At 42.6% G+C, this 62,500-nt stretch overlaps 2 protein-coding genes across 2 annotated transcripts; one reads left to right on the top strand and one right to left on the bottom strand.

The window, feature by feature from the left end:
* Nucleotides 1-3,327: 3,327 nt before the first annotated feature.
* Nucleotides 3,328-21,953, top strand: LOC139664995 (von Willebrand factor A domain-containing protein 7-like). Its single transcript, XM_071543927.1, has 18 exons — nucleotides 3,328-3,479; nucleotides 4,082-4,675; nucleotides 9,876-10,083; nucleotides 11,747-11,832; nucleotides 11,942-12,035; nucleotides 12,865-12,993; nucleotides 13,168-13,354; nucleotides 14,582-14,751; nucleotides 15,072-15,184; nucleotides 15,738-15,854; nucleotides 16,323-16,523; nucleotides 16,641-16,776; nucleotides 17,376-17,528; nucleotides 17,638-17,730; nucleotides 17,952-18,064; nucleotides 18,863-19,030; nucleotides 19,623-19,946; nucleotides 20,588-21,953. The coding sequence occupies exons 2-18, from the start codon at nucleotides 4,478-4,480 to the stop codon at nucleotides 21,023-21,025; spliced, it is 2,928 nt and encodes a 975-aa protein (XP_071400028.1). The 5' UTR covers nucleotides 3,328-3,479; nucleotides 4,082-4,477; the 3' UTR covers nucleotides 21,026-21,953.
* A 1,626-nt stretch (nucleotides 21,954-23,579) lies between these two features.
* Nucleotides 23,580-51,736, bottom strand: LOC139664994 (cytoplasmic phosphatidylinositol transfer protein 1-like). The gene is made up of 9 exons (XM_071543926.1): nucleotides 51,689-51,736; nucleotides 49,728-49,876; nucleotides 43,595-43,683; nucleotides 41,972-41,979; nucleotides 39,425-39,496; nucleotides 34,097-34,192; nucleotides 32,550-32,705; nucleotides 30,533-30,596; nucleotides 23,580-27,512 (listed from the first exon to the last, which is right to left on the bottom strand). Exons 1-9 carry the CDS (start codon nucleotides 51,734-51,736, stop codon nucleotides 27,154-27,156), a joined length of 1,041 nt encoding a protein of 346 aa, XP_071400027.1. The 3' UTR covers nucleotides 23,580-27,153.
* Between the last annotated feature and the right edge of the window lie 10,764 nt (nucleotides 51,737-62,500).

Below are 62,500 nucleotides of genomic sequence, written 5' to 3'. Positions count from 1 at the left end.
TAAGCTAAGCTGCTAAATTTCTCTGTGATTCATCCAGAAAAGCTGAATCTAACACAAAAAAACAACTAGCTATTACAACTTATGAGGCCGAATATAGAGCTGTGGAATCAGACAAAACAGAGTGTGGAGGAGAGGGCGACCAGGGGAGCTGTAACAGCGTCAGCCGAGAGAGACGCTCTGCACCGGGGGCTGAACACCTGTGAACGCCCGGTGCTGATCGTCAGGGGGACAGACAGAAAACTCCGCGCTGCAACAAACTTCACGGTGCTTTGGTGAACCTGACTTTGTTTTCTGACAGAATATTATATCGGACTTTGCCGACTCTGAATACAGAACAACAGCGAACAGCGACTGTGTTAACTTTACCTGTAACGTTAACTTGCGGCTACATCCAGCGGCACCGTTCAGCACTCGGTGAGTTGATCCACATAACGTAACTGACTCCAGCGCGCCGGTTTGTTTTATGATCCTTTGAAAACGGGTGCGATTTATCCAGACTCGATGAGGAAAAACGTTTTGTAAATGAAAATAAGCCTCAGTAAAGAGATATAACGCTGCTTTCTCTCTGCTAACTTTGTCTTTGGTGCTACACTGACCGTGAACGCACCGTCAGAGTCAGTGACGCGCGCAATGCATTCTGGTTGTTGTAGGATTCGGCCTTAACAGCGATATGGAGAATCTACAGCCGTTTTCTCAGTTTTCTCTGGTCATAGGGCTCCAATTTCAAAAATAATTGCACATTTCTACTACATGGGTGACCTAGTTTTAATAAATCATCATATTCACAGCAGTGAAATAGGCCTTTAACTTTTTTTGGGTAGTGTTCGGGTATGTCCACGGGTTCTAGAGAGGACCCACGCTAACACAAAGCATTTTTTGCATTAGCATGATGTTTGCCGTCAGTAAAACGCATAATTGAGGTAAGGTTGGGATGATTTGGTATGCTGTTTCACGTCTGATCCATATATTTTGGGAAAGTTGGTTACAAGGCATTTTAACAAACACTATTAATAATCACACTTTTCAGTACACAGAGAAGCACTGAGAAGAATTGTAATGGCAACTGAAACATGGGGTTTTGTATTGCCAAACAGGAAATCTTGAATAAAACCACAGGAAAAACGGACTCAACTGATAAACTGATAAACTGACTGTGGCTTTCTTGACACACGTAGGTTCTTGGGAAGTGTCTCCACACCAATTTCATTAGATCAGAAATAAAAAAAATAAAAAAAACACATGATGAAATCTTACACACCAAAGGTTCCACAGAGAAATAAGCTAAAGGACAATGCCCAAACAAACTAAATGCATATAATCAAGAACACAAATGCAACTAAACCAGCTCCTGAAGCATTGATGTATCATCAGCTATCATTTAACATTTGTTCAAACTGAGAATCTATTCTTTGGGCAAAGTTCAAATCTGAATATAAATGCGCTGTTGCTTGGTGACAAATGGGAGGATTAAGCCGCATTCTTGTCATATCAGATGAGCGAAAGAATAGGATGACATCTCTACAACTTGGAAGCGTTCACGTGTTTAGCTGGTTAGAACGCCTACATTCAGAATATATTTTCATTGGATGCTCTCCAGTTTTCTACCCTCACTGGCATGTGCAACTCAAACTTGAATCAACAAAATTACTCATCATTACAAATCCAATCACAGAAAATGACATCCGGAAACTCTGTCAAATATTTTTTTATTTTTTTATTCTGACGCTAGTTACTAAAACATCTCTGACCTATTTTGATTGTGGCAGTAAACCCTACCTAACCAACAGTTATTTTGTTACAAAGCAAAACTAATGTACAACGTATTTCAAATTAACATTGCTGGTAAAAAATGACCAATATGAAGTAAACATATGGGTAGGAGCAGATTTCCAGGACTACATTCAGGCATATCGCATTTGCACCAAAATTGCACACAAATATGTGACATTAACACGACCTCTGAAACGCCAATTGTGTGGACACGTATTATCTGAAAATAACGTTTCTCCACCACAAATTTCATTACATTCCCCCAGCACAAATTGAAATATGTTCCCTCTGGCACAAATTGAATTACGATGTAAAAGTTGACTAACGGTTAAGTTTAGGCAACTAAAACAACCTGGTTAAGGTTAGGGAAAGGGTTTGGTCATGGTTAAATAAGGAAAACCTGGGTTAGGGTTAAGGGTTAGGTTTGTAAAAAGCTGTCCCATGGCTCCCCACTGCCTCATCCATAGACTGGACAGTTGTGTAGGGAGCCACCAGCAAGGCACGGCCGACGCATGTCACTGGAGCGCCCCTGTCGACGTGAAGCTCGAGGGTAATGAAGAAATAAAATGAAAATGTGACTCACTTCGCAAATGCTGGGATATCATATTGACTCCATGAGGGATATCTTCATATTGTGTCCTACTTGTAAACGGCCATCCTTACTGGAAGTGATATTACCCATCTCCACTCCCTCCAAAAGCTGCCATTGTATTGTCACTTTTGGACTGTTATAAATGAATGTCTCTGTTGGTTTCTATGCAAACTCTGGTCTCATGTATCTTTGTGACTTCCTAGAGGCTTTCTTCATTGATCAATCTCCATGTCAGCCTCAGAATGAGGGAGGCCACGGGAACACAAAGGACAGTTGCTGACAACTATGGTGAGTAGGCCTATATGTGACAACCAGGGAGTGTGTGTGGGGGGGGGGGGGGTGCGCACATTTGTTCAAGTGTGTGTGTGTGTGTGGTTATTCATTAGATGGATTAACCTGACTGTGACTGATGTATCAACACGAGTTCCAGGAATAAGAATCAGCTAGCGTACATGTACTTAAATTAAATCAAAACCATTCATCTGTAAAATCTGAGCTGCTGGGTCTGTGGAATTATTTTAATCGCCTAGTGATCAGCTTTCACTTCCTGGACCTACTTTTAGATGTTAGGCAATATTGTCTTAACCTTTTGTTTTTTGCTGGATCTGCACTTGTTGCCTGGCAACATTTGCTTATTGAACATCCCATCATGGAGGAAGCATTGGCAGCTGGTACTGGGGGGACTTGCTGATTTCAGTGGCTTAACTTGTTTGATGGCTCTGGACTTGCTCAACGAAAAAAATGTCAAATATGTGAACATGTGTATATATTACGTATACCGTGTAAGGCACATTCACACCCACGTTCTCACTCAAATGCACACACACATACAGTGTATGAGTGTACTTCTGCAGAATATCTCTTCATCAGGCCAATGAAATGAAGTGTGACACCCAAGCAAGTTGTAACCAGGTATAAGAGAAAGGAATGAGGGCACACACTCATTCTCTCTCAAACACACACACACACACACACATTCTCACACCTACTCAGAAAGATTTCAGATAACACAGAAAACGCATACATAGTATAATCTACAATATAATACACATATTTAGATATAAAAAAAAATAGCTTGGATTTTCTAGAAAACTACTTGCTAGAAGACTACTCAAAGGTAAGAGTGTTGTTAGTAAAATGAATTTGCATCTTTTGTATATTCCTATTTATAATAACAGCAATCTTACAGATATTGTACCACTTTATAACTTTGCTTTGAAAAGTGCTTTAAATTTATTAGTTGATTTATGGTGTTATTAGTATTATCATCAGTGTTAATATTAGCATTATTGCATTTTTTTTTCTCAAATATCTATTTCAGACTAGGTCAAACATGGATTTGAAAAATGTTTTTGAATATCTGAACCACATGACACGCTGTTTTAATTTATTTGGGGTTCATATTGAAAGTGTGGGAGGACAGATTCTCATATTTGACAGATCTGTTTTCCCCACAGTGTGTATTACACACAGCTTTCCAAAGAAGTGAACAGCCATTTAATTAGCCTCCAAAGGCCATTCATTTCAAATATTTGAAACATTACTTTTGCTCACTTTTACCTTGTACTTTTACCTCATGAAATGTTGTGGCACTAACAGAAGCAATGTGTTTTATGTGACAATATCAGTGAAATGTTACACTTCGCACACCCAATTTTGTTTCCCTCTTTCTAATGCGCTCTCTCCCTCTCCCTCTCTCTCTCTCTCTCCCTCCCTCAGGTGTTGCCATTAGCCTCTTGTTGCCTTGTTACACCTGGTTTGCCGTCAGTAACCTCTCTGTGCTTGGCTACAGTGTTTTCTGTTTGCTCCAGCCAGCACACCATTGTGGAAGTCAAGATTACACAAAGTGGGAGAGAGAGACAGTAAGATTACGAAAGAGAGTAGCACAAAGTAGTTCCCCTAAGTGGGAACTTCCTAGTCAGTTGATTTGTGGTGTGGGAAAGCTAGAGGGAGAACATAAAGTTAGAACCGGTGAAGGAAAGGGTTGAAAAACAGAAACGAAAAGAGAGAGTTAGGACAGTAGAGGAGGGTTTGGAGAGAATAGCCGTCCCTTCACTTTAAGAGACAGATTCCTCCCAACTCCCATCTTTCTCGTCGTCCCCCTCTTCCTCCATCATGGCTCCCACGCGGACGGTCGTCCTGGTGGCACTGGTCCTCTCTCTGCCGGGCTCCGCCGACAGCTTCCAGCCCCTCTTCTCGTTCAAAGGGAATTCCAGCACTCACCGTGACATCACACAGAGGGCGGTCCTCAGAGAGACGGCCGAGGCCTGCAAAGCCATCGCTGCAGCCGAGGGCCGGGACTTCACCCTGAAGGTGAGTGGGCTTATCCGGCGCTCGTGTCATATTGGAAGAACAGGGTGACATCTCGTTGCTATAACTTGGAAGGGTTCACGTTGGAACTCATCGGAACACCCACATCCAAAATTATACACAAACTGAAGCAGATATTGTTTTTTAAATAGGCTTGATTTTTTTTCAGCCAGGACATGTACCATGTATTGATATTAATACATTTAGAAGACTAGATCTGCTTTTTTGTGGCTTATCTGTCTATGAGAGACTGGGCCGCTGCATGCAGTCAAAGCTAACCGAGAGACCCAGCAACCACTTGTGCTTTTCCTCTTTTAATAGATATAAATATCTATAATGTCAGCAACAACAAATTCAGACACTCGTCCAACTTTTGGGCAATGCTTCATTTCAGTCAGGAACACTCGTCATGAAGTTAAAAATCTTTATTGTACAAATGGTTATACAGTTGTATTTGGCAGCACAGGCTCCACTGTGTAGGGTGCTCACTGTAATCCAAGCAGCATGGTAAAAATTCAGCTGGGTGCAAATCAAACCAATGGTTTTGTGTGACTCACACACAAACCCCCCCAAACCAGCAGACCCAGACGCCACCAAAGCGCAAGCCACAAAATAATGTGGAAGTGTGATCCTGCTGAAATTTCAACCTGGATCCCATTGAGTCAGCAAGGAGACTACACCTTATGTAATGGCTTTCCAAGTAATGTGCATCATGCATTAAAAATGACAAATCTGAATTCATACTTATCATGTTTGCCTCTAGTCATAAAGCTATTGAATGTAGTACAAAAATCAAACAATATCCTACCTCACTCTGTTTGGTGCCAGCCATTCCAGGTCAAAGGTATAGAGATAAGACCCTATATGGCTGCACAAGACCATGACACTTTCTCCTGCCCTAATGTTGTCAAGCCCTTTTTACAAGAATTAAGAGTCGTTGTCAGTGTCAGGAAATATAAGACAGAAATGAAAGTTTAAAGGTCCCTTTCGTGGAAAACAGGATTCCCCTTGCCTCTGTGATTATAAAGGAGTTGGATGGTCTATCTAAACATGGTGAAAGTATCAAAACGCACGGTCGCCAACTAAATCCACACAATCCATATTAGAAAAGCGAGCCTCTAAACGAGCCGCTTGGACTTCCGTAACTTTGTGGCGTCACAAAGGTTCGCTCATTATCATTTCTGTAAGAAATAATAGACTAACAAAGTGTTTTTTTCAAAGTGGTTGAGCGGTTTCACTCTTGAAACCGTTAGCTAATCAGAACAGAAGGGTCGTTAATATTAATGAGCCTTAAAGTGACAGAAACAACCTGTTCTTGGCAAGGCTCAGAGAGATGCTGGAAAATGAAGTACAATAGAGGTAACTGTATATGGCGATGGTGCCTGCGAGCTCTTGCTTTCATCTTACACTAGGATTAATGACTGCATCTTTAAATCTTTATGAGCAAAAGTGGACCATCTTTTTTTAAATTAAATCATATGTGAGAGTACATGGCAAGTTCAGATAGATATAGTCTTTATTGTCCCACAGGAAATTTGTTTTCATAGCCAGTACATGCACAGAAACAGAAACCACACCATACAGATATACATACAGGTACATAAACACATACCATTCATCCCCCGTCTGTATCCCAGCACATATACGTGTATCACATTCACAGGTAAGTCTGGCTCTGTACAAGGTCAACGAGGCAGTTTGTTTAGTATAGCTATGGCGGAAGGGACAAGGTAAATGTTCATGGAGGACACATCTGGAAGTAGCAGAACTTGACATACCGTGATGTGCAGGTGGAGCTGCAGACACTGCTGGATCACGTTTCTCACCACTAACTTCCACTTCTGGGTGTGGCTGGTCAGCCCTGGGTGAAGTATCTGAAGACACAGATAAAATCTGTTACTGAGACATCAGTAGGCTAGACTGAAATATTTTGCTTGGTGTTATGCTATGCTTTGTTGTGCTGTTTTGAGTAGGTGAAAACAGGTTGGTGATCTATCCCTGCTTATTAACATTAAATGTGAGAGTACATGGCAAATTCAAGTTAGTTCATGGAGGACACTTCTGGAACTGCCAGAACTTGACCTACCATGCTATGCAGGAGGAGCTGATTGCTCTTCATCACTACTGCTATGCCTAATCCTAGTCATAATGGGTTAGAATAGCTAACTGTATAGGATAGCTCCACTGAACACACACATCTGCAAAAAGCTTTTAGACTTTAAGAAAACACAACGTTTCATATTTCATGGCAGTGTCCAGATAACGGTAGCAAACAAAATGCAAATTGCTGGTTGGTTTGCAGTCAGGCTAGCAAGCTCGTACTACTGTGTAGTTCGCCTGCATTTAGCTGGCTGCTAAGTTCTAGATAAAGTTTTCACACATTCAGACAGAAAGTCAACATAAAAAACTAAACATAAAATAACATACCTCTTATTCTGCTTTTGCCTCCAATCGATTAATGTCAGCTTTTGGCCATGATTCATCGTCATCAGAGTCCTGACTCCTGACGGTCAGCATGTGCATACAGCCACAACTTGCGTGTCCCAGTCAGGTTCCAGTACTTCCGTTTTCGAGACTTGCTTTTTTCTTGCTCATGGTCAAAAGTACGCTGACTAGGGATCAGCTCTCACGGCCCCAGTGCTGGCATCACTATACTGTAGTAGTTGGAAATGGCAAACTGGCCCTATATCAGCTGTCATCATTAATTGACCAGCGTTTGTCCCACCTTATTGAGTTGATGAACTTGACCAACAACCTATCAGATCTGGGGTGGCCACTGGGGTGGCCAATGAGATTCCACCCCCTAAAATCGCCATTGCATGTTTTAGCTGGATTGTTTTCATCATGGCAGTGTCGCAGAGACATTGGCTCATAAGTGTCAGCAAATCCAGAAAAGAGCCTGCGACTTTTCCTCTCTGTATATTTAGGTAGCCTAATTGAGTGCGCACTCTGCTACTCTGCCAAGTAGCAGAGTGCATTTTTAAGTTAGCATACTCGTTTAAAACTAATTGGAATTATAATGTGGATGCGATCTAATGAGCACATGTTATAGGCCTACTGTGTAGATGACTGTCACTTTGATCTTGGAGCTGATTCCGGAGTCTCGGTGGAGCCATCCTGTGCGCAAAATGATAAGATATGGTTTTTGTAGGTCTTAAATTCCATGCGCAATCAACAGATGATAACAGCCACCGCCTGTTGATAAATCCCTCCCTTTATTTTGCGCCTCAGCCATGGAACACCCACAAATGCATATGCAATTATACCAAAGCGCAAAAAACGGCATACCCAGATCAACCCACGGTTTCAGGCACAAATGCCCTGTGCGCTGGCTTAGTAGATCAGAAAACAAGGTTTTAACACCCGCAATGCATTTTGCACTGCCACAAACCTTCAGTAGATCCGGGCCTTAATATTAGTCTTACCTCGGTCTGAATAATGTGTTTTTGGTCTTTGGTTAGACATAGGGTATCTTTTCCAAAGATTGTTTTATATTTGTTTGCATCCATCTTCACTGTTCAGTATCATTCCTTCTACACCAACAGCATTGTGTCCAACAGTGTCCCGTTATACATACCCTCCAAACTAATTTTCACCATGTGTGCTGATTTGGAAATTATTTCCCTCACTGATACAAGTACTGAGAAGTAGAGATTTCGAGCAAGGTGGTGTAGATATAAGAAGCAATGTGGCTGGAGATCCATGCACATTCAGAAATGTACAGCTACTACTTACCCCTATCCAGTGCATAAATGTCAGTCATGCCTAGGCTAGGGAAATTAGTGGCTTCGTTGATCACAGATGCCAACCATTTCCAATGATCATGATAAGCATGGCTCCTTAATGTATTGCATGTGTGAAAGGGGTAAGAAGAGAAAATGCAACGAGCAAACGTGCTTTAAATCGACTGTATTTTTACACTGAACAGAAGTCTAAACGCAACATACAACAATTTCAAATATTTTCGGAGTTAGTTCATATAAGGATTTCAATCGATTGAAATCAATTACTTTGATATTAATCCATTGATTTCAGATAATTGGGAACACAGATATGCAGTAAAGAGGTGATTGTATGTCAACGAGTAATACATTTGCTTTGCTTGTCAGCTGAAGCTTATAATAATTCTGTGAAAGGCAAGGCACAATATATCTAAAACTGTGATCTGTAAATTTTGAAGTCAGTGTATCCTAGTGTAATTAGGTAAAAAAACAAAACATTATGACATTATTTGTCATTTATTTTACAGTAGAAAAAAATAATGATTCACCTCCATATAAAAAGGGAAAATAGGTTTTCAGCTCTGTTAATAAACTCTGACCAAAACATACCTCACTCCACGGGAGATGGACAAACTGGACAAAAGTAGGAAAACAAGAAGGAAGCAAGCTTAGCCTGTGTGCATATCAATAGCATATCTTGTGTTACACATAAGTAGGTTTTAGTGGAGAGAGACAGAGAAGAGAGAGAGGGGAGAAGACATGCGTCAACAGTCCCAGGCCGGATTCTAACCCACAAAGTTGCAGTTACATAGACCGCTTTACTCACCAGGATGCCCAAGTACTGAGTATTAACAGACCCAACTTTGCTTCAGGAAAGTGAAAGAAAGGCACAGATTCAGTTGTGAAGTCAATACACCACCTAGTGGAGAAATGTTTTATTGCACAAGGAACAGTAGTGTACAAGAGGACAGCACTGTAGACCACTGCCGTAGCCCGCAGAGGCTGTTGCTGTAGATTAACTACAGCTCCCCAAAAATGTTGATTTGGGTCGACAGGGAAAGCAACATGGAGCAGATCGAAGAGTGACTAGCTGAGGAGATTTGCAAATATGTTAATTTGTACAATACCTCATCCCCAAATTATAAAGATTAGCAGATTTCTGAATTCGTGGTGACACATATCCCAGAACATGGATTTTAGAGACTGTAAACACTACTACTTCTTCTGTTATTACTTCTGTGCTAACAAAGCACGACACTGCCATCTAGTGTTTCGGTGGTCTATGCGCAGAATCACCAACGCAGAACTATAAATGCTTGCACTGCCAACACCTACGGCGTTGCTACGGCAACACTTTGACACAGAACCATAAATCAGCCCTTAGTCCAATCAGCTGAAGCCAGCTAGTTTCCTCACTGAACTTGCATTGCTCATTATATAATAAATAATTTTCTTTTTTTTTTTAATTTCTCTGTCTCTAGATTAATAATAGCCTGTCGGTCGGCCAGGTGGTAAGCGCTTGTTCCTCTACCGGCACCTCCGACTCGGTCCTCTCCACTGTCATGTTCCACACTTCCATCGCCAATATGTACTTCAGCAACGCGATGGTGGATGTGGTGTTCGCACTGAGTCAGGAGCGCCACTTTGACGACGAGACCTTCCAGGGGGGACGGGATGTCATCATAGCAGGTACAGATGAAGCGTTTTGCTCCAAATTTGAAAACTACAAATGTCAGCAGATCCTCAAAACTGAACTTTGCATAATACAGTCAAAAGGTAATAACGTTAACATAACACCGTGGAAGTTTGTAGGGCAGTAGAAGACGAGTTATCAAGTTACGGTTTACAAATCCCGTTACTAACACAGGCGAGTTTGGAGCAGTGAGAAAATATTTCTTCTGTCAATAACTGTATATCCTTATTGCACCTCACCCACCCATTTCAATTCCTCTCCCTTTCCATAAGGTCCATTTATCTTAACCATTGTAGACATTTTCCACTTACAAGTCATTAAAATGCTGTATAGAATTCTGTGTTGATACTGTTTGAGTAGATAATGTGAAAAATTGAAAATGACATTTGATTCAATCTTTCACACCCCATTGCTGTCACTTGTACTTCTCACAGAACCCACAATTGGAAACAATATTAAGCCTATAGTATCTGATTTGTTGGGTGAGTGGCCTTTTATTGGGACCAGCCCAAGGCACACCTGTGCAATAATCTGGCTGTTTAATCAGCATCTTGATATGCCACACCTGTCAGGTGGATGGATTATCTTGGCAAAGAAGAAGTGCTCACTAACACGGATTTAAACAATTTCTCGAACTTGTTTGTTTTGTTTCATTCTACAGCGTAACCTGATCACACCATAAAACAACACCCATATGCACATTCACAAACAAATGTTCATCATTGTTCTGCCTGTCCCAGAGAAACGCTAAATTCTAAATTGAATCTATCACAGATTGCCATTTGGTCTGATTATGTTACTTGCTACTTTTAAATTACTTATTTATTTTAGACTCCAGTTTGAATACCATTATCGTCATCTACATATATTTCTCTGATTTGAAGTAATGTATTTGTAATATCACAATATTAAAATGTTTTCCCCCTTTCAAATATGTTATTGTGTAATCCAGCAAGTAACTACCTTAAGCGTCTATCATCAGTTTACTTTAGTGAATTACCCATTCCAAGTTTTGGTAATCTTTACTTTAATCCCTGTACATTTATGCTCTAAACTTGCTCCAGGCCCAAGTACTCCAACCTGTAGGAACTGTACAAGAGGGAATTGCACCAATCAGCATCTTGATATGCCACACATGTCAGGTGGATGGATTATCTTGGCAAAGAAGAAGTGCTCACTAACACGGATTTAAACAAATTTGTGAACAAAATTTGAGAGAAATAAGCCTTTTGTGTGCATAGAAAGAGTCTTAGATCTTTTATTTCAACTCATGAAAAATGGGAGCAAAAACAAAAGTGTTGCGTTTATATTTTTGTTCGGTATACTTCAAACAAATGGATAAAATTCTATCATTGGTGATCTCTTTATTATATCTCTTGTGCAAAAAACAAAACAAAAACAAACCTAAAATTAATTGTAACAATTTGTACAAAAAATGGTTTCTTTCAGACAAGAAAAGCACCATGTAACGAAATGCAATGCAATTTACGGCACGAGGTACAACACACACACACACTGTGGCGTCTCCCTGTGCTACTGCCACTAACCGACAGCAGAGGGAGCCAGAGAGCAGGGTGAAGCCAGCGTCAGCTGGGGATGGTAGTTGATCGTGATACATCCACTGTCAGCTCACGGTCACTCTTCTATTCTACTGTTTAGGAGTGTCTGCTGTGAAGGCCAGTGTGAAGCTGGAGAGCTTTGTCTCAGGGAGGTGGAGCCTGGGACGAGTCTGTCACACCCTGCAGGTGAGATGGATGGACAGACAGACTGATGTTGGTATTGTCATTATTATTATCATTATTGGGGGGGGGGGGGGATCAAGATATTCATTACGATGTTTCCCTACATATTTAGGACTTCTACAGTCACAGTAACTGGGTGGAGCTGGGCAGCAGGACTCCCTATAGCGCCCTGATCAGACCTGACCAACCTCTGGAGAACCTGGCAGGTAGGACACTGCTGTGTGTGTGTGTGTGTGTGAGTGTGTATGTGTCAAAGCTGCAATAAAACGATTGCTTGGTTAGCATGGCTGTACGCTAGAGTGAGAAATCACACAAGGCGCATTGTTACCATAACACATCTGTCACCTGTTACTCAAGAAATACATACTCACGCACACACACACACACACACACACACACACACACACACACACACACACACACACACACACACACAGAGGCATGGACACATTGTTATTCACTGTTTTCTGTATCTTCCATTCACTACACATGCACATGCTCACACACACACACATATGAGTAATCCACATACTCGTTCATTCATGCATTTTGTGCAAACACACACTGGCACAATAATTCCCTCATACAATTTCTTGATCTTGTTTGTTTTGTTTCATTCTACAGCGTAACCTGATCACACCATAAAACAACACCCATATGCACATTCACAAACAAATGTTCATCATTGTTCTGCCTGTCCCAGAGAAACGCTAAATTCTAAATTGAATCTATCACAGATTGCCATTTGGTCTGATTATGTTACTTGCTACTTTTAAATTACTTATTTATTGTAGACTCCAGTTTGAATACCATTATCGTCATCTACATATATTTCTCTGATTTGAAGTAATGTATTTGTAATATCACAATATTAAAATGTTTTCCCCCTTTCAAATATGTTGTTGTGTAATCCAGCAAGTAACTACCTTAAGCGTCTATCATCAGTTTACTTTAGTGAATTACCCATTCCAAGTTTTGGTAATCTTTACTTTAATCCCTGTACATTTAATCTCTTATGCTCTAAACTTGCTCCAGGCCCAAGTACTCCAACCTGTAGGAACTGTACAAGAGGGAATTGCACCAACAACCTTCTGCCTGAGGTGCTGCAGCAGGGGCTTCTCACCTCGGGGTACTTCGACGTCCTCTCCTCAGCCAAACCTGCAGGTAACCTGGAGGGATCATTACTGGGTTCTCCATACAAGAGACGGAGACAGCTGATCAACTGGAAGCCAGAGAGCTGAGATCACATCCAAATAAACTGATCATTAATGAGGTCTATATGTCATCGTCATGAATGATGAATGAGAATGTGTACTTGCTTTTTCTCTCTACCCCAAGGTAAATGCAGTCATGGTGGCACATTTGACCGGACCAGCCGGCAGGACCCAGTGGGAGGCATCAATAAGGATGACACTGCGGCCAGCCACGGCTCGCTGCACCACACAGCAGCCGACCTCGCTATTAATGCTACTGTGGAGCTGCTGGAGGACATCAGATTAGCGGTTGGAGACAAGAACTTCCTACGGTATGGGTCACTCCCACTTGAGCCATTTTGTATCCCTATTTGAAGTAAGCCGAGTGACCTTCCTGCGGTATTGGTCACTTTCACTTGAGTCATTTTGTGTCCCCGTTCAAATTAAGCAGAGTGAAATTCTTGCGGTATTGGTCACTCTCACTTGAGCCATTTTATATCCCTATTTGAAGTAAGCCGAGTGACCTTCATGCAGTATTGGTCACTTTCACTTGAGCCATTTTGTGTCCCCGTTCAAATAAAGCAGAGTGAAATTCTTGCGGTATTGCTCAGTCTCACTTGAGCCATTTTGTATCCCCATTTGAATTAGGCAGAGTGAACTTCCTGCGGTATTGGTCACTTTCACTTGAGCCATTTTGTGTCCCCATTCGAATTAAGCCGAGTAAACTTCCTGCGGTATGGGTCACTCTCACTTGAGCCATTTTGTGTCCCCAATTTGGTGAATTTTGTGCCTCAATTTGAGGGATGCAAAAATAGCCACTTTAAAATGGCCACAGAGGGGAGCTGTAACATCAAATGAAGCCAAAGATTAAGAACATGCCTGGTTTACCAACTTGATCACACAAGGCACATGCTGGGGCGTCGGACCACCCCGGACTCTGAAAGCCCCGGATTTGTATTTTGACAAATTTGTAATATCTCACTAATTTCAGTTGGAACCTGTGTCCATCCAGGCAGCATTATGTGATTGCAGTGAATAGCAGTCCCTTGCAAACCTATACTGATGCCAACTGTTCTGATAATGGCCCCTAAAATTTGCAAGTGACACGTTCTTCTGGTCTCCATAACATTTTGTAATTCAAATTGTGGTGTTATTTGTGCTTTGTTGTCACTGTCCCATGCAAATTCATGTAGTTATGCCGCTGTGTGACCATTTCTAAGTTGTACATTGAGCACTATTAGATGCCTGCCATGCTACTGAGCTGAAATGATAATGTAAACATTTCCTAATGGAATTTATCATGTAACTTTGTCAGCAGGCAAATGGTTGGGCAATGTATTCATGATGCTGTTAGTTATGCACCATCACACGCTTGCTTCTGCTAAATCATTTTGTGATGATTCAGCAATTTTCAGTATAATTTGTCAATGCCAATGTACAGGGTCAAATAAGTGATCACTGGCCCCGAGCAGGATAGACTGGACAGGCTTAAGAGACACCCACAAATGGCATGAAGACACTGTAATTATGTGTTGTCTCTCTCTCTCTCGTTCCCTCAGCTTGATGGGCCTGTCCCAGTCCTCTGTGCTGTGCTTTGTTATTGACACTACAGGCAGTATGAGCGACGACATAGCCGAGGCTAAGAGGGTCTCATTCTCCATCATTGACAGTAAGAGGGGAACCCAGCAGGAACCCTCTGCCTACATATTGGTCCCTTTCAATGACCCAGGTAGGTCATTCATAGTATCTGTAGTCCATTATACAGGAGTGACTGTTAATATATGACTAGAATTCATCCAAGTTAAAGGAAATCTATGAAGGTATTATTGTAGCAAAACACAGGACTTTATTTGTTCATGTATTTTTTCTTGGAATATATTTTTTGATGTTCATGTTGAGTCATCAAGGAGACACGTTAAGTTGGGTTTGCAAGCTTTGAGACAATCATTCAATTGTTGAGACTTGGATTGTGCAAAAGGGAGTACAATTTAATATGAGGAAGATGCCAATATTTTGCACACTCGGTGTCTATTTTTGTTGTGTATTCAGGTTTTGGACCTCTGATAATGACAACCAATGCAGACGTCTTCAAAGACAGCATCAATAAGCTTTCAGCAAGTGGAGGAGGGGACCTCCCAGAGTTGTGCTTGTCTGGACTGCAGGTGTGTATGTGTGTGTGTGTGAGAGAGAGAGAGAGAGACTTTAAAACTTAAAAAAAAGTGTATTTTTTTCTTTCTTTTTTTCTATTTTTTTTTTTTATATAACATTTCACTTTTTAGCATGTCCACCCTCATTAGAGTTCAGAGGCAGTCATCCTTCTACATTAACTTTTACCACTCACATTCAGGCTTTTTCTTTTGCTTTCAGTATCAGTAATTGCCAAATTACAAATTTATTAAATTGCTGAATTGGTAGCTTATATCTTGGAAAGGAGGATCCTGGAACAGAATTGTTGTTGTTGTTTCATTTTTTGTTTTTCAAATGATATTTGATTTAGTTATTTATTTGTTTTATTTTTATTAATTTTAATTTTAGATCAGCTTTTATTTAGTTCTAGTGAAGGTAACGCCTGTATGTAAGTTTGTAGTTGTTGTTTATACTCACAGGAAATTAACCAAGTATAATTTCTAATTATAATGTATAATAGATGATTTGACCCATTCACTTCTCGAGGTAAAACAATGATTTGATTTCCTTGGGGGGGTTTTTCCACAGCTTGCCCTGACGGCGGCTCCACCCTCCTCTGAGATCTTTGTCTTCACTGACGCTGCAGCCAAAGATGCCCATCTGAAAAGCACCATCACCGCCCTCATAGAGAGCACCAAGTCTGTGGTGAGTATGGGTCGACTTTTTACCGTTCTCTCTTTTCACATTTCAAGGCAGCCCTTTGGCTTGGATGACAAATAGAGTCTAAAAATAAAAACAGTAGAAATAATAATAATAATAATAAAAAAAAACACTATAAAGCAATAAAATAGAATGCTAACAGTTGTGAGCTTAAACATATGCTGGTGACAGTTTAAGCACACTGTAGACTATTGGTTAGAAATATGGGGAAGGACTATGAATTGCTAACATGTATGGATTAAGATATAATCATAATGCATTACAATATCAGCTGTATTTATAAACTCAAATCTAAGCAACAAAATCCACAAACCAATTCATTCCATAGAAAGAAAAGAAAGTCTTGCGTATTCATTACATACAGAAAATTATCTATTTATCCCAATCTTGAACCCACCTTTTGCCACACCACTACATCTCTCCTTCTCTCCTTCTCTCTCCTAACACTTTCAGGTAACCTTCATGTTGACAGACACCCTGTCCAGCCGGCGTCGCCGAGGGCTTCAGAGCGCGACGCCACGCAGCCTGAGCCAATCAGATGCCCAGCTGTACCGTGACCTCGCCCAGGCTTCCGGAGGTCAGGCCATTGAGGTCTCCAAGACGGACCTCTCACTGGCCACTAGTGTCATAGAGGACTCCTCTGCCGGCGCTGTGGTAAGACAAATCGATAACCAACTAAGTATCTGACTGAAGCTGGGAAAACACATTACTTTTACCCTTATCTTTCATCCCTCCCTCTTTCACAGCAGTCCCTTTCCCTCCCTCTTTCAGGTGACAGTTTTTCAGGCAGTAAGGAATCCAGGGACGCCTGATAACTTTACCTTTACTGTTGACGGATCACTGAGGAACCTGACTGCCTACATTACAGGAGCCTCGTCACTCACCTTTAATCTCACCAGCTCCACAGGTACAGCCGTGTGTGTGTGATATTTTAAAGGTGCTATGTGTAGCATTTTTAAACATCAATATTGGTATAATTACCATAAACATATGAGATCATGGTCAAGAAGATTGGTAGCCTCTATCACACGCTAGAGGTATTGTTCGTGCTGCTGTTTCTCAAAATTAAGACCACATTTCCCATAAACCTGTTGCTACTTGCCCCCCCTCTCCTTCCCTGGCATTGCTCCGTGTTTGTTTTCTCTTTGTCTTTACTGAACAGGTTATACATGTTGGAAGTGATTTCTCCATCAGCCTTTCACTCCTTCCACCCTCTACCATTTTGAGAAACTCTGAAAGCTTTAGCTCGGTTTGCAGTGGAAGAACAGCGCCCTCTTGCTGTTTTGTGCCATAAAGCAATCTGTAAAGCAATCCAGCAGATTTCCCAAAGAAATCTGATCCAGTGGCACACAATGTAAAATGCAGTGTAGAGGCTGAGAAACCTCTCAGCCATGGTCTCATTTGTTTACAGTAATCATACTAATGCCTCAACAATAATGTGGTAATGATTTATTGATATTAAAATGCTCCACCTAGCAGCTTTACATGTGTTTCTCTCTCCTCCAGGTGCGTCCCAGAGTTCCAGTCAGTCCAGCGGTCCTCTGGGATCCTTCACCACGGTGGGAAACCTCCGTCGGTTCAGCCTCAACACTGACAACCAAACGGGATCATGGGAAATCAGCGTGAACTCTAATGACCCCTACACTCTCAAGGTCACAGGTCAGTAGGATGGTGGAGTTAGAGGTGTTAAATCAACAGCTCGGCTAAAATTGAGACTGTTGCTATTATCAACAGTAGTCCCACTGATCTGCTTTGTTGTGTTCCCCAGGTCAAAGTTCAGTGAACTTCATCTATAACCTTGTGGAGGCATATGAGGGAGCCCACGGGGACTACAGTCTGAAAGAGGGGCGTCCTCTCACGGGTCAGACCATTTTCATCATCACTGTCATCTTCATCATCATAATCTGTAGCCAAAGTCCCCCAAAAAGTTCTTGGTGTCCTCTCAATCCTGCCCTGTGAAATAAAGTCTTCTTGAACCCATCTTATACACTCCTGTGAACCTCCTCCTCTATGTTGATCTCTGTTGACCTATTACATCGATACTTACCTATTTTCTTTTTCTCTCTGGCCCCCCTCCTTCAGGTGGTAATACCAGCCTGTTGGTCTCTGTGACAGGAAGTGACACAGTAAAGGTGTCAGAGGTCACTCTGGTGGAAGGCTCGGGTGGGTCACGGGAGGTCAATGGATCATTGCAGGTATATCATATGTTACACTTGATGAACTAGAATACATTTTGCCATTTGAGGCTGCTAGATTTGAATGTAACAAGACTAGGTCAAAACCTAGTATATGGCTGGACCGTGTATGGGTGTGCCAGGTGCCACGGCCGACCAATGGTGTAACTTCATCACTCAGTCAGTCAGTCAGTCAGTCAATCAGTCAGTGACAGACATTCGCGTTTATAGGGCTGGCCCCGCAGTTGCGATAACCCTTAACAGCCTAAATCACAAGGTGGGGCTGCAACAGAGAAGACCGTCCCATCCCCATTAATTGAGACGCTGTAGATTTGCCATATTTGTTCAGATTTCTGGGTGTTGAAGTTCAGCTTTAAGTTTCACAGCTTCTGTCCTTTTGGTTTTCTTTTCCTACAAAGAGTCACAAATCATGCAAATATCATGTCTTCTGATGGCAAAGACATCTCTTACATCTAGCATTAACCCAGTAAAAACTCAGGTGTACTGTAACTGGACCCAAGACGCAGTGAAGGTCCAATCGTCCAAACTATATCCAGGTGTTGAGAGGCACATTTGGCCACATTAATACCAAAGTGTAAATGCTGCTGAGTTGCCAATACACATACAACTGAGTGGACTAGATGCAAATAATGGCTCACACATGAATTCAGCTAGTAGTAGTGAAAATAGTAAAACATCAAGAATGAATCGTTATACTCTTGATACTATGATCAACTCACGTTTTCATCTACCTTGTGAGACTTAAGGATGCAAGACCTCAAAACAAAATGCATAATCAGTCTTTCTATCTGTCCACAGTCAGTGGGAAGCGGTAACTTCCTAGTTACATTCCGTGACGTCCCAGCGGGTGACTTTGTGGTGCGCCTGAAAGGAGAGGACAGCACCACCTCCAGATCAGCAACCACATCCAGCAGCTTCCAGAGGCAGGCCTCCACACAGATCAAGACCTCTAGCATCTCTGTCACCGTGAGCACATCCACCATCCTTTTACCGTCTCAATGAAGCAGCCCTTCACTTTGCTTGAACATCATGTGAAAGACCTTGATAGGTGCTCATGACCAGGCTTTTAGAATCCTAGTTGGGGACAATTGCAAACAGGCAGAATGACTTCTTGAAAACAGACCAACACTACCATAGTTGCCTTGGCTTCAACCAACAATATCACTTCTAACAGCATGGCATTGTTGGACCAACTTTGGCTTGGTGGAAATATGAAGACAACAGTGACCAAACATAGGCTAGACATGTTTTGCAGCAACCATACCAATGATGGTCCAACGTTGGTCTAATGTAGGTAAAGATGGCCATATTCTAACCACCACCAGACAAAATTACATTGGCCTAAAGTCTTGACTCATTGTTGGCCCAACAGAACAGCTTACATAGGCCCAAAGTTGCCACCTGGGACCATGTTCCCTCACCATACCAAGGCCCAACATAAACGAAACATAAATGCTCATCATGGTCTCTCTCTCTCTCATCATGGTTATATACAAAAACGTAAGAAATGCTTACCATTGTCTCTTTCTCTTTTACCTTCCCTCCTCCTCTTTTCCAGGCCCAAGCCAACAGCACCACCATAGAACCAGGCTCCACCATCTCCGTCCCTTTCACCGTATCCATGACCACCAACGGGGTCGTCAACGACACCGCCAGTGGGACGTTCACGGTGCGGGCCAACAACGACCGCAGCTACACCTCCAGTTCACCCGCCACCGTCTCCATAGCGGCGGGCAGCGGGGGCAAAGCCAACGGCACCGTGACGTTAACGGTACCGGCCAGCGCCGCTTCAGGGACAGACGTGACCCTGACTATCGAGGCAGAGAACGCAGCTGCCACTGACATCAACTACGCCGTCCTCAGGCTCTCTGTGGTTGCCGAGGTAAGAGCCAGATGGATGGGAGATGGAGGCGAGGCGGGATAGGAAGGCGGTATGATGAAAGTAAACATTAAAGGTGCTATGTGTAGGGTTGTACTCAATTGGTAGCCACTATCTCATGCCAGTGGTATTGTTAGTGTTTCTCAAAATTAAGACCACATTTCCCTGTTTGATCCTGTTGCAAAGGTGACGTTGCTCCTTTGGTCTTCTGCTTTTTCCAAAGGCCTTTCGCTCCTTCCACCATCTGTCTTTGGCAGAAACTCTGAAAGCTTTAGCTCCGTTTGCACAAGAACAGCACCCTCTTTCTGTTTTATGTGGTAAAGCAATCTCCCTTTGTGCCATAAAGCAAACCAGCAGACTTTCCACAAAATCTAGCCCAGTGGCACACAATATAAAATGTAGTGCAGAGGCTGGTAGAGGCTTCCAATCTTCATGGCAATGGTCTTCTTTGTTTGCTGTAATTTTACTAATATCTCAGAACTAATGTTGTGATGATTCATTGATGTAAAAATGCTCCACATAGCACCTTTAATGAATTTCAAGTGCCTAGATTTCATTCTCGTTTTTTTGCTTTTTCATTCTGTAAGATTTCCATGATTCATCTCTTTTCCTCCCCTCCTCTCACCCTCTCACTCTTTCTCCAGGTGACAGATTTCACCAGCCCGGTGTGCCAGGTCGTCAGCATATCAGCTACCTGTCCTTCCTCCTCATCGCTCTGCAGTTCCTCCCAGTGGGAGTTCTCCGCCAACCTCACCGACGGCATCAACGGCACCGGCATCGAGAGCCTCACCGTCCGCCAGGGGAACGGCACCCTCAACACCAGCACGGCGGTCGGAGCGGGGGGCGAGAACGTGACGGTCGCCACCTACAGCGCCTCCTGCTGTTCGCAGAACGTAGAGCTGGTCGCCGTGGACGCAGCGGGAAACGTGGGGACGTGTGCGGGACAAGTGAAAGCCACTACGACCACCTCGGCTGCCCCCGTGACCACAACTGCCGTGAATCCAACATCCACTGGAGGACACACTTTGACCATATCACAGAGTCTCTGGATCAGCGTTGTCGTTGCTCTCCTGTGGAAGTAAATGGGGTAAATGAATTATTGGGTGCACTTGAATCAAGCGCCCTCTCAGAAAGTCTTTAGATCTTTTTTTTTTTTTTTTTTCACCGGGTGGAATGGTTTTGAAGGGAATAAAGTAAGAGTTTTCTTTCCGTTTGAAAAGAGGACAATGCAAAAAAAAAAAAAAAAAACTCCATGCCCTGTGGAATTAACAAAGAATGTATTTAGAACAAAGTCTGTCCTTTTAAATATAGAATTTATTGTCTAATTGAATTGAAAATATATGACTCTTTTGTTAGAGTTGTATGATAAAAGCCATATCTGTGACATTTTAGTTCCAAATGTTATTACAAACACTGTGAAATTGCAACTGTTAAGACCGACATTCATAACCTTGTATCAGCACAATGTAACTGCAAAACAAATGTACTAAAATAAGCACTACTACTGGTTTCTGTATTGAATTTACATTATTTTACACAAAATTACATTACATACATGTGCAATGTACAATGTTCCTACAGAAACTCACAGGATTATTTGTGGGTTGTTTGTTCATTTTTTTTTATGTTCAAAACATAATCAAAATCATTTGTCATTTGTGATGTTGATGAAATAACCTTGCAGGACATAATCTAATCAGCAGCATGTGTTATCTATATGCTACACAGGCCCATGCAGTTACAGCTTGTAATATGGAAGAGGCTTAACAGAGTTTAGGTGTAAATTCATTCTCACACATTGACAAGTTTTAAGTAACTATACCAGCAAACTTTACACAGTACTTTTTATTAACTTTACTATACATGTAACAGATCAATATCAGTAGATAATAACCTGTTAGCCAACAGAACAACAACAGAAAATATTTTTTGCTCTATTTCATTTGGATACATATATATTTGTCTGATATTGTGTTTTGCATATTAACATTCTGTGTTGTTTACAAAACACAAAAAATGAAGTAAAATAAAATGTATTCAAGATGATATATTCTTATTACACTCTTACTACATGCCATTACTTTTATGGTGTTTCGGTTTGGCAATAAATGACAGCAGGTGTTATAAATTAGTCTACCAACCTTAACGAAAAAGAATTATAATATTATAAAAAATTAAACTGCAATAGATATTTGAGTTATACTATACAAATACCACAGTAAAATTAAAAGTCTCTATAGGAATATTATACTGATACCATAGGAGAAAAAGATACCATAAAGCAGTGATTCTCAACCTTTTTCATATCAAGGACCTCGTAATTTAGTCCACATCGGGGCCATGGACCCCCATTTGATGAGATTTTGTCTCTCGGACCCAAATCTGTGAATATTTTTAATGTTAGATATGATTTTGTCCAGAATCCCATGACTATCTGTATTGTAGATAGAGAGATAACAATGAAATTATGATCAAAACAGTCATTCTTCTACATTCTCTAATTGTGTTAACTACTTGTAAATTAAATAATGCTGAAGTTTAACCATTCATCAATTTAACTGGGGACTCCCTGAAACCCCTTAAGGACCCCACGTTGAGAACCACTGCCATAAAGCATTGGAGTTGAGCACCACAGACAGACTATAATCACCTATATGAATATTACAGAAAAATATATATAATGATGAATATTATGGTGATTCTTCTTAAGGGCAGTTTTCCAAAAATGATTAAAATGTGTGGTGGGTTTCAGAGTCAAAGCACTGGCATGAAGGAGTCAAGCTGTAAGTGAGGTTATGAGTGGAAACAGGAGGTGTGCTGCTATCTAGTGGCATTTGGGATGATTTTCTAATTGATTCTGTGGAGTCTGTCATTTTTACGGAGCAGCACACCTTCCATAATGAAACCATTTCCCATGAAAAATGCTGTGCAATCTTATTTTAATAAGTCTGATAACAGTGTATCATACCAAATACATGCTCAATATCTTTTAGACCCCAATTGCATTCTTTGTGTGGTTGTTTAGTTCATAGTTTGTCCAATAGATCTGATAGCCCCACTGCCTAGTGTACATCACATCCAGTGTTGTAATGCTAAATAAAAAGGTGGGTAAATAATGACCTCCAGCTGGTGATCATCAAACTCGTTGGAGGATGTTTACGTTTGCAATCAGCTACCTGGTAGTTAATTACATTCACCTGGTGTCCCAGCGCTCGTTAAGCTCCTGATTACACCAGGTGAATGTAATTAACTAGCTGGTAGCAGGAGTTATTTTGAATGATGAAGTGCTGTAATTAATTTTTTCTTGTGTAGCCACTTTCCCTCAACCTGCCTCGTCTACTTCTGCTTCAGTTAGCGATTTCCTACATTTCCCAGAATGCCTTTTCGACCTCCCCCAGAGAACAGGTGTGAATCTGGTCTCTCTGCCTCTTCTACAATGGATATCTCCCTTGAACGTCAAAATGCAGAATGGTGAGTCTACAAAGAAGCTCTTGTGGTTTGATTCTGAGGGACTGAAACCAAAACCTGATGTTTACATTTTCTGCTACTAAAAAAATAATAATTCCCCCCCTAAGCCAACACACACATTTAAAACATACAAGATGAACAGACTAAACAACAACACAAATTGTACTAGCAAGTAAACTTTATTTGTCTATTTCAGAAAAAAAAGTGAAACAATAATTACAACAAAGAACCAAATGAACCTCAAAGGGCAGTAAAAATATAACAATTATAATAATAGTTAAAGTGGAAGAACCCAGAGCGACTTCCAGCAGCCGAACAAGGATGGCACTTCAGATAACAGGAGACAGCACGACAGCCTGGCTGGACGCAGAAACTGCGTCGGGAGGCGGGGGAGAGGAGTGAAAAGCTTGGTCCTTTTTATCCAGAGAAGTAAATGATGAACAAAAATTTTTAGATTTGCCTTCAAAAAGAATACAGCAACCACAAAATCAAAGTACAGCAGTTTTACTACAAAAAAAAAAAAAGGTTTACGACAGAAACAGCCCATCACCTCTGAAATAGCATGGCAAGTAAACGTCAAAGCAGCCACCCCACTGAAAAGAAAAGCGTCGTTTTGTTTTACAACTTTTACAATGGATTTTTTTTTTTTTGTCCTGCGGGGGTCACCAAAAGCAACTGGAGAGTCAAAAGTGCACCACTACAATGAGGAGTCTCGATACCCAGTGGAGGAGCGTGAACTCAACTGATCTCCTGAAGGGATGACGATGATTTCCTAGATACATATCAAGCCTATGCCTAGATTAAAACGGTTCTTAATCCGTGTCTGTGCATTTGTCCCGTGAAGATGTAACATCAAATACTAAAGAATATCCTTCTTTGTCCGTTTGAAATCTTTATACACACATTCATGTGACATCTGTACTGTAACTTGGAACAGGATTCAATGTAAGAAACCAATATTAGTCATGAACAACAGTATTACAATACCTAATATGTTACTCTTCGAAACAGATGTTACACAGTTGGAGATTTTGCATTATCTTTAATAGCCCGTAGTTGATCAAACATCCCTGGATCTCTGTGTTCCTGACAAGAGAGACGGTCAATACCAGAGTTGAAAATATGTATAATCTATACATATTATATCAATATAGAGGGCCAATAACTGGTGTATAACACTTGTATCCTTAAAAGAAATTAAATCCGGCAGAACGGCAAAGACAAAAGCTACAGTTATAGATAAATAGCTACAGGTTTTTTGTTGTTTTTCTTTTTTGAAAACAAAAGCGCGTGAGAATCCTTTGTACAGAGTATTAACAATATTCGATGGCAAGACCACTGAAGACTCTCTCTTCAACCTGCTATTGGAGTTACTATAGTGTAGGACTTTGGTCCAACAAAACCCAACAAGAACTTGACTGTACTGTAACACATTCCTTCGTTGTCAAGTAAGGTGTCAAAGATTGGAAAGTGCAAAATGCATTTGGACTTTTACAGATAGAAGTAATCGGTATATGAATAGGGGAACAAAAGTTAGTTATGCTTCCGAAAATATAATATCAACAAGCTAGCCCTGTTAAATGGAAAGTCTGATGATGTGGTTTGATATGATTTGAGCTGATCTGATTAAGTGAGGCTGTAGCCTAGTTTCCTTCTTGGTAAAATGCGATAAACTGATTAGTACACTTGAGATAAAAATAACAGGTTAAGTAACACAAGGAAATTTTGTGTTTTTGTAGCTGAAATATAAGATTTTGGTATACATACATGTAGGAGACGATACAGTTGTTGCATGCAGAGGCACTGAGTTGAGAGAGTTTGTAGGCCTGTACTCTCAGGGCATGCTTACGTTTCACTCAAAACTCTGCTTTTCTATTGTACAAAAATCACTACAGAGCTTCCCACGTTGGCATTCGCTTTCTTCATACATTTGCATCACCAAATATACGTATCCAGCCATTTACAGTATATACATATATACTTCACATAATATGTATATATGCTTGTGAACATTCCATGCAGCATATAAGAACCCCTTTCCTTAAATAACATTGTTGTAAAGAAAGAGGGCATTTTCCATCAGACAAAATCCTGCTGTCCTCCTGTGTTTGTTTCCCCCTTAGGGTTTCAGATGGCAACTAGCAGTACAAGCCAAGCACAAAAAAGGGGTTGCTGCAAAGGATGTTCTGGTTTCAAAATCATTTTTCCGAGCCCGGCAAAACATCGGCTCAATATGCACCAGCACTGGCAAGCAATAGTATCAGCATTTCTGCAAACACAATGCGATCAATGCACAGCTAACGAAGCACATACTCAAGTCAGCTTGACGCAAGTGCCCTTCCCCCCCAAATTGAACTGTGATTTCCCATTACCTCCACTGTGCTCAAAATCAGTCAAACACTAAAACTTCCCAAAATGGCCTTGTTCCTACATATGACATTAAAAGTGATTTGCTGATTTGATAAAATTGGATCACATTTATGTCACATGAGATGTCCAGCATTTGTTTTCAGGCAACATTTTAATTAAGTTTGCTGTTGCAATGACTTCTCAGTCAACTTGTGTAAGATATCTTGCAATTATAAATTCCAACAACCTCCATTTTAAAATAATTAAATTGTCATGCTATTCAAAAAAAACTGCAGTCGCAGATATATCCAGCATCTTATCCTAAAATGTTACCTTTAATATGCAAATGTTCCATGGTTGCTAATGTTGTGTAAACGTCCCAAGGGTTGAGTAGACTGGTATAGTACATACAATAGTTGCTGTATTATCGTATCTGTGGAGGTATAAAATGTGGCTGTTTGGCAATAAGCAGGGAGAGAAAGGTACAGTAAAGTCCCTGCCTTTCCAAAATGTGAGCCAGGTAGAGTCGGGGAGACCTGAGGTGCAAACTCTCTCTATGATTGTACTGATCTTGCATCTGTTTTATAATTGGAGTGTGGTATGGAAAGGACGGATGCAAACAGATCTGAGGCCAGTTTGGAAGGACTGCCCGTGGCGAGCGATATCGCCGTGGTATTGTTAGGGTACTTGGCTGTCTTTTTAGCATGTGCGTTACACTATCTAACATATTAGGACTACTGTGCTACTCTAGTTTGTGTTTCATTTCTGACTGAAAACATCATAGAACTTCAATGGCCATTTTGTGGACTGACAAGTAGAAAATATATCAGTTTGCTCAAGTGGTCAAAACGAATTAACACCACTGGCTCTGCGCTGCCAAGGCAACTACTTCATAGTTCAATAGCTTGAAGGTAATCAGCTAGCCTGATTGAAGAAAACATTACAAATAAACATGACTACAACTAAACAATGAGAATCAATCATTCATACAACATAATGAACAGCGGCTGAACAAAACTCATGGCGGATGCTCTGTTTCTTGATTAGACTTCATGGGTGGTTGTTACAGTAGGTGAGACATCTGATTGGCTAGACTCACAGGAAGAGGAGTCAGCCACATTGGGCTGGCTGAGCCTACAGCTGCCTGGTTAGTATGGACAACATTGATGAAGACTTGTAGAGTGATTCTTGACCTTGGAGGTGTGTGTGTGTGTGTGTGTGTGGGTGTTTGTGTGTGTGTATTCATGACTAAATCATGGGATATGGCTAGAGAACTTGAAGGTCTGGGCACTGGTGTGTGGAGGTTAGACGAGTCTCGTTGGGCTACTAAGACAATGGGGCAGGGGGGAGGAACAAGTAAAGCAGGGGTGGAGGAAAGCATCCCAAGGTCCCTCTACTGCCCCCCTAACTCATCGTGATCCGAGTTGGAGGAAGGCGGCGTGGATGATGGGACGTGGTTTGAAGCCGGTAGCGGGCCCACAGCGGAGCCCTGGGGGACGCCGCTGGGGACCGGGTCGGGCAGGGTCAGGGTTTCCGGGGCGGACTTCTTGCGGGGTCGGTCCTTGGGGACGGAGAGGAACTCGGGCGCGTCGGTGCACATGGGGGTGGAGGGGGCGCTGGCGGGGCCGGTGAGGGCACAGGAGGACAGGGGCGTCTCGCTGATGGAGATCGACGGGGGAAACATCCCGATCTTCTGGTTGGTGGCCTCCTGGATGGTGCGCTCAAACTCTCTCACCTCATCCATTGTCATGTCTGGTTTGGAGAGAGTTAGAGAAAGACTGGCGTGAGGGGGATTCGGGAAAGGAGACAACATTTCAGATCCTTTGTAGATGATTCATTTCTAAGGAAAAAGGGTTGCATCTGTAGCTCTCCATAACGTATCATTACTAGAACCTCGTACATTCCCAGAACACAGGGATTCAAAACCCATAAACCAATCATATTTCTTGTCATCTCAAATCAAATGTTATTTTAACGACTGTGTTGTACTTTGTGCTCTCTTTTGTTATCCAGATACCTTTTCTACCATCATACTTTGATTGTGCTTTTAAAGGATTCCTCTGGTGTTGGTGAAAGTTCGCCTCATTTTCCAGATTGCCCGGTGTTCCCTACCTTGTAGATGCCATTCAATCCCATTCATTGTCATTTATGATTTCAAATCGAAACTTCAGAGATGTGAAGTAAAGTAATCCATGAGATTTATGGGTCGAAGATGTCAGCATAAAACAGTAGTACAACAGCACACAATATACGTTTTATTTGTGAATGAAAAGTAGTTCCTGATTGACGAAAGTTCCGCCTTTTCAAATCATTGCGCACGCTCACTTTCGCCTGAGAAGTTGGGCTTGCTTAGACTGGAAGTCCCGCCTTACATGGCACTTAACACCAATCACTAACATCCTGCAGGGTTACTTCAAGCCAATCAGCTGTGAAAGAGTGCTTATCCACCTGAAAATAGTCCATGTGGAATAAGCTAGCTTTACCATGCCATAATTCAGCCCACAATTTAGTTGGACCCGCTGATAACAAGCTAGTTTGGTCTCCACTATGATACTGTTTTCAAAAGTTAGGATAATTACATAAAATGCAGGACATCTACATCACTCTGAAGGTAAAAAAATAAACAACCACAATTTTGTAAGGGAGAGATGCCAATCTGGAAAATGAGGATAACTTTCACCAACACTGCAGGAATCCTCTAATGTAAAATACAGCAGTTTGAACCATCTCAGCCAATATATTCTTCTTCACACACTTCAGCACCTCTCAGTTTACAGCTCTGTCATGTATGCATACTTTCACTCGATGTAGGACAGGGTGAGTGGATGTGTGGAGAGTTAAATGTGGCTTCCGAGGTGAGTCACCAAACGGTTCAAATATGAGACAGAGGAGGGGTAATGGAGTAAAAAACAATGAAAAGACACATACGCTTGCTTTGTCATGGATCTCTATGTCATCCAGTGAAGATGGGTTTGTTGTGGAATGCTCTTGCTGCTCATGGCAAACTTTAATGTTGGTTTTCTCATGCATTTGTCTCTCGTATTCCCGCACGTCATCCAAAGTCATATCTGGAAGAAGGGGAAGGGTGAGGCACGAGGGTCGAAATGTCGGTAGCTCCTCCAGTATGGCGCTCAAGGTGAGGGGAGGGGTGGGGGGGGGGGAGAGGGTTAGGTGGCAAAGGGGGCATTCTGTGGGTGAGTGTAGCCGGATGGGTGATAAGTGCTTTCGGAAGGTCGAAGTTCAGAGTTCAGCACTAGCTTCCCATGACCCAGAGAGAGGTTAGAGGAGACAGCTAGACACATCCAGGCCAGGAAGAAGGGAGGAGGGGAAGGATAAGGTCAAGGATGTTCCAAGAATAAGGAAAAGCATGAATGATCCAGACCCGGAGAAGAGGTTGGATCATTGGAAGCGTAGGAAAATAACACCTGGAAAGGGGGGGGAGGGGGGGCGACGAAATCATTCCCAGGCAAAATCATTCCAAATGCACTAGGATTTAGGGAGCATGTATAAAAACATCCAGGTTGTGGGAAGTCGGGGAAAAGAGGTTAGTGGTTATTCTTGACAGGGAGAGGCAAGAGGAGAGGAGATAGGAGAGGGGAGTGAATGTGTTTCATGGCAAGGGTAATGGACTGTTATCTGCATGCCCTGCAGCTATGGAAAAAGCTCAGTGAGTGAAAGTGATGCAGCCACTTATGGGTGCGAGCGGGGCCGCCTCCCTTATGGCCAGACTCGCAGAGAAACAGACATACAGACAGAGACACAGCTTTCATGTTTCAGTGAGTGCATTATCTTTTAGCATCGATGTACACTGCCAATCCTTGCTACAGTCACAGCCAATTTATCTGGCAGTACGAATCATTTTGGTAACTGTAGCCAGACATTTTTGCTTGCTAGAGGCAAACCTGCCAGTATCTGGCTTTGATGTGCAAAGTTGTTTTATAATACCAAATGTTGTTTGCCACTCTTGACTTTGTTTGCATAAATTGAAGTGTTTACTTTAAAAATACCATGTATCTTTTCCTACGGGGAATTCATTATTTAATATTCAGTTTTACACTCAGTTTTACACTTTTTTCAAAATGACAGATCTCATTTTGGAATTAAATTCTTCAATTGCTGTATCATGAAACATGAAAGGAGGCAATGCCTTGAGAGCATTTGTTGTACGCATTTTACTTGAATCAAACACTAATCATCCCTGGACACTGGGGCACAGTGTTTGTCATTAGTGGGTTATTACTGATACCAAGAGCAGGATCCATGCTGTAAGAGGCCGAGCAGTGACAGGGTTAGATGCAGTGGTGCCGGTGCGGAGGATGTTGCAAGGCACACTGACTGGTAAATAGGCAGCATTCATAGTACAGCCATGTACATAATGTAGGTGCTAAGATTTCACACAGCATCATCAATTACAGTAAAGTAAAACTTAATAATAGGAGTGTGTATAAAGTGTGTATAAAGTATAAATAAACACAAAGTATAAAGAAACATAAATATATCTGTCATTTAAAGGTAATAAAAAGTTTACTATGGATCATCTTGTAAAAAACATTTCTAGGGAAAACATCTATGGATTGATAAAAATTTAGATGTTGCATACTATATTGACAGATTTATGTAACAAAAATGAATGCCAGTGTGTAGGCAACACATTCGTGATAAGTTAGTTTGAGTGAATAGTTGGATGACTAAAAGTTTGCAATGTGCCAATAGGTGTAAATTAGTTGGAGTGCATGGACAGTTGGACCAAATGACAGGGCTGGTAGACCTACCGATCCACTCATCCACCCAGGCAAAGGCCTGCCTGTGTCCCAGGAGCAGGACATCGCGAACCACCTACAACACAACACAGTGATGGTCAGAAAATAGTTACATAACAGACCCATTTTCATTATTTAATGTCTATAAAGTAAAGGTTTCAGTCTGTAAAAGAGTTGTCATTTTGTTGCTGTACCTACTATCATTTAAAAATTACAGTAATTTCTTTTAATTTTGTGCTCATTCTGATTTTAAAAGAGTTGGTGTTACTTTTTTCAGACATTTTCAAGGAAAACTCTTCAGTGATATGGCTGCACTTTCTTGGAATTTTTTTGCATTAGATTTCAAGATAGCTTCTGAAGCATACAAAATGCGATCAGGGACAAGGGAAATCTGGTCATGATGTTTCCAATTTAAGTAGGACAGAGCAAATTTGATCATCAGAGCAGTGCTTTTCACACTAATTACAACACTGTAAAGCACTGGAGCAGCTCAATGACATAGCTCCATTTGCATTATTGATTAATGCTACTTATTTTATTATTATAATGTAAAGAAGTAACCACCTACATCACAATTCATAAAATTGAATGTAAAAAGAAAAATGATTGACTCAAGGTATGCCTCCACAGCAAATCAAGCTTTCTGCCAAAAATAGAACATTTTCAAGTGTTTGTTAGAAACAGGAAGCATCAGCACCATCACATTTTGCAAAGGGCTAGATTCAAAACTAATTACAAGGGAGCCGCTGCCTAGAATGAGCAGAATATAGGCCTTGTGACATTTCTCGCAGCTTCAAACGCTGACGAAAGCCAAATGCTGTAACACTTTTGTTTTTCCTGCTGCTGTACACTGAAACTAATTACAACAGGGATGCGGGCTGAAAATGTGAGTGTAGACATTTCTTCTGCATCTGAATAATTCACATAGCGTTGTTCCGCTGGCTCGACCAGTGAGTGAACAGACCATGTAGACACAACGGCAGGTTCAAATCCCCTTTCTCAGGCCGTGTTCTCATCTATAATTTGTTTGAATTGGTCTGAAATCGGTTCGTTTGATGAAAATTTGATGAAAAAAGTCTTGTGGTTGTGTTGGATGTTTCTTGGAAAAAAATTTGAATCCTAACAAACTGATGTGTCAACAATAACTTCAGCTGGGAAAAAGACTTTCAAAAATTCTACTACTGCTTAGGTTGTCTAATTCACTCTTACTGATTGATTATACATGCAACTTTGTATGTAGAGGTACTTCTCTTAGTTTTGGCTGCATTCTTACAAATTTTCCATTGACCACAAAGTAGTCTGTCTTTTGCAACTAAAGAAAAGCAACAAATGGTGTTAGATTCACCTCTCAGCACACTATGTAGCATAAGCTTTTAGACGATTTGCATGTTTCTGTTATTTTAGGAGTAGAAACTTACAGAAAAGACTTTGTAACGATGGAGAACTATATAACTGTTGATAGTAGGGAGTAGACGCTGTTGGACATGGCTACGATTTCACCTGTTGAGACGCAGTTTGGGACTTTGCCAAAGTATGAGTTCAGGCTCACGATAGTAACTGCCAATATTTTTTCACTGTAGCCTGTGAAGCTGTAGCTAGCTAGCTAGCTAGCTCCCATAGCTTGTTCCCTTTGCAGGAGTTGGAACATTCCAACTAGCTAAACGCCTGCTGGGTAGTGTAGTTCAGTAACTCAATTTGTTGTTTATGTAAATAATACTGAATGGATTTTTGTGAAATGAAGCCAAACGAGATGTGTTGATGCTTACAACGACATTTTTCAAAATCAAAGCCACATGGTTTTTAGATTGCTTATATGAAGTAACGTCCCATCCACTTACATAGGGTAAAGTCTTCCAAAGGTCTTCACGGAAATGATGTCAACTTTGGCTCCCTATTAGACTGACCTGACCAAAAGGACTGAACTAAGGCGGTAAACACTCCTTAGGGTTCAATTCAATCACACCAATTAAGTGATATTGCACATACTGACACTAAAAACCAGTATTCTTCATACGGATGACCCCCTCACCTTGTGCACAAACTGCTCGACGCGCGTCTGAAGACCCCAGACCTCGAACTTGACGGTGACCAGCTTGTAGGAGCACATGATGGGATCCTGGGTGTCCCTCCAGCCCTCCTGCAGCATCCCCCGTGACGTCTTGTCCGACTTAAAATACCGCAAGTCCTGCAACGGATGACAATAATTAACCCAAAACCTCAACGCATCGTTGCCTCGGCCCCCCCAGAGGAGCCAGACCTCATGGGGAGTCTAAACTTAGATGCATGACTGAACGGCAGTATTAAATAACATTCACATTAAAAACGCTCTCGTCCCTGGAGAATCTCTATCCAGTCTCATAAGAGCTGAGGCAATCTATTATCAAACAGCTCAAAAGATAATTACCAGCTCTCTCACTCCACAGACACTGAAGTATTACGCTTTCAGACTCTGTATGAATGCTGAGTGCGATGGGAGAGGTTGATAAAGCGGAAAGTGCAGCTGCTAGACAAATGGGACTGAGGCAATGAAGTCCCTAAAGTTTGTACTAGAGGAGAAAGGGAGATTGGGCTTCAACAACAAATATTTCCCCGGAGGCGAGCCGAGTCTTAAATGTCGTATCTATATAGTAGTTACTGTGTGTGTGTGTGTGTGTGTGTGTTTTAGACCGTTTTTGTAAATTGATGATCAAATATTTTAGGGGCATTTTGGTCCTTCTGCGTCAATTTTAGTGTACTATGAAACATACATTTACATTGCATATTGGCAAATAAACACTCAATTTGTACCACTGAGATTTGTTGTAATTTCTTTCCCACAGCTGGAAACTTACAGAAGAGACTTGTGCCACTTTCCCCTCTTTGTCCCCACAAGTCCTTCATCTGATATTTGTCGTTTATTTTTTGTTGACCCCTTGGTTTGTGTGGGCCAGCATTTTCTCCTGCTTCAGGCTGCGTACTCGGTGGTTTTTCTGATCACAAATCACTCCATTTCTTGAGCAGAACCATAGTTTGGGAATAATAATGCCCCGGACACAGTGTCCCACAAATCACCTACGGTGGCCCACAGGGGACGGTAGTCACATTCACGCATGAATATTTGCCAACTCGGCGAATTAAACAATGAACAGGGTGAAATGTGACAAAGAGAGCTCATAACTTACGGGGACATTTTTTGCCCCCTTATTTTTCATTTCATAGGCATTTTATAAACTTTCAAGGACATTTTTACCATAAGCCCCTGTTAATTTCTTAACATCGTTTAGGGTCAAGATCGGTATTAGGATTAGGGTCAGGTTAGTGGTAAAGGTAACGGTTAGGGATTAGGGAATGAGTGTAGTCAGGTCCTCATAAAGGAGGCAGATCAGAAGATGGTACAAACTGACAATGTGTCAGAGAAGGGCCTGTATGTAGACGATGCCATCACCTAAACCATACTGTTTACTCCTGCACTTCCAGATTCCACGTTGTTTCACCCGAGCGATACGATTACTCGCACATCTCCCGTCCCCGTTATCTCCCAGTAGAGATCTACGGCACCTTCACGCACGCTCACCTCCGACTCGCACGCGGGCTCACCTCAGACTCTTTGTAGTAGCGCTCGGGGATCTCGTCGTAGGCGATGTCGACGAAGCACACCTCCCTCTCCTGGTCCTTCAGCTCGCCGTTGAAGATCTGAAAAACAGAGCGGGGCCTGGTTCACACGCGCGGTTCAACCAGCCTCTGCCAGCCGCTCAGAATGGCTGACAGAAGTCGACTCATTTTGAGCATCACATCTGTCGCAGAGAAACATATTTTATGTCACGCGTCGCTCGGAAAGTTACCCCGCTGCACTGCTCAAAATATGTATGTATTACTCATACTGTTACTGTGACTGTGTATCCTTGCCTTCATCTCTCCTTGTCAATCAGCCAAGCCACTAGAACCACAGTATTGTCATTGTCCTTGCAACCAATAGGGGGTGCTCTATGCCTTTATTCTCTTACTAGGCCAAATGATACAGCGCTGATTATAATTACTGTATCATACACTGACATGCCAGAAGGTCAGCTGAATGTACAGAAGGTGATCGCAGCCTTCTTATTTCTTTATTAGATTTTATTATAGCATTCTGTTATGATTATTATATGGAATTTCCCTCCGGCATAAATCAAGTATGTAAGTATGAATGTATATATATATGTGCATGTATGTATTTAGGCCCCATCTATCCATTTATTCATCTATCCAATTAGTAAATGCAAAGGCCCGTTCACACACATCCACACACACAGAGCTGCCTCACTAGCTGCCATATAGCTGCAGGGGCAAAGATGCAACAATACCACTGCAGTTTCTATCAGAGGTAGAAATCTGTGTGTGTGTGTGTGTGTGTGTGTGGGGAGCCAGGTTACACCGAGCCTAAGGGCCCGGCTACAGCACAGGAGAGAAAGCTACATTTCAAAGAGGTTTTCTTCCCATTCTCACGGCTACCGGGCAGGACAGACCACAGGCGAGGCTTAGCGGTCTGTCTGGTGTATTACCACAGGGAGGCTGAAGATTCAAATCCCCAAATTATTCTGGAGAAACAGCCACTAGGTATGTAGATATGCAGTAACCTTCAAAATTACATCAAGACATTACATCAATTGGTTCCCAGAAAAAGCTCTCTATTCCAAATTAGATTTTATGGATATAAGTAATGTAAAATATGAAATGTTGATAGCCGAATGCTATTTTACACTACAGCTGAAATCACAGTACGGCTGTCAACTGTTTTCTGTTTTGATTTTCTGCCCCATCTTCTGCACCTCACCCCATCTTCCTCTCCATCTCCTCCTCCTCCTCCTCTCCCTTTCTCAAGTTTGGTCTGCCCCCATTCTCAGTTCACTTGCAGCCAACTGATAAAAACGGACAATGGTTGACGGGCAACTTGTCAAAAAGTAAGAAAATGTCTCTCTAAATGAGTCTTTTTTCCTGATAATGTAATAAATTATCACATTAACCAGAAATTATTGCAAAGGGTGAAGATATTATCTGGTCATATATTGCATTAACAGGTCTAATTACATTTTTGACCCATTGTTGAGACATTTTCTTAAGAAGTTAGGTTGGGTAAATTTTGCCAAGTGCAATCTCTCTGCAGATACTGTCCCTCCAATACATCATTTGCTCCTTCGAGCTCACCCCCCCCCCCCCCCCCCCATCTTCTTCTCTTTCCTCCCTCTCCCTCCCTCCCCCCTTCTCCAAGGGGCCCTTCTGTCACTTACAGTGGGAAGGAGCACTGCTGGCACAACAAGGGTATGATATGTCAGCATGCCTGAGTGCAGCCAAGCGACGGGAAAGGAGAGAGAGAGGGAGAAAGGGCGAGAGAGAGGGGGGGGAAGCGGCCAACAAGACAGAGTGTAAGAGGAGATGGATGGAGGGGACAGAAGGAGAGGGAGAAAGAGAGAGAGAGAGGGGGAAGAAAAGGAGGGGGAAACAGTAGGAATGAGAGCAGAAAATGACAGGGAGAAGGTAGAAAGAGAGGGGGAGGGAGGGACTTACTGAGAGAGGAAGAGAGGCGATAAAGTGAGAGGGGAAAGGAGGGTTTTTTGTGTAATCAGATGGAGAGGGAGAGGGCAAAAACCTGCAGTGACATTGCATGCGTCACTTTGCCAAAGGTAAAAAAAACAAAAAAAGAAAAGAAAAGAAATAAAAAAGCAGAAATTCATCGCAGCCAGAGACATCCTCGGTAGATTTTCAAGCAAATTAGCACTTAAATTGACATTGGGGGGGGGGGGGGGGGGGGGTTGGAAAGGGATGAGGGAAGAGAAAGAAGAGAAAGAAGGAGGAACCAGAGTGCGAAAGAAAGAGTTAGACGACAAGAAAACAGGTGAACAGTAAACAACGCACTCCCCCTCTGGGCCAGTTGTGTAATTAAACAGCCCCAGAATTGCGGTGGTGAGATGCATCATTGAGGCAGATAGTGAAAAAGTGAAAAAGAGATGGAGAGGGAGCAGAGAGAAAGAGAGAGAAAGAACCAGATGTGTGTTCTCCTGCTGCCTGCTGTCTACTTAAGCAGTCCCAGGAGACATTACACAGCCATCAGGACACATATTAGAGCTTAATGAGTGTGTGTGTGTGTGTGTGTGTGTGTGTGTGTGTGTGTGTGTGTGTGTGTGTGTGTGTGTGTGTGGAATGCTGCATCATGTCGTGCACCGTAACCGCGCCCTCCATTCAAACAGTCCACTCACACACCCACTCGTTTCCTGCCTGCTTTCCCTCCCTCTTTCCCTCTTTCCTTCCTTCCTTCCTTCCCTCTTTTCCTCTGACAGTCCATTCCCTCATTCAGCATCTCCTTCCTTTTGTCTTCTCTTTTGTCCCTCCTTCCTTCCCTCCTCTCAATCCCTTCCCACATTTAGTCTTTCCTGTTTCCTTTCTTTTGTCTTTCCTTCCTCCCTTTTCCTTTCTTCCTCTCTCGATCCCATGCCTCATCCGGTCTTTCTTCTTTCCCTTCTGTTTCTTTTCTTCCTTCCTTCCTTCTTGCCACCTTCTCTCCCTCCCCTCCACTGATCCCACCTTCCTCTTTTCCCTTCTTTCTTTACCACCTTTTCATTCTCTCAACCCCTTCCCTCATTCAGTCTTTCTTCCTTCCCTCCTTTTGTCCTTCCATAGTCCCTTCTTTCCTTCGTTCCTTTCCTCCTCTCAATCCCTTGACCTCATTCAGTCTTTCCTCTTTGCTTTCTTTTGTCCTTCCCTCCTTCCTCTCTATCCCATACCTCATTCAGTTTTTCTTCTTTCCTTCCATTTCTTTCCTGCCTTCTTTTTCCCCTCCCTTGCTCTGTGCTTTTTGTTTGTCCTTCCTTCCTTCCTTCCCTCCTTCCTCTCTCTCTCATACCTCATTCAGTCTTTCTTCTTTCCTTCAGTTTGTCTTTCCTCCCTTCGTTTTCCCCTCCCTTGCTCTGTGCTTTTCGTTTGTTCTTCCTTCCTTCCTTCCCTCCTTCCTCTCTCTCTCATACCTCATTCAGTCTTTCTTCTTTCCTTCAGTTTGTCTTTCCTCCCTTCTTTTTCCCCTCCCATCCTCTGTGCTTTTTGTTTGTCCTTCCTTCCTTCCTCTCTCTCCCACACCTCATTCGGTCTTTCTTCTTTCCTTCAGTTTGTCTTTCCTCCCTTCTTTTTCCCCTCCCATCCTCTGTGCTTTTCGTTTGTCCTTCCTTCCTTCCTCTCTCTCCCACACCTCATTCGGTCTTTCTTCTTTCCTTCAGTTTGTCTTTCCTCCCTTCTTTTTCCCCTCCCTTGCTCTGATTTTTTTTGTTCTTCCTTCCTTCCTTCCTTCCTTCCCTCCTTCCTCTCTCTCCCACACCTCATTCGGTCTTTCTTCTTTCCTTCAGTTTGTCTTTCCCCCCTTCGTTTTCCCCTCCCTTGCTCTGTGCTTTTCGATTGTCCTTCCTTCCTTCCTTCCTTCCAGTCTTTCTCCTTCCTTTTGTCTTTCATTCCTTCTTCCCTCTTTCCAGAAACACACACACACACACACACACACACAGTGAGTACGTTGAGCCCTCAGCACGGTGCACATATGGGGGAACGTGACACTTGTTGGGGGAGCACAGCACAGCGCGGCGTGTCGTTACGTAACAGCTCACAGCTGGCTTCACGTTACTTCACAGCATCTGTCATGGGAAAGACATCTCATGTGCTCTCTCTGCTTATACAATGCCTTAGAACATGCAAAGCCTCTTGTTTGTTTGCCCCGAAGCTGCTATACCGAGTCGTACATCTGTATCAGTGAGTGTGTGAGTGTGTGTGTGTGTGTGAGTACAGACACTGAAATCTATCTGTCCACAGGCATCTCCAACTGTCTGGCCTCTGAACAATCACTCACACACACACACACACTCACACACTATGTACAACAGAACTGTGATTTGCCTCGGAATCTATTCACAGTAGGCAATATCTGTTCTTACATTCAATAAAAAAAAGTCTTTGATCTCTCGCTTGTCAAACCAAACAAACAAGCCTACAACTCTCTCTCCCTCCCTGCTTTACGGACGAGCTTTGCGAGAAACTTGAGCCGCGGTCAACTTCGGCGCCTCTCCTCCCCGATGCCGTTGTTCCCGTCTTCACTGGAGACGGGAACGTGGAGGCAAACCGTGAAGAGAAAGTAAAATTAACCCGCTCGCCGCCCACCGCCCACCGCCGCCCCGCCGCGCTTCCCCCTCAGCGCCGAGGCCTGTGCCAGCCTTTCATCGGATGACGAACGTCACGGTGAATTGGAGAGCGGAGAGAGAGAGAGAAAGGAGAAGTGGGAGGGGGAGGCGGGGCAGAGGCCCAAATGAAATGAGCCGTCCAACAAGTGGAGCCGTGTCTTGGCCGCCTCTCAAGGCTCATGAATGGCTGGCATTAGGATATTAAATGATTACAAAGAGGGTCTCTGAGCTGCCAGGTCTACCTGGATTCTTTTCACTCGTGCTGCCTTTGCACAAGTCTCATTTTCTAAGGCATAAGGATTTTTCTCGATATCAATATGTAACACGATATGGTTCATGTATGCAAAATCACGTTAAATAATCAAATTAACGTTCATCTCATTGAACCGAATGGTATATTAGGTGTGGTGTCAAACAAAACAGAAATATTCAAATAATATTCCTACCATACCTCATTTTATGAGAGTTTTTAAGTAAAATTTGCTTGTCATCATCAATTTAGACAGCAGAAATGTGTGTCATGATATCAAAATATCTTCATATCATCACGATATGATTCCACTGAAAGACGATAAATGATAATATTGAATTATCGCCCAGCCCTACTTAGACAGATAGATAAGATGTACTTTATTGTACACATTGATTGTCACACATACAAGAGTAGTCAGAGAAGACCACTGAGAAGCGCGCACACACACACACACACACACACACACACACACACGGGACTCACGTTGTCATTGCATCCTTTGTTGTCCTCGTATTTTGTCTCTATGTGGATGGAGAACTTGGGTAAGAATGAACACTGTGGATAAAAAAAGACAATAAACATGAAAAAAGAGAAGATTCTGTGAGCCAGACAACATACAGTAGCCAACAACAACCAATATGCTGAACACTAGCACTCTATTATTTCTCTTTATTTATTACTGTTAAGGTAATAGGTTTTTATGATATTATCCTTATTATTATATGTGCAATACCCTGGTGGCTCAGTGGACAAACATACGAGTACAAATAACACATAATCCTGGCAAAACAGATTGGGATGGTACCTCCTGCTAGGCTGTTGCAACTCTCTCTCTCTCTCTCTCTGCCTCTATTCAGTTACTGTCAGCAGAGTTGGGGAGTATTATAGTCTCACTACATGTCATTAAACTAGTTACTACTAGTTTTGCAGTAGCTTGGTGGCAGTCCAACGATATTAAAATTTGGATAGTGTTTTTAGGACTGCATTCCTTTTTTTTTCCATTTTGAGACATAGCGAACTACTGCAGCTACTGACTATTTACTAAAAAAAAAAAAGAAAAAAATCCTTTTATAATTATTTTTATCATTGCCTCATGTCTTGATACTACCTTTTACCATACTACTTTTTACCATAAATAAGCCAAATAGTGTAGTGTGGTTTGGGTTTAGATCCAGACTGAGTCTAAATGTAGAAGTTGAAAGAAAGTTAACATCGCTTGTACTTCTTCCTATGATGAGTCCAGATAAAGTTATTTTGTCTCCAGACTCTAGTTCATGGCAGACAGCATGTGTAGTATTGCATATATACTGTTTGTAGCATATGGATGGCAGATGTATCATCATTTTTACAAAGTCGTTTTACTTCCCCAACACTTGACTGTTGGGACTTTCTGTCACTCTCTACTTTCCTCCTCACTGCATACTGTAAAAGCAAAAAAAAAAACAGTGTCTCCCTTCACTCTACACTGTCAAAACTGACAAAAAGTAATAAAAAAACTTCAGGAGTTTGCGCTGCCTACTCTCCCTGAAAACGTAATATTGGCATGGGTATATATATGAAGTGAGTCAGAGACAAACACCCCCCCCCCCGACACTCCCACACGTGAACGGAGACATTATCGAGCGTTCTGTCATTGTCGCAGCATTGTCCTCTGTCCCCCCCCCCCATCCATCCCTCCATCCATCCCTCCATCCTAAAGCGGTGTGAGTCACGCCACTGACATTTCTCATTCTCCGAATAGCAAAAATCCCTATAGCTAAACCCAATTGTATTTATGTATGTGTGTGTGTGTGTGTGTGTGTGTGTGTGTGTGTGTGTGCCACGTCAGCTTGTAGCTTCAGTTTTCAAGGGTTAATCACAGGTCACACAGGCAGGTTCGCTCATTAGCAAAGACATGCCCATTAGCGGGTATGTTTATCTCTCTCTCAGTGTGTGTGTGTGTGTGTGTGTTAATTGGAGCAGTTAGATCTAGTTGTCTCCAGGATTGTAGACTTTGAAGAAGAGTGAGTTTATGTGGCTAACAAACCTAATCCCTCTGTGAAAATAAAAACAACAAGATGACATGACAACATGAATTCCGACCACAAACGCATCGAAATGTGCCTTTTTTTTTTTTTTTTGCATTTAAGCGAGTCAATTTGTATCATCGGACGCTTTAGCAGCTGTCAAATCCGTCAAGCTGAAGAGAAGCTGAGTGAGATTTCTAATTCCCAGTGTGGGAAGAGGAATGTACGGGTCTTTATCAACGGCGAGCACATGCAGGAACACAAAACTCACACACACACACACACACACACATACACAAATCTGTCACATTACATTGCCATGCTCCTGTCGCGAGGGAATCATTTGACAAAGCAGCTTACAACCCATAAAAGAAAACACTCTCCACTGTATGTACACCCACCCACTATACAATCCATACTGCATGTAACCACACTAAACCCACAGCTGTTTGCATGTAATGAGGAATGCTAAAAAATGCTAAGACGCTTTTTTCCTAAAATGTGGCACATGTCCGATGAAGAACGACTTTATTCCAAGAGCGAGCCACTGAGAAAAATGCTGAAAAGTAATATTAGGGGATTTTTGCTCTAATCCTCTAATATATTGTGGCTCAATCAGAGTGAAATCCAGTCAACAAGCTGGCTGGGATGGTTCTTCACTGAAACTTCCATACAAACCCCCATAAGAGAACGTTTTCAAGTTTTCAGATGGGTGACGTTTCCATACCTCATTATCCAAAGGGTGTAAATTGACGACTTCTGTATGCTCATAGTCGATGCCAGTGGAGTGTTTGTACTTTTAAAGTGGCAAATCACACCAACTTAACAATTTCAACACCATTGCTCCAACAATATTAAAGCAGATCCACATGGTTCTTTGTCTGAGGTCTTCAATTAACTCAAAAAATTCTCCAAAAATTGTGCAAATTTGTGTTTTGCAACTACTTTAGTATCTTCACACACTTGCTTATTCTCTATTAAAACAGGGACATGAATGTAAAAACTGAATAGTAAAGATACTTACGGTGTATTCTGCAGAACGTGGCAGGGGGGGTGACGGAGACATCGGGCCAGAGCGGGAGGGAGGACACAACAGAAACACACGGTTAGCGATACAGCCCTTCAGCTACAGTATGAAAGGAAATGAGGAAGGTTGCAAGGTGTGAAATATGTGCGACACATACAAGAGATCGCTTCTGTAAAATACTGCCTGTCACGTATCGACTACCTCACTCCACAGCTCAGTGAATCCCATCCCCTCTCCCCTCGACTCGCTCGCAAATTTGCTCTCATCAAAAAAAAAAAAATCCCTTTTTATCTCTCTCCTCAGCTCTTACTTTGAGTTCTTCTCTCTTTTCTGGGCCGGTGCCACTCTGATCTTTACAGTTCTTTACTATTATATTTGCTTGTATTGAAGCTTATTCTACTGTTGCACTCATTGTAAGTCAGTGCGGATATAGTAAAAATGTAAATGCAGATCGTCAGCTTTGACACGTTCCCATGTCAATAACATGTTAATCGCTCACACTGTCTCATGTCATGTCTTGCTGGCAAATGGACTCGTAGTGACAGACAGTAAGCTGCGACTGGTGAGACCGACAGTGTGATCGATGTGTCATCATGGTGGATTTGGACTGAGCCGTCCTAAACTGTTGCATGTCAGAATTCCATGATATTCCCTAGATGTTCATATATACAACATATAGTCAGCTGTATCCAAATAACTCCATTTTTAAGGTGAAAGACAGCAACATAAGCCTATTGTAGCCAAGGTGTAGCCTCTATTGTAATACAGTGGATTGGAACTATTGGATATTTATTTGTTTTTTTTCTCTGTGTGTTGTTGTTGTTGCTGTTGTTGTTGTTGTTGTTGTTGTTGTTGTTGTTGATGTTGTTGGAGGAGGAGGAGGAGGACTTCTAAAAATACCACTACAACACCGGATAAAACCTTCGCATGTACAATACAGCCGGCCAGGAAGAGAAAGAAAATGGAGGAAAATGTGATTCTAGCAGTATCAGAATTTCCTAAATTATACATATATAACACAAGACTGAAGTTGTGTAGAGACCTCAGTAGAAAAGCTCTCTGTTGAAAACATGTTTCTAACCGAAAGTTCAACATGTTCAAAATCTAACTACAATCTAACTACAAAATCTACTTCTTTTTTTTTGCGCTACCACAACTTCCCCAAACATCTAGTCAAAAGTTGCGTGTCCTAACTGAAAAAAAAAAAATACAAAATTTGAAAATATTATGACTGCCGAGCCAAAGGAAGCCATTAAAAAAACCCCATTGAGAAGCTGACCTTTGGGAAATGTTATGTTTTCATGAGACTGCAGTGCTGAGCTATTCCAGCCTCCATTTCTGTACAAGACAAGTGGTGTGTTAGAGTGTGCTGGGCTTATAATGGCTGTTCTCTATCTGTTCCTATACAGCAGCTAACTGGATTAGACATGGTGCGAGTGGTGAGTGTGTATGTGTGTGTGTGTGTGTGTGTGTGTGTTATTGGCCATTATGTGGTCAGGGCTCTCTTACAGCTGCATGAGGGCCATTAGCTGCTCATTTCATAACACACTGGCTCTGTGTGTGTGTGTGTGCGTGTGTGTGTGTGTGTGTGTGTGTGTGTGTGTGTGTGCGTGCGCTCACCTGTGATGGTGTAAGGGTAATAGTTCCATGCTTTCTCTGTCACGTAGAAGATTTTGGGAACAACGGCTCGAGCCCAGCTGGGTAATTTACTGCAGAGAGACAGAGAGAGACAGGTGAGGAGAGAGAGAGAGTGTGTGAGAGAGACATACAGTAGTGAAGGAGGGGGATGGAGGGAAGGATGGGGGATGGAGGGAGGGAGGGGAGGCAGTATTAATGAACCGCTTCCATTATTGCAGCGATCATCATCAAAAACCGGTTCCACTTCAGAAGATTGAAACTGAAGGATGGTGCAGAAGGAACACTTCCCAGGAGCACTTCAGAGAGCGAAACATGAAATTTTGATGCGTTTTGTGGTCACACACACACATACACACACATACACATACACACACATGCACAAGGCCATCTCCAGAATATCTGCAAGTTTCACAAAGCTTTTTAAGGCCTTTTTAATGCTACTTGGGATTGAATATAAGACCAAAAAAACAAAATAAAGAGACAAAATCAGCTGCCAAAATCAGACTATTTCTGTCACAATTGTACTCGCTTGAGACTCGACTTGATGCATGAAGAGGAGACTCGAGACTCGACTTGACTTGGGTTCTGGTGACTTGAGACTCGACTTTGACTTGTACTCTGATGGCTTGAAAAGGTTTCTAAAGTCTTGACTTGAGATCTTGTGTTTGTGTAAATGACTTTGACCTGTTTTCTGAATTTGTATGGAATGATTGAATTTATTGAAGTTGAAAGTGATTCTAGAAATCAAACTCATGATGCTCTTACCAAGTTTTTATCCTATTAAAACCACATTGCATTGAAAAGTCCTAGATATTTAGTTTTAAGATATTAAATTCATACTGGACTCTTGTTGTTCTGACTTGACTTGCTGTTCTACATTTAGACTTGAGACTTGACATTAATGACATGGACTTGACTTGGTGTTTTACATTTAGACTTTGGGACTTGACATTAATGACATGGACTTGACTTGGTGTTCTACATTTAGACTTGAGACTTGACATTAATGACCTGGACTTGACTTGGTGTTTTACATTTAGACTTGAGACTTGACATTAATGACATGGACTTGACTTGGTGTTCTACATTTAGACTTGAGACTTGACATTAATGACCTGGACTTGACTTGGTGTTTTACATTTAGACTTTGGGACTTGACATTAATGACATGGACTTGACTTGGTGTTCTACATTTAGACTTGGGACTTGACTTGTGCCTCAAGACTTGAGACTATGGGAAAAAAACATGTTTTGTATATTGTACTCATCCTGTTCTGTATTGATCACCTTAAATTTACATAACTGATTTACTTTTCAGACTTTTTAAGAACCCTTTTTAAGGATCTCTCTCTATTACCCACCATGTGTTCATAGCTCATACAGGTACACCACCAACATGCGCACTATGGCGCGTATTTATATACGTGTGTATGTGCGTGCGCATGCTCCACACTCTCTGATCTTCTATTACTCCGACTCCGGTAAGCCTATAATTGGGGCCGCATTGAAAACTTTGTACGACGTGTCAAAACGCACAAACTGCGCCGGCTTTCATTTCGCCTGCCTTCATCTCCGCTTCCCTTTGATTGGCACCGAGAACAATTTGTTTCAGGAGGAGGGAAAAATGGCGCCCACCGCATCGTGACAGCTGTGAATAAAAACAGCCTCCCGACCGTCACATTGTGCCGAACGCCGACAGGCCGGTATATTCTCTCTCTCTCTCTTTCTCTCGTTTCCAAAAAAAAAAAAAAAAAAAAAAGTGACTGACACTCCTCCTCCACCTCCATCTGTTCACTTTCTCCCATTCCCTCCTTCTTCTTTTACAGAGCGCTGCCAGTAGCTGCCTCGGCGGAGCCCGCGTTTGCCAAGCCTGGTGGGTGGCTGCTATGAGGATGAGGCCCGCGCGCTCGCAGCTTTTCACACCAGAAAACAGAAAAAAAAAAAAATTGAAAAAAAAAAAAAAAAAAACCCTGGCAGAGAAACTCGCACTTTACTCCATCCCAAAAAAAAATCGAGTGTCCTCCGCCCCTCTCTCTCTGCTCTTGTGCGATGGGTATTGACAGAACGAGAGCGGGAGTCGATGCTCGGGGTCGGGGACGGGGACGGGGACGGGGACGGGGACGGGGCTCGGGCCAAAGCGGCGGGGCAGGACGCGAGGGCGGATGGGGACAGAACGGGTCCAGATTGACTTCCCTGCTGGTGGATCGGAGCTAAACGATTAGCCGGATGGAAGCCTGTGATGAGAAACACTGGAGTAGCGTAGTAGCTTCTGTCTTTCATGGATTATCTTATCTTTATTCCCTCTTATTCAATTTCAGTCTTATTTTACATTACTTTCATTCATTTGAGTTATTATTGCACGAAACCACATCTTTACTTCCTCGATTTGATGTATTTTCCTCTTGAAACAGGATGTAGGGGCGGGACATAACGCGGTGAGGGATCATTCAAAAGCGTAAACCAATGGGATGTCAGTCAGGGAGAGAGAGAGGCAGTTTTATTGGACGGGTGGGACAGAGGGGGTGGGACTGTTGAAAAAATCTGTGACGGTTTTATTGGTTTGGAATTTACATTTAGGCCTACTGGTGCAGCATGAGGTCACCGTGAAAGACGCACTGTTTTCCAGTAATGGGAGTTCATTTCATGGGAACTTTTAATTCATTTTCGTTTCGTTTACTTAAGTTGACTTTATTTTGGCTTTTGTTTAGTTTACAGATGGAGCTCAGTGCAGCGCGCACTTCATTTAAATTTCATATAACCAAATCGAATTCGGACAAAAAAAAAAAGGAAAAAGGTGCTTTGAAGTGAGCAGCTATAGCAAAACAAATAGGAGAGCAGCTGCTGGGAAACAGCATACAGTGCAACAGTTCAGTTGAATTATGGCTGAGTATCCCTTCACTAGGTGTGTGAGGGAGAGCTGCTATACTTCTGGTATTTATGCATCATTTACGATCATCCTGAGAAGTGAAAATATCATCTACAGAAAATGTCAGCTGCTCTGGTTTTTTTGGGGGGGAAAAGGTCAGCGCTTGTGTTTTTCCATCTGAGAGTTTAGGCTTCTCTCTGTACTTGCACTTCCAACAGTAAAGCGTGTTTTAAGCGAGCTTTTGAAATGTCGCACACAAAAACAAAAAAAAAAACCCTAAACCCTTACCCGCTTCCTAAATGTCAGATGCTATTGTTCTTTACTGCCAGCTAATATATGAATATATGTAATATGAAAACAAAAGAAATGCACTTGGCAATATTGTAATACACCAACTAATGGCCATACAACCAGGATAGAGACTGGCAGGTGTGACATTTCTCGGAGACATACTGTATATTTTACATTTCAGAATGTCCAAAGCCACTTTTTAACTGTAATTAGACTGAGCCAAGCCTATTACATTATTCAACAAATGTGTTTCCATTGCTATTCTTAACAATTTCTTTATCAACAAAAAAAAAAACACCTCAAGCCAGCGTAAAAACATTTCTATTCAAATTTGCCATTTCCATTCAGCCTTTTCATTATAACTCGCATGAAAATACTTGAATGGAAACCCAGCTATATTTCTCCGTTTCCCCCCTTCTGCCTTCTTTCTTCCTCTCTCTCTCTCCCTCTCTTTCTCTCCTCCGCAGGGCAGAGCTGTGCTGACTCAACGTAATTAGTTCCCCGGCACAGCGATCGCTGACACAGGTATTTGTGCTCAAACAAATGGCCTACAGCTTCTTTGTCCCTCCTTTCTTCCTTTTCTCTCTCCCCCTCTCTCTCTCTCTCTCTCTGCTTTCATTTTCTTTTCTTCTCCCTTTCCTTCTTACCATCTCCATCTTTCTGTCTGTCGCCTCCTCTCTCTCTGATGCCTGTATGTCTTACCGACCTAGGAGGTTTGTGTCCTTCCTCAGTGATGTGCATGGAGAGATCGCGCACACACACACACACACACACACACACACACACACACACATACAGTATACCACTCCACACACACAAGGGGCAGAGAGCCTCATGGGATGCGGGGTGATGGAGCGGTATAGTGTGATATACAGCTGTGATGGATAGGTAACTCAGGGCAACATGATAGTAACAGTGTGCCAATGCCTACCCCTGCTCTGTGTGTGTGTGTGTGTGTGTGTGTGTGTGTGTGTGTGTGTGTGTAAGAGTCACTCTAACCTTCACAGTCCTATCAAATGGCTGAATGCAACCCCAGCCAATAGATCTGCAGATATCCACTCTACTTTCTTTTTCTTTCCAGCTTTTCCAGCTTTGGGAAAGGTTCAAGGCTAGAAGGCTTTCTCCTTGGATTTTCTGTTGATGCAGTGTGAGTTTCTGTAGGTGGCGCTCTTTTCTTTGTCTGTTCAGTCATGGTGGCTATCACTGCTCATGCTAACTACCCAGTTCTTCTTCCTCTGTTTATTCCAAACAAACCGGAAACATAAAACACATCACTTCCTCTGTGCCAGAGGATTTTTCCCAGGAAAGAGCTACCAGACACCAGGTGTTTAGAACAGTAAATGTAAAAGCTTTCATGAACTGGATATGGGTTGAATCACTGTTGTGTAAAACCAATCGGATAGAGAGTAGCAAAACAGACATTTTTTTTATATGAAAATGTGGTGGATTATTGCTTAAAATTAATTTACTTTACTTTTTTTGAATTTACTTTATTACTTTGAAAATAAAACATAGTAATAGAAGACAAGTCTGAATTGTAACAATCCACTCTACTCCTCTCATCCCCAACTCGTCTCTTACCTCCTTCTCTCTTTTCTCCTCCTTTCCCCTCTGTTCCATTCTCCACATCATCAGCCTGTTATTGCACAGCCTCTGCTGATTTTCGAGCTGTCTAAAGAAAACCACAAAGTTTTTTTGTTCCTCGCAGTTTTTTGGACGGTTTCTCAGCCGGGGGAGGTGGTGACACGTTGCCCCAAAACTGATGCATTTTGTTTTGCAACACTGTTAGCAAATAGAGAACATTCACTCATAGAAATTGTGTTTATCTGACCTCAGCTGAGCTGACTTGGTATTCCTGCTGAAGCTACAGTACAGCTTTCTGACTGGCTGACAGAAACATGGGCAATATTGTGGTTTTTAAGGAAGAACTGCAGAGATGGCATGCAGGCCCCCGGATGAGATTTCTATATCACCTTAAAAGTAATAATCGGTGACATTTTCAGATAAATAAATGGCCCATTTGCTTCTCTCTATCACTGATTGATATATCACAATAGTGATTCAACACAAGAAGGCCATGAAAGCTTTTACATTAGCCTTACTAAAATGTTTGTTTAGAATAAATAGAAGAAGAACTGGGTAGTTAGCATGAGCAGTGATAGCCACCATGGCTGAACAGGCAAAGAAAAGAAAACTCAAACTGCATCAACAGAAAATCCAAGGAAAAAGACGTCACAGTGCAGTTTGATTGACAGGTGATCTCTGGGAAGAGCAGTGAAGAAACACCACAGCAATGAGCTCTGAGCAACAAAGACGTCAAAAAAGTTTCTGGTACTTCTGTTTTGGTAGTTTTTAACTCTCAACATCAAATTTAACATACTGTACAAACACAAAATATGTGGCACACCAATGTTTCTTTACACATACAGCTTGTTTCCCTGTGTGTGTGTGTGTGTGTGTGTGTGTGTGTGCAAAACAGAAACAGAGGGTGGCAGAGACAGAGAGTGAGACAGAGACAGAGTGGAAGAGCCAACTAACAACATTAAATTCAAAAAATTTGAGAAATATTACAGTGGCTTCAATGGTTAATGTTGCATTCACAGCGTTCCCTTTATCCTTTGTGTTTTGTCTTCTTCAGATTTTTTTTTCTTACATTTGCTGTTGTTGTGTAACTGTGCTTTGGCAGTGAAAGGAAAATCTTACCAGGCCAATAAAGCTCTGTAAACTGATTTGAATTGAAAAACTGATAATGGTAGAGACAAAAAGAGGCAGAGACAGACGGAGTTAGAAAGAGATAGACAGGGACAAAGGTAGAAACAGAAACACAGAGAAACAAGGCAACAGTAACCATGTCGTTCCCCGTGAATGATGCGGGCACCGATGGGCCAATCGGTAACAAGCGGCATCATCTCTTGTGTGATTTCATCATCTGGGGGACGATAAAGAAACAGAACTGACCTGTTGAGGTAGACTCGTTTCTCGGTGAACTGTCCTTGGCCGTGCGCCGGGTCTTCATACGGCTCGTTCTGGACCACCTCCACCCCTTCCCCTCGGTCACTCTGCTCATGGCTGTGTTTACTGATCATGTACAGCTGCCCAATCCGGTACTGGAGGACAAAACACAGAGACAGCAGAAGGTCAAATACTACTGATTGACAATGGTCACTATAGCAACATTAGTGCATGCTGTATAGGGCGGAGCTCACGCTAAGAAAGGGCTAAAAACGATGTGTTTAACGCCAGGGATGCTCACAAGTCACTTAATGCAAGTCTGAGTCAAGTCTCAAATGTTTGAGGGACAAGTCAGAGTCAAGTCTCAAGTGTTTGAGGGACAAGTCCAAGTCAAGTCTCAAGTGTTTGAGGGACAAGTCCAAGTCAAGTCTCAAGTGTTTGAGAGAGAAGTCAGAGTCAAGTCTCAAGTGTTTGAGCTCAAGTCCAAGTCAAGTCTCAAGTGTTTGAGAGAGAAGTCAGAGTCAAGTCTCAAGTGTTTGAGCTCAAGTCCAAGTCATGTCTCAAGTGTTTGAGCTCAAGTCTGAATTAAGTGTCAAGTGTTTGAGGGACAAGTCCAAGTCAAGTCTCAAGTGTTTGAGTTCAAGTCTGAGTCAAGTCTCAAGTGTTTGAGTTCAAGTCTGAGTCAAGTCTCAAGTGTTTGAGCACAAGTCCAAGTCAAGTCAAGTGCTTGAGGGACAAGTCAAAGTCAAGTCTCAAGTGTTTGAGAGAGAAGTCAGAGTCAAGTCTCAAGTGTTTGAGGGACAAGTCCAAGTCAAGTCTCAAGTGTTTGACTTCAAGTCCAAGTCAAGTCTCAAGTGTTTGAGCTCAAGTCTGAGTCAAGTCTCAAGTGTTTGAGCTCAAGTCCAAGTCTAGTCTCAAGTGTGTGAGGGACAAGTCAAGTCAAGTCAAGTGTTTGAGGGACAAGTCCAAGTCAAGTCTCAAGTGTTTGAGCTCAAGTCTGAGTCAAGTCTCAAGTGTTTGAGGGACAAGTCCAAGTCAAGGTGGTTATAGCGATTAAGTTTTGCAGTAAATACTAAAAGATTAGAGTTCTACAATGACTAAGGTTCCCATAATAATCCATCCTTGATATATCTACAGTATGTGAGAATATAAATGTTGCAGTCCTAGATTCTTCAATCATTGAATGTTACTTGGAGGATTCAACACCTAGCTGAAACTTTAAAAAGTGGAGTTCAACTGTGCTGTGTCTTTACAGCCACAAGGTTGCCAGAAACTGGAAAATTCACTCTATCAAAATATAGAAAACAGATGTTTGGTTGAGTTTGAGCATGAACTGTCTGACTGTTTAGCCCTGACTCAAAACTCATTCCTTATTCACTGTCTTTATTATTTCTTGGACTTGGTTGAGAAAGTCAGAAAACAACAAAGTAAAGTCAATTTGATGAAAGTCATTCTATGGCACATACATATTGGACAATGTTCAGAAAATTCAATGAACGGCTTCTTTCTTCAATGGCTTCTTTTTCCATTCTGTGGGTTAGAGAGATGCCTCGGAGCATGTTTAATTCACTCAAGCAATAAAATGTGGCTTGACTAATAGAAGGCGGCACTTCTGTCTGCTCTTGATCTTTAATCTTAAAGCTTCTGCTCGTGACAAAAGACCAAGAAAGGAGAAAAAAGAAAGAGATGGAAATGAAGAAGATGAATTACAAAGAGAGAGAAAAGGTTGAGGGTAGAAGAGTGAGAGACCGAGGGGGATCAAAGAGGGGCAGCCTCAGGAGGAGTAATAATGGGGTGAAATTGATAGGGGACAGAGAAAAGAGACATAACAGGAAATGTCTGACAATGGACTGGAATTGAGGGAGAAATAGTCAGAGTAAGAGAATGTGAAAAATGGATGAGGAAAAAAGCAAGAAAAGGACGGTTCGACGATGGCGAATGGTGCTTATAATCCTCTTATCTGTTACGGGCTGTGAAGGAGTGAGGCCGCACTCTTCCTCTCCCTGCTCAGTCATCATTTCTTTTCTCATCCCTCCCTCCTCTCCTCCTCCTCCACACACAAGCCGCAGTTGAAAAAAAAAAGCCCAGAAAGGGAGTGTAGGGCATCGGTAATGAAGGAGGGCTAAGACAATAGAATTCCCCGTGCCCTCCTCTTTTCGCAGCTGTCAGCTGAGCTCTGAAGTGCTGTCAGAGGGAAAACGCGGGGTGCCGACCCCAGAATGGCTTCCAGAGGGACACAAAATGGTGTCAGGCATCGAGTGGCTTCAGATGGATCCACTTATTTCCGCTTTCGGTAAGCTAAATGTAAGACTTTTTAGTGCCACCTGGGACCAACTAGAAGTGCAAGTAATGAGGCATCATTTATAAGAAAAGCCATTTATCATGGCCGCAGATGGACATACAACCTCTGACCAGGGTCAAGAACTTTTTCTGCATTGTTCTTCTTCTGCATTGTTCTGATGCAGCAAACCCCACCCATCTAGGTTAGGTTAAAACAAACGGTATGAACCATTTGACTGAGGTAAGACATACAATACAGTACAGTGCATCCACTCACCAGCACACCTTGAAATATTCAACAAAGTCACATACTCACAAATATGCATCTCCCTCGACACACACACACCTTGTACAGTATGTACACATTAAAAGTCACTACACAACCACCACCTTGCCTCTGTGTCCTCTGTGATCCGCTCGTTTCCCCTGTGAAACCTCTCAGAAAGGGCAACCGGCTGCAACGGAATGACTCATTTCCTCTTTATATATTCCCTCCAAGGCCCCTCTAGTCCAAGGCATCTCTAGGCAATGGCATAAGAGTGCTGTGTCAGAAAAGGACACACACACACACGCACACACAGCACGCATGCCCACACACACACATGCAGAATACCGAGCGTAGAGAAGGATGCCTCAGCACAAAAAGCAGCAGCTAGAAAGCCCGACGCCGCAGCACATTAAGATCTCAGCTGATCAATTATTAACAAAGCATAGTGGTTGGCTGACCCCAGCCAGAGCAAGGGATTTGTTATATAAAAAGATGTTTTCATTCACTGCGTGTTTGTGTGTGTGCACTTGTGTGACCTGCTGTAAACTGATCACGTTGCGACTGTAGTAAAGAGCACTGAAGTCATCTTTGCCAGTTTGTTTTTGCTCTCAGCAGGACAAAGACTTTCTAACACTGCTTTTGCCAAACCGGGACCTGAAATGAACTGGACTGAACTGAGCTGAACTGGTCTGAAGAACATGACAGAGTCCCCTCAGGCCAGGCCCGTCCCTGAGGAACCCCCCGCCCCTCCAGGCTAAATCTGGCTCTGCCTTTCCAAATGCCTAACATGAGGTGACAGCTTGAGAGGGAGCTGGCAATATGGTCCTTAAAGGTAAAATACACCCAGAAACATGTTGCATTTGACATCCTATGACCTTGAGTCCAACTGTTTAATTTGTGAACTCCCGAAGACCCAAGGAATAACATGAAAACCTTGTATCTCCAAAATGTCAGCTATTTAGGAACTAAGAAAGAAAAAAATTTAGAAAAAAACAGCCTTGTTGTTAGCTTGATTAGTTTATCCAATCGGGTTTCATTAGCTCAAGATGTCAGAGAATTCTCACCGCCCATAGACGACTGTGTAATCCTTCAATTGAAGTGAAAACATGAAAATCTCCAAACCTGGAGTTATGAGGTTTTCACATGACGACAGCAATATGTTGCCGAGTCCATTTTTAGGTTGGGTTGGAAGGCAAAAAGACATTTCCCTTGCTCCGAGCACAGCTAAGAAGACATTTGGAGCGTCTGCGAGCTCGTCCCTGGAATGACCCCCTGGTGTACGTTCTCCAAGTTCAGCCCCACGCAGCACAGCGAGTCCTGCAGCCCCGAAATGAATTACGCATGTTCATGTGTTATCTAATACTGTTACAGGGCTGGCTCCATTCAACTGTAAATAAACTACATTAGTGCATTTATTCAATATACCAGTCCCTAGATGAACTCTGCGGACAGTCCTGATCAGACTTGGGGTGAGTCATCGAAGAATAACGAGAGCTTGATATGTCTTATCACGACAGTAACGTGTCCACTTTTGAGGCTGTGCAGTGTCACTCAAGATAAATCAATGATAAAGGGCATGTCAAGGAGTTCCAACTATGAAAATGTATATTCAAATGCATACTAATCCAGACATGGCATGGCTGTGTTAGCAAACACTAGGGATGGGACGATACGATTGGATACGCGATATGAGGTTCAGGATTCAATACAACCACGATACGATGTAATAAATAAAAGTTCAATGACAACAAAGTCTGACTGTGCAGAATTCTGTTTATTTCTGAGACACAAATCTTTGCTGCAATGGCACTGGCTTGCTAGAATGTAAACAACAATTTAAAAATGTCATTACAAAGTGACAATAATATAATTTGGATGGAGAGTTTGTGAAATTGTGATGGGAAAGCGTCTCACTTGAGCCCTACGATATGTATTGTCACATTTTTGTATCGCAATATATTGAATTGCGATCTAGAAAACACATAGCAATTCAGTGTTTACAATGAAAAAACTGTCTGCCCATTTCTATGTTAATTTCTTAACAATGCATGCGACTTGTTTTATGTAAAATATGAACGCCATGAACCCCAGCGGATGCTAATGAGCTGAAGCAATTACATCACCTCCATTACAACACCACAGCCACGGAGCTAAATGCAAAACGTGTTCTTTCCTGCCTCACCTCCTGCCTCTTTTCTCTGCCAACACACCGCCACATCTGCTCCATTAACAAAAGTTCACCTTTTCATTGAAGTCTCGAAAGCAAAAAAGGTAGCGCTTCTAAAAAAAAAAGGGCTCCGGGTTCACGGTGAGAGCGACCCTTCTCGGGTTAAGAGCTACCGTAAATAATGCAGGCGCTCTCCATCCCTCCCCCTTCACGCCCGCGAAAAGAGAGAGAGAGAGACGAGCGGAGAGGGGACCGAGGGACGACGACGGGGCCAGAGGACAAGCTGAGAGGGGAATTGAAAAGGGGACAGGAGAGGGAAAGGGGAGTTTGCGCGAGTCCTTTGGCTAAAGGACAACGGGCCGGAAAAAGTTGGAGGGTACCGAGAGAGAGAGAGATTGAAAGCGAGAGGGAGGGGAGTAGAGACGAAGGGTTACAGAGGCAGTAAAGTGGGACATCAGACTAATTTACTGTCCGTTTCGACAAGAGACGTCCTTCTCCGTCCGCCTCATCATCGATGAGCTGCTAGCAGTCATCAGCTTCTAAAAATATCCAGGACACGCATACATTATCGCGGCCTCATGCGAAGGCCATTGTCCGTGTGAGCGAGGACGCCGTGATGTATGTGCTCAACCATGAACTGTGACAAAACAGACCTCTCCATATTCAGAGAGGACAACAAAAAAAAAAAAAGAAAGCTCATATAGACCGGTTGAATAGCCCGATTATTTTCTCCATGGAGGCAAAAAAAACAGGCAATCACACTTCAGAAAACGCAGCACCGGTGAAGCACTACTCACTCAGTCTCTTGTCTGGCACCTTCGCAGCGAGATCGATCATTTAGCTACATGACGCAGAAAGAGCCGAAAGAGACCGGGGCTCGGCCTCCTGTTTATTCGATTTGTCTGATGACAATGCACTCTGGTTTGTTGTTGCTCATTAATCAGTGCCCGGCGAGCTGGAGTGCGTTGTCATCATCATCACCCGCCCGTCGCAGAGATCTGTGGTCGCGGTGGTTGTAACCTCAATCCGCAAATTGAGAGGGTGGGGGTGGGGGGGTGGGGGGTGCGTTCCTGGTGGGTTCCCGATGTTGAGGTGAGAAGCCTCGGTGTGAAGTCTTTAAAGTGCCAACAGGTTGATAATAGGGCAAGCGTCGAGGCTTTCCTAAGGTGCGATCACAGGTTTTGGTAACCTGTCATCCTGCCAACCAGGTTAGACATTTTGGCTGCAGGAGGAGACAAAGCGAATCCGATTCCGGTCCTTGTAACTTGCGGTCGACTGCAGTTTTGCCCTTGCTTCTTTTTGTAATGCAAGCATGAGGAACTGCTGGCTATCAGATGTCAGCATCCGTCTCCTTATACCCATAAACCGTCGCGTTTTGGGGTTGTTTCCTGCAGTTGGTTCGGATTACGTTCTCACTTCCAATGAACCGCAGGTCACTTGGAAGAGGACCAAGGACCTGCATTTTCAGGCGTCTCGGTTTGGTTGTTTGGTGCCACCTGAGTACAGATGGCATTGTTTTCACCTGCACAAATGAAAGAGTTCAAGTAAACTGCTCCAAACATGCGTGGTGTGAACACAGCCTTAGTCGAATATGCTGCAAAAATACCTGGATGGGAAAGAGTCTATCTCCCCAGTTCTCTTTCCTACCAGTATCTCTGGATACTTTTTAATAGAAACAAAAAAGGTCATGGCTGTGATGCAAAAGATTTGTTCAGACATCATAAAAACAACAGCAGGGTTTTCTTATTTCCCTAAACCTTCTAATATTTTTTCATTAGCATTCAGTAAAGGGCATGTCTAAACCCAAATTCATACTCTGTGGGCCCACTGTGACCCAGTGATGGCAGCTGAATAATTCACTCCCATTCAGAAAGAATATAAATGCACTCAGTCAGCTGCATCTCACGTAGTTCAAATTATTCTCACTTTAATTTTTTAATCCAATGAATTTTAATCTAATTCATTTCCGCCCAGCTGAGGCCCAGCATGCAAGTATCCGCTGCGTTCCCAATGAATGGAAAAACACAAACACAAATATCTTGACTCCTAATTGAAAAAAAAACCTAGTTACTAGAAATCTGAGTTCCGTTGCCGTTCCTCTCCCCCCCAGGGCCTGGACCGGTCTAGACTGGGCTGTCAAGACGGGCCAGACATACCACTGGACCGGAGAAAAATAATATGAATAAACGAGAGCGGCAGCCTTAAGCCGCAACGATCGATACGCAGCCTATCCGAACTCCCCCGGCGTTCCTGTGCAGTCGATAAAGCTACAGCGCCGTCATCCGGAAAGGAGGAGGAGGAGGAAAGGAGGAGGGGGGGGGGGGGGGGGGGATGGAGGAGAAGAAGGGGAAAAGGGAGCGGGTGGTGATGGAAGGGAAAGAGGAGAAGGAGGGAGAGTAGAGAGAGGAAGGGGGGGGGGGAAAGCAGAAGCAGGGGGTGGAAAGGGGGTGGATTTACGAGGAGAGGGGTGTGTATCGCCGTATATCACCCGTGTTTCCAGCCTTCTGCGGGGTGGGGGGTGGACACAGATAACATGAAAAATGACACATACACTGAATGTTTTGGGTTTTTCTCGATAACATCTGGAAGGCATGCGGGGGTGTGATTCAGCCACGCGCCATTACAATCGGTTGTCAAGCTTGCTTCATCATTGACGCTGCGAACGAATGTTTCCCGAGAGATGGGCACCGATATCCTGGCTGAAAGCGAAAGAATTAGGTATCTACGGAGGTTACAAGTGCCAAAAAACGGGGAACAATGGGAATTGATGCTGAACGTGAACAGGTTCGGGGAGTAAGGGATTTTACAGAATTACAGCAATCTGATCTGAGACAGTTATGGTTACTTTTTGCGAGGCAAGAGGTGGTTACTGGTTATTTTGAGACAAATTTGAGAGCAAAATTGCATTTAGATTGTGATATTTTGGCCACTTACATAATCCTGCACACCTTAAAATAATGGTTGCAGATGAAGATAACCCTACTGAAACAGCAGTGTGTAAACAGGCATGGCAAGTTTATTTATATAGCATATTTTGCACACAAAGGCAATTGCAAGTGGTTTACACAAGGTATATAGGACATTAGATAAGAAACACAGGGTGAGATAATTAAATAGGAATACATAAAGTGATCGGAAAGGAGCTGAAAGAAAGCAGGTTACGCAGATGAGACTGAGCATTCCGGAGGTTTCCGCTACTACCATGTTAAAATGAGCATGAGCAACCTAGACCGGATTACATTTCACAAGTAACCCTTAGCAACCCACACGACAACTTAGCCTCTGCAAACCAGACGTCAGCGTCAGACTCGACCTACAGAAGCATCAGCAGAGGGCATAATTAACCTACGGCCTCGCAGTACGGCTCCCCGACAGCCGAGTCCACGCACACACCCCTCTATTTGAATGTCAACGTGAGCTAATAGCTACACTAATCGCTCTGCTAATCACTCTGTTCCGGGGGCCACATTAGAGTCGGGCCTCCGGGGGCACCGCGGCGGCCCGGCGGAGGGGAACACGTTCTGTACCTGGGCGGATACAAACGCCGCCGCCGAATCCGCCAGAATCCGCCAGAATCCCTTGTTTGCCTCAGAGCTCGTATGAGTTTAATTGCTCGAGTGATATCTGTAAAAAACAATAATCCTTCGGCTCACAGCTCGTATGTATAAATTAGCGTGCGTCTTAGTTGCTGTGTGAATGAGTCTGTGTGGGAAGGCAGGTACGTGCTGGCTGTGAATCTGTAGTATTATTATGGTACAGCAGAGAGAAAGGTGGTGAAATCAGGGTTAGACCGATAGATCTGCTTGCCAGTATATGGGGCCCGATATTGGACTTTTAATAAAAATCAGATATCAGTCTGTCCCTGTCGTCCTCGCTGATATGATGGAGGTTTTAGTGTCCCATGATGGTCTAAATGCTGTTTCAGAGGCTTTTCCACCCTGACAAGAATACAATTCCAGCAGAAACACATAATCCCTGTCCTTTTCTGGCATGAAAACAGTCAAATTTAAAGATATTATCCAGTATTCCTTCCGAAATCCCTATCGGTCGAACCCTAGGCGAAACGCATACATGTGGATGTTGGCAAATGAAGCGCTAAAAATAAACCAATATAATAAAAAAAAAAAAGGAAAATATCCGCCTCCCTCCTCTCTCTCTCTCTCTCTCTCTCTCTCTCGCCCCATGTAAGCAAACAATGAGCTCTACCTATTGATGGACGGCTGCATTAGCGGAGTGATAGTGGGAGACACCATGAGCGATGGTGGGGGGGCGGGGGGGGGGGGGACTGAGGAGGTGCAGCGCTAAATCAGATCACCTCAACCACCATCGGGAAACAATAAGGCATGGGAGAAGACAGTGTGTCTATGCATGTGTGTGTGTGTGTGTGTGTGGGGAGACAGCAGAGGCCTAAAGGGCAGTGTGATTTATGTGTGTACATCATTCAAAACTCTATGTTCAAATACTGCAAAGCAAAGTGAAAACATGTTGCATTGGACTGAATACTGGATCTCTGTATTATACTGCAGACTGTGCATTGTGGTATGCTGTATATCACCTTGTCAATAGCACAAACACACACACACACACACACACACACACTGTCCATATGCTGTAACTCATCAGACTCCCACATTCTCTCTCTCCTTTCTCTGACACACACGCACATACACACATACACCTTTCCTCTCACTTCTACTCTCTAAGGAATGTGGCTGAGATTATACAGGTTCACAGCCTCCCCTCCATCCATCCATTACACACACACACACACACTTACAGCATGTGCACGCATACACTATCCCATGATACTGCTGGCTCAGCCATGGCCCCATCACTTTGCTGTCGCATTCCCTGTGATGGCAGACACACACACACACCACACACACACACACACACACACATCTCCTTCTTCCCCTGTTCTGTGCACATTTAATCAACTGGGCGGCAGTCTGCACTGGGCTGGGCTGCTCTCTCCAGATAAGATTATCCTTCTGCTGTAGGACCGGCAGTCAATAGGTGGACCACGAGTGTAATTAGTGTGTGTGTGTGTGTGTGTGAGAGTGTGTGTGTGAAGGAGAGAGCGTGGTAGGAAGAGAGAGAACGAGCAAATGTGAGACGTCAGTGAGAATTCAGAAATGTGTGTGTTTATCTGAGAGGCAAGAGTGTGACAAGTGTGCCTGGGGGTAAACAGCGGAACTGAAATGTGAATTATGAATTTTTGATGTGCTTCCCGTCTCCTGTCTTGCCGTTCAGAGCAGGTATCGGTGTGCGTGTGTACGAGGTGACGATTTGATTTCTCCGGGCTGATGCTTTTAGGAGAAGCCGCCCCATTATTAGAGCTATCTCTTACTGTCGGTGGGTGCTTTTATTGTGGTGACTCGTCTCCACCACAGTAAGTCAATCGTAATGCAATTTCTGGTTTACTTACTATGTTGGATTGTCTTTACACTTCAGAAGACTATGTTCTATATTTTACTGCTACTACTGTATTTCCATATGGATCCACTGTGTTCCTGTTCTCATTATTGTGTATTACAGGCATTTATTCAATCTATCCAAATTGAAAAACTAGTGTCATAAGAACGTTGTCAAATTCAACCTTTCAAGAAATATTTACACTGCAAACATATCTATCCTAACAAGTGATTTAATCTTGAGTCTTTTTTTTTTTTATTAAGTGAAAAAATTTGGTAATGGGATAAATAATTCTACTTCTCCAATTCACTTCTGCATTTTCACCTATTTTTTGAAAATTTTCTTGAAATAAGTGACTTGAAATAAGGCAGATAACTCAACTGAATTGCATTGGAAACAAATGAAAGGACGATTTTATCACTTTTCTGCAGTGTGAATGAAGGCTCGATAAGTTTCCATTTAGATTTTGGATTGACTAAATTGAAAGCAAAGTCACCCTAGTCCTGCTCTAATGACCACGCCCCCTTCAAGCCCCCTTCAAGCCCCCTTCACACCTAGAAAGAAATACAAATAATACAATAAATACCAGCAATAGAAAGTTGCAACGCAATGACACCACTTTTACACTGGCCATACCAACTCCAGGCTAGATTCCAGATATCTTGTACCAATCTGATCCATTACTTTTGGACCTAATATTGACTGAGAAATAATCCATTTTACTCCATTAGAGAGAACTAACATCTCTATACATGTGTGAAAAAGTCACTTTACCCTAGTATTGGATTCAGGCTAAATATAACGTTCCCCAGTAGAAATACCCTGTAAAGTCCCAGTAAATACTGAATCCAGTTTCATCACATAGATCGTTCATTTTCAAGCAATAACTCCTCAGTGTCAACGCAAAACTTGCAAAACAACATTTTAAAAGAAGCAAACCGATACGTTCCTGCCAAAGAATCATTGGCGTATCCCATAAAAACGGCAATTACGCTTTAAAATCAAATTTTTTATTGTTTTATCCTGACTTTGATGGCTGCTCCCTTGACCTTGGAACAAACTGCGTTGAGGTGTCCACCTGCGACTCAACCTGACGCCTGTCAGCTTCAAGTCGCTGCTAATGCGGGACAAACTGCTGGCCAGCTGAGACACGCGCCTCGCTGCGGACAGAACTATTCATCACCGCGACTATTACTATTCATCATATCATCACACACACTGACAAGCCCGTACACACACACACACACACACACACGTACAGCGCACATTTATACAGACAAATACAACGCCAGAGTCGTCGTTGGATGGATGCTTTCCTGCGACCGAGGCGTTGGTCGTGACAACGTGATGACCGAGGCAAGAAAGAGAGACGAGGAAAAAGGAGAAGAAGAGGCGTCATGGAAAGTGTGGGAGAGAGAAAGCGAGAGAGAGGGAGAGCAAGAGAAGAGAGAAGTGTTCAAGCCCGGACTTGAATATGGAAGGGCTATCGGAGAAGGCAACCGAGAGGGAACAATGATGAGAATCTGTCTATCCATCTCTCCCTCATGAATTCCACACTAATGAGAGGTCTCTGCACAACAACTCATACTAACGTCATACAGCACCAGCCCTATTAATAGTACTTATAGTCTCATACATTCATATTACAGATATCACAGTTCTAAAAGTCCTATTCTTTCATTGCTTACTGCATTCTGGGTGCCTGTTGCTCCCTCCATCCCTTTCATGAACTTCATATCACTAAAAAGTCAATTTTTCCCTATAAATGGTATTTTGGACAATTTAACACGGAAGCCCGACTACAACAGTTGCTCCCTCAGTCATATTAATTGTTCTATATGAGTGGGCTAAACTGTATTTCACAGTTTAGAATCCAAAACAGAAAAAAAGCTCGAGTGTACGGATTGTGCAGCAAGGGATTCAATTTTAGGAAAACGTCCAAATTGTACCGTTAGCATGTTGCCAGCCATTGTCCATCTGTCGTAGCTTAAAAGAATTGTCACTTTCTAGAATATGAATGGGAGTTAAAGGAATTGCTAATAGTAACTCCCAAACACATGTTTAACTGTTGGTTTTACATGTTTATAAATGTTGAACTCAATAAAAACTAAAGTGAAAAAAAAAAAGGAATTGCTAATAAGCTAAGCTAACAACTGAAGAATGGGAAGTTAGCTTGCAAGCTAAACTTAGCTATAGCTGGCATTAAAATTAGCTAACGCCCCTGCTGGGGTGTTTCAGATATCTAACATTAGCTAGGTTGTAAATATAGCTAATGACATGCTAGACCCCCAAATGAATGCGTAGCGAAGCTTATTACTACATTTTCAACCTACATTTTGACAAGTTATATGAGAGTTATTACACTATTAGCATATTTCAACAAACTTGCACCAGCGTATTTTGTTGTCTACATCTAATACTGGAGTAGAACTTGAGTGTTTTAGACATGCGGGTTAACATCCCATTCAGATGCTAGCTTGCCAGTGTAATGTTACACCTGTCCGGACTGAAAACTACCCATCGCAGCGTTGCAAGCTGAGTCAAACTGCCAGCCCGAGTATGGAGCCGGGCTCAATCCCAGCTGGCTGTTGTCATTGAGGTGAAGGTCATGGTATAGTGCTCTATGAAATGCAGATGGCCGCCCACAGC

The sequence above is a fragment of the Centroberyx affinis genome, unplaced genomic scaffold (genome assembly GCF_046629955.1).
Source record: "Centroberyx affinis isolate AG114_WGS23_722 - 3 ecotype Tasmania unplaced genomic scaffold, CSIRO-AGI_Caff_v1 ptg004412l_1, whole genome shotgun sequence".
Classification (NCBI taxonomy): domain Eukaryota; kingdom Metazoa; phylum Chordata; class Actinopteri; order Beryciformes; family Berycidae; genus Centroberyx; species Centroberyx affinis.
This window is presented reverse-complemented; position numbering and strand designations above follow the sequence as displayed.

Coding starts and splice junctions, on each gene's coding strand:
- LOC139664994 (XM_071543926.1), bottom strand. CDS start 51,736: ATGACTGAGCAGGGAGAGGAAGAGTGCGGCCTCACTCCTTCACAGCCC. Junction 43,684..49,727: donor AAACGAGTCTACCTCAACAG/GTCAGTTCTGTT, acceptor GTCTCTCTGCAG/TAAATTACCCAGCTGGGCTC. Junction 27,513..30,532: donor CTGGGTGGATGAGTGGATCG/GTAGGTCTACCA, acceptor TCTCCAAACCAG/ACATGACAATGGATGAGGTG.
- LOC139664995 (XM_071543927.1), top strand. CDS start 4,478: ATGGCTCCCACGCGGACGGTCGTCCTGGTGGCACTGGTCCTCTCTCTG. Junction 11,833..11,941: donor GAGTCTGTCACACCCTGCAG/GTGAGATGGATG, acceptor CTACATATTTAG/GACTTCTACAGTCACAGTAA. Junction 19,031..19,622: donor CCTCTAGCATCTCTGTCACC/GTGAGCACATCC, acceptor CCTCTTTTCCAG/GCCCAAGCCAACAGCACCAC.